General features: G+C 42.8%; 1 protein-coding gene across 1 annotated transcript; it reads right to left on the bottom strand.

Moving 5' to 3' along the window:
• Positions 1 to 34,330: 34,330 nt before the first annotated feature.
• Positions 34,331 to 64,995, bottom strand: FDX1 (ferredoxin 1). Its single transcript, XM_032838323.1, has 4 exons — positions 64,623 to 64,995; positions 59,568 to 59,692; positions 39,307 to 39,436; positions 34,331 to 35,032 (listed from the first exon to the last, which is right to left on the bottom strand). Exons 1-4 carry the CDS (start codon positions 64,787 to 64,789, stop codon positions 34,918 to 34,920), a joined length of 537 nt encoding a protein of 178 aa, XP_032694214.1. The 5' UTR covers positions 64,790 to 64,995; the 3' UTR covers positions 34,331 to 34,917.
• Between the last annotated feature and the right edge of the window lie 7,094 nt (positions 64,996 to 72,089).

Below are 72,089 nucleotides of genomic sequence, written 5' to 3'. Positions count from 1 at the left end.
AAGATGAGGAGCTTTCCATCTGTTTGGAAGAGCTAATATAAGCATAAATAGCAAAATGATATAGTGAGATTTTAAGGGGATAGAAACTAAAAAAAAATATTTTTAGTTAATAAAAAATAGCTCCCAATTATTGACCACATACTATCAGTCAAGCATTTTCTCCTTTAAAAATTGGCACAATCACTGTATGAAGAAGATGCTAAAATTTCTGCTTTACAGATTAAGAAATTGGTGCCCAAGGGTAAAGTCCCCCAATTGTATTAGTTATAAATTCTGAATAACAAATTACCTCAAAACATGGTGGCTTAAAACAACAAGAAAAATCTTTTCCCTCTCACAGTTTTTGTGAGTCAGGAATTTCGGAGCACTTTAGGGGGTACTTCTGGCTCAATGTCTCTTATGAGGTTGTAGTCAAGATGTCAGTCAGGGCTACCGTCTGCTGTAGTGTTGACTGTGACTACAGGATCCACTTCCAAGGTGGCTGACCCACAAGTTGGTGCTGGTTGTTGATGGGCCTCAGTTTTCCCTCCTATATGGACCCTACACAGAGCTGCTTGAATGTCCTCACAACATGGTGACTGGCTCCAACCAGAGTGCTCCAACCAAGAAAACAAGGCAGAAGCTACAACCTCCTTTATTAGGTAGCCTGGAAAGTCACACACTACTACTTGCTCATTATCACCTTGGTCACACAGCATGGGAGGGGATGACACAGGGCATAAATATCACAAGTGAGAATCACTGAGGCCATCTTGGAGACTACTAGCCACTAGTAAGTGCTTCATTCAAGATGCAAGCTTGGGTCTCTGGAACATCTCACTTTCTTGAACACAAAAAGTGTTCTGTGGTCAAATAAGCTTGGGAAACACTGGATGAAACAAAGTCACACACTTTATCTCCTCAGAGCTATGCACAGAGTAAGGTCATGTGACCTTGGGACCAATTTAGGAAGTAACATCCTACCTGTGCTGCTCAGAACTCTGAACAGAAAATTTGTTTTCAGAAGGAAAGAGAAGAAGGTAGTGATCGTTTTAAAGATTTTATTTATTTATTTGACAGAGAGAGATCACAAGTAGGCAGAGTGGCAGGCAGAGAGAGAGGAGGAAGCAGGCTTCCTGCTGAGCAGAGAGCCCGATGTGGCGCTCGATCCCAGGACCCTGGGATCATGACCTGAGCCGAAGGCAGAGGCTTTAACCCATTGAGCCACCCAGGCACCCCAGTAGTGATCATTTTAAAGAGAAGAGCAGGGAGAGACATCCAGAGGTAAGACAAGGAACCATGAAGCTCAGTGCTACTCCTATGATGCCCAATTGTAAAGGTGCTGAGTCCTGCATGGCTTGATTTGGTTTGAACTGTGGCTCCAGAGTATACAGTCAAGTTCAAATAGATAGTAGATAGCTTTGCCCAGCTACCTCAGGGGAGAACCATTTTTATTGTTCACTTTTATTCTCTGATAGCAAAGTAAATTGAGGTCTTTAATAGGACACTTGCATTATACAAATGGTATTCACATACTTTTGTATCTCAATGCAATTCAAGGTGAATATATTGGACTTGAATCACCTTAGAGTAGTGGCTTGTCCCCTAGTTACACAGTAGACTCACCTAGAGAAGCTTCAAACCATAACAGACCCTTAATCTCAGGAAGGTTGCTGGAGGGTTGCTGGAAGGGAGGGGCGGAGAGAAGGATGGGGTGACTGCGAGATGGACATTGGAGAGGGTATGTGCTATGACGAGAAAATAAATTTTTTTAAAAGTGCATTGGAAACACAAAACAACAACAACAACAAAACACCGCAGTCATACCTGGGCTCCACTCCAAGTCAGATAAATCAGAAATCTAGGATGTGAGGCTCGGGGACCAGTGGTTTTTAAAAATCTCCTCTAGGCAACTCTAAGATGTGGCCAGTGTTGGACATTGTTTCTTCTGTTGTTCTTGTTCTAACATTCTCTCTCTTTCTCTACATGACCACCTTAAGCCAAAATATCCAACTGTCAAACTACCTCAAAATCATGTTTTTTTTCTCCCTTCACCGCACCTGGCATGGCGCCTGGTCTTGTTGATCTGAGTTGAAGGCATTTCCCAAGGAGACCACCACCCCGGACATCTTTCTGTCTGGTCTAACAGAACACATTCCTACTGTCAGTTTGAGGCCTTGGGCGGACAAGGGGCATGCCTCACCAGAGATTCTTTCTTAGGGTTTTTAACATTCAGATGCCACTCTGAAGAAGTTTCCCCATGGTATTGATCATTTCCTATCTTAACTTTACTATCTTAAGACCCAAGTTCACACTCAACAAATCTTTCTGGGATTTTGAGACACAAAAACTCTTATCACCTGAAGTCAGTGGAGAATGGTTTGTAAAAAAAAAAGAGAGAGAGAGAGAGAAGAATTTTAAAGATGGCAACACAGTCTTAATTATATAACATGTATTTTTTTAAAAGAAATGATCATCTCGGGACGCCTGGGTGGCTCAGTTGGTTAAGCAGCTGCCTTTGGCTCAGGTCATGATCCCAGCGTCCTAGGATCGAGTCCCACATCGGGCTCCTTGCTCTGCAGGGAGCCTGCTTCTCCCTCTGCCTCTGCCTGCCTCTCTGTCTGCCTGTGCTCGCTCTCTCTCCCTCTCTCTCTGACAAATAAATAAAAATCTAAAAAAAAAAAAAAAAAGAAATGATCATCTCAAAAGATAATTTTATCCCACATATTTTTTATATTAAGTATAAACTAAACCTAGGGGAGGATAATATTGGCTTCCAAGATCGATTTCAGTCATTTAAAAACATTCCAAGTAGTGATTATTGATGGGTAAAGGCACATGAGGACCAAGGTTGGGAAGGAAACGTATCTCTGTGTAAGTTTTTATACTTACTAGTTTGTGAACCATGTGCATGTATCACCTATTCAAAAATGAAGTAAAAATGACGAGAATGTAATCAATTATATCAAGGGAAAGAAATGGCATTATAAGATTAATGAAGTGGTTGCTTTGGTCTATTAGTATTTATTTTGCTTTTCAAGTTTAAAGTAATTAAAAACTAATCTCTTCCACATTGTTGAGTAAGTTCCCTGACTCACAAATTCTGTGCCTTTTTCTCTCTTAAAGTACAGAAGTATTTTTAAAAGCCCCATTTTCTCCCCAGGGCCTCCTCACTGACTTCCCAAGATGCTGAACACAGGACTCTAGGAGGCCTGATGCCCAAGAGATGGGCCAGAGAGCCATGTAACAAGCCAGGAAAAATAGGGAAAAATGCAGTCAGATGGAAGAAACCCTGGCTGGGCAAGGAAACACACCAGACTGGAAAATGACCAAGCTGGCATTTTCCTGACCAATCTGGCTTGCCTATGTGGCAGATCTGACCAATGAGGCAGAACAATCTTCAGGGGAACCATAGAAGCCAAGATAAGTGGAGAACAATTACTTGAAGGCACCCATCGTGAGGGAGGTGTGGGCCAAACCCTCCCAGACAAGCGTCATCAGCTCCCAGCCCCACCCAGTCTCACTCACCTACCTCCTGAAGCGTCTTTACCCAGGAACGAAACCTTTCTTTCTGGGACAGATTTGCAGAGAGGAAAGTATGGCCATGGAAGGGACCTCTCCCCAGCTTGCATAGCTGGTATCAGGCCCTTCGGGAAGCGTGAGGGAGAAAGCAAAGAAGCCGAAGGACTCTGTGACCAGGCTGGTGAGACTCAAGAGGGGTGAAGAGATGGGCTGCGGCTCTGGCTTCCATGGACAACCCTGGGAGCTGAACTCCTGGCCTGAGCACTCCCCAGCATCAGGACACAGAACCAACGTCACCATGCCTGCACTTCTCTCAGAAGATGGCCACACAGGGGGAGCGGTGAGTACCTAACTTGGGAACATGGAATCTTAGCTCCTGATGTGCTCTGCTGGGCAGAGAAGCCGTGGTTCCCTGTCACCTCTCAGCAGGCCTCATTGCCTCCTCCAGAGTCTCTAATGTCCATGCTGTGTGTGCCGCAGTCACGGCTCTGTGCCTGCCACTGCCCACGGGCACAGTCTGGAGCAGCTGGGGGATGGAGTTCTGGAGCCAGGTGGCCTGGCCCAAATCCCCATGCTCTGCCAGCCTGTGATTATGTCACCAGCAGCCAGTTCTGGCTAACTCCAGCTGGAAGGAACTGTATTGTGTCACACAGTGGCTAGGACATCAGGACAAGAGCCAGAGTGGCCCCTGAGACCGATGACATGGGCAGAGTTGTTGCTGCAGAAAATCTAGCCCCACCCTCTTCCATCAAGCATCTCTCCATGGGCTGTGAAGAGGAGGAAATTGAGGCTGAGGGCTACAAAATTCCCAGAATCTATTTCCTTCAGTGACACCAAATAACCACTTACCTTATCTCAGCCTCTGCTCGCTCATATGCAAAACGGGGATGTCCTTAGCATTGACCACAAGAGGTTGTTCCGAGGAATTAACAAAATCACGTAGGGCAGACAGTTTAGTCCGGTGCTTGGCCCACAGCTGGTGCTCAGCCAGTCTTCATCATCATAGTGGTTCCCATTCTTGGTTAGCTCAGACCTTTGTTTGGAGGCGCCCTGCCCCCTTCTCTGACAATGACTGCTGTTTTCCTGCAGGCTCTGGTGGGACCACGTTGTTGCAAGGCCATCTGGACTATTCTGACCACTCAGACAGGGTCTGTGGCCACCAGTCCTGCTGGGTTCCTTTCCAACAGGGCCAGGGACCCTTGTTCTCAGAAAGCTGCTCACTTGGGACAACCTCACAAATTCCTAGAAGACTCTGTTTCAGCAAAAACATTTCATCCCAACAATTGCATTTTCAGTGTATTGATCCCCCCATTGTCAGCAGGCATAGAAAACATCCTTTACATCTGTCGCCCACAGTTGTTCCTTTGCACATGAAACCGTAGATATCCTTCAGCCTCACCCCTCACCCGCCACCTGCGACTTCTGCTGAGTCTAGGCAGAATGCACAAGTCTGATTAGCTGTTTCTCAGAGGTGTCATTTCTTAACTTCATAATTCAGTTAGCAGCTTGAAAATCATTTATCCAGAGTACACATGAGTTGTGCTTTGCCCCCAGCATACACCCAGCGCCTGCCTACCCCCCTGACTTCACAGCACGCCACTGCCCTCCCTGTCACAGAAAGCTCCAGTCTTCAGTGTGTCCTTAGCTAGCTTGATAAACTTCCGTCACTCTTGCCTGCCCCTTCTCCAGATTTCACACAGTAAATTCCATTGTCTCCAAGATTTGTCTACTTCCTTCACAAAAGGAGACCCCCCCACCTCTGTAGACATGTGTGTCCACGTGCATGCACACACACACACACACAGTGTGACGACCCTAACCCCCCTTCACTCGCCGCCTCATGAAATACACAGTGCCATATTGCTTGTTTTTGGAGTACTGACATACATAATGTATTTAAGCCTTTTGTGGATTGGAACAGGGTTTGTGCAGCTGTTTGTTCAGTAAAAAGAGCCTGTCAGAATTCAGGCCACGGCAACAAAGAGGGTGCTGGATTTTTAGGCTTTCTATGGAAGCAAACCCAGCCTAGTAAAAACTTGCATCTCCCCTCCAGGCTTTCTCCCTTTTAGTCCAGCCCTTATTTTGTGGTGAAATTGAGCTGTCTACACCGCAAATCCAAGACTGCAAATCTCCCACCTCCCTCCCACCCCATCCCCACCACTCCAGCTTTCCACATTTTCTCCAAATGAAATTCAGCTTCACTATCAAGACTTACAAAGGCCTTTGTTGCTCCTGCTCTCTTCTCCAGCCCACTCACCTCTTCCGGTTTACCCAGCAACACTCAGCAGAGCCATCCTCTGCTCGGGACCTCTTCCTCAGCCCCTCAAATCCCAGTTCAGGTCCCTCCGATGTGCTCACCCCAGTCGATACACAACTTGATGTCTGGGACTGTGTCCTTCCCAGCTGTCCTCCCTGGGGTTAACCCAGTGCCCGATCCCAACAGGCTCTCAATGTTTATGAATTGAATTGATGTGTGTGAATGAATTATAAAAGGGTAGGGGGGCCACCACTGAACTGCACGATGTCTTCTTAAGCAACAGACTCAGGGTTGGCTCTCTATGAATTGTGGGGCAAGCCTATCTGGGAATTAATTAGTTACTTGCAGGATATGGATATTACGGGAAAGGAAGCCAGTAACGATGGAAATGAATTAGTTATAAGGAGGAAATAACGCTAATTGAAGTCAATTTAATGAAGTTACTTATTCATTCAACAAGCATTTATAGAATATCCAACAGCACACCTAGCACCATGCTGGGTCCCCGCAATAAAAGAAAATAAGAAACAGTCCTTGCCCTCAAGGAACTCCGAGTTTAGGAGGAGACAGATGTTCACAAAAATTAGTAACAATAAAAGCAATAACACTAATAACTATAACCCCCGCCCTTGCTGAGCATATCCCCTACATTCCAAGTCCTGGCCTTGGCATTCTACAGGCCTTGCCTCATTTTCTTCTTTCCAGCACATGACTCAGCTGGGTGGGTGGGGAAGGGGAGGAAAGGGCCCTCTTGTGGATGCAGCTCTGAGAGAGCCAAGACTGGGTGCCAAGCAGGACCAGCCACGGCTCAGCTCCGGTTCCTCCTCCTCGGACAGACCCCTTCAGGCTAGCGTGGCCCTCCCGCAGCTGGACCGGAGCCGAGTCAATCAGTCTTGCAGCCCAGGCAGTCGCACTGGGGCCTCAGCAGAGCCCGTAATTAATCTGGCTGGAAACAGAACTTATTTTTACACCTCTTCGCGCCAGTCCCCCAAGACCCGGCTTGAGCCCAGAGTGAGAAAACGTGAATTGATCACAGCTGTGAAACCATGGTAATTAGTGTGAAGTGCTTAGACCCACATTTCTGGGGCTGAAAACCTAGGCTTCCTGGCCACAAGTGATTAATAACACAAATACCTGTGCCTCGACCTTCCACTCTAGCGTCCAGGCCCCGCGGGCAGCCCCTGCTTACCTCCTGCCCCGTGATGGGTGAGCTCAAGTTCTGTACGGGGCTTTGGACGCATTAAATGGGAGGGCCCTGAGAAGGGCTGCTGCAGCTACAACCAGCAGCCAAACAATTACCATTGTCGATGGGGTGAAGTGCAGCATCCTGGGGCTCACAGCACGGCACCTGAGACCGCAGCCTTGAAGTCAAGTCAAGTGGGTTCAAATCCCAGCACCTGCTAACTGTGTCACCTGGGACAAGCAATTCATCTCTCTGAGCTTCTCTGTTTTCTCATCTATGCAATGCAAATAACATTATAGAACAGTGCTTCTGAACTGCCTGAAATGAAGGACCAGTTTTGGACTTTTCTTTTTTTTTTTCAAACCTAGACTGATACTTTCCTAAAATACAACAAAAATGAAATGCTTAAACAATGACCACATGCTTGGAAATGGCAGCAGTGTCAAATTGGTACAGAAATGTTTAAATACTTGTTGTTGATTCCTGTATTTCCTGTTGGGAGCCATTAACAAACAGATTATGGATCAGCACCGATCCCAGATCCTGTTGTGAGGAGCACAGCGCCTGCAACAGAGGAAGGTCAAGCGGATGGTAACTGCTGTGATCACGAGTCCCCCGCCCATGCCCAAGCTCAGGCCACCACCGCACGTCCACGGCGTCGGTCGGCTCCGGAGAGGCTCCAGGACTCTTTAAAGTGTCACCAAGCAAACACACTGAGAGAGGAAACAAGAGTCTTCTAAGCACTATGATTATTTGTTATCTGTTGACTCTTCACTGGCAGGGCTCTGACTAAAACAGTTTAAATTTATTGGATTTCTGCTTAGAATTATTGATTTAGTTCTACATTTTTAGTGGTCATCTTAAGAGACTCATTTCCTATCCTCAGGTGCCCTGCCTGACAAGGCTGATTCTGCTGTGGATGGGTTTCTTTGGGCATATTATGTTGGCCTGATTCTCTCCAGGGATCATACAAGCTCCCTGGATGTTATGGAAATGAGCTAAACATGGCCCATATATACTGGCCTTCAGGTGGTTTCCCTCTTCCCCGCGGGCTGGGGTCCATTACTCGAAATCCCGACAGCACCAGACTCCAATGTTTACACATCCAGTTGTCTTCAATAGTGCCCAGAGCCAGAAGGGACTCTAGCATCGGTGACACCCTGGAGTTAAGTCTCTACCACTGGTTCAAACTTTCCTCTTCCCCTTGGAAGCATCCTTAAGTGGTTTCATAATGCCTTTCTTCATTCAGCGTTGTATTAAAGCTAAAAACTGGAGGGGCTGAAGCATGCATAGAAAGAGTAAGGACCTCTGAAAAAAATATCCTCCATTAAAACCAAAACACTGGCAAAAATTGTGCAAAATCAACCCATCCAGGACTCTAGAAATTAATTGAGGTTTTGCAACACTCCAAGGGGAATTTATTTCAGGAAAAAAAAGGGGGAGGGTTGTGGTAAGAACAGTGAGGTTTGTGGCATTCTAACTAGCCCTATTCCCACCTTCTGCCTCCCAGCTACTCAATCTTGAAAACTGATGCACTTGTAACAACCACAGTTGTTCAAAGCAACCACCTTGTGGTCCCTTGAGAGGGAAAAGAGGGTTTGGGACGTCCCAGAAGCTCCATTCCCAGAAAATTGTCACTACTTGACTTGTCTGGCAGCTTCCAAAAACACTCCATCCTCAGAGCTCGTCTGTATTTGACCTGACTCAGACTTTTCTCTCTGAAAAAGTCATATCCCTTGCCATTTGTCCCCACCCTACCCCACCCCCCAAAAATCAGGAGCAGTTATTTAATACTGTACTTACCTGAGGAGATGATACCAGTTGGGACTAACCAGACCCTAAGCGAAAATCTCAAAGGGAAAAACTGGTGAGCAAGATGTCTGCAGCAGCCTCTGAAAAGCTCCAACACATTTCTGAGAATCTAGAAGGCCATACACATGTTCAGGGCTATGAGCTTACTCAACAGAGATCTGAGAGGACCCTACTCTCTCACACAGAGCTGGACTTGAGGCTTTGTGAAGCAGGAAGTAAAGGCTAAGGCAGAGTTGTAAATTTCCCACCTAATCATTGAATGTGTGCCCCGTACATGCAAAACCACTTAACAAAGGGGGCATTTAAGGAAATCACTTGCCCAATCATTAGCTGAGCACTAAAGCAACTGAGCAGAGTATTCAGTGACTGCATATGACAAAGTACACAGACTTTGCAAAATTAGTTCAAGAAGAATTTCATGACATTGGATCTGGCAGTGATTTCCTGAGTATGACACCAAAGGCAACAGAAATTGCACTTCATCGAAATTAAAAACTTTTGTGCATCAACGGACACTATCATTAGAGATATCACCAAAAAGGCAACCCACAGAATGTGAGAAAATATTTGAAAATCACATATCTGATAAGGAATTGCTATCCAGAATATATAGAGAACCCTTGCAACTCAAGGTTATATATCTATATATAACAGCAAATATATATATCTATATATATTTGTTATATATATATATCTATATATAACAGCAAATATATATATATAACAGCAAATATATATATCTATATATAACAGCAAAACAACCCTGTTCAAAAATGATGAAAGGACTTGGATAGACATTTCTCCACAGAAGATCTACAAATGGCCAATGATCACATTGAACACATGTGAAAATATGCTCAACAGCAGTAACCATTAAGAGAATGAAAATCAAAGCCACAATGAGATACTTCTTCACACCCATTAGAATGGTTACTATAAAAAAATCAGAAAATATCAAGTATTGGTGAGGGTGTGGAGTGTGTTGCTGGTGGAAATGTAAAATGGTAAAGCAGCTATGGAAAACATGGTGGTTCCTCAAAAAATTAAGCATAGAATTGCCTATTATGCAGCAATTCCATCTATCTATCTATCCCCAACGGAACTGAACGCAGGGATACTAACAGATATTTGTACACCAATGTTCATAAGAGCGTTATTCATAATAGCCAAAATGTGGAATTAATCCAAATGCCTGTCAATGGATAAATGGTAAACAAAATATGGTATATTCACATAATGGAATATTTTTCAGTCTTAAGAAGGAAGTTCTGATACATGTTACAACATGAATGAACCTTGAAGACATGCTAAGTGAACTAATCTAAACAGAAATGGATAGATATTGTATGATTCCACTTATATGAGGTGCCTAGAACAGTTAAATACACTGAGTCAGACTCTATAAGAAAAAAATGGGTAGAGAATTTCAGTATGGGAGGATGAACAAGTTCTAGGATATGAATAGTGGTGATGGCTCCATAATAATGTGAATGTGCTTAATGCCTCTGAACTGCACACTTTAAATGGTCATTTTTAAGTTATGTATATTTTACCACAATAAAAAAATAGGCAGAATAGAACAATATTGTCTAGGGAATATAGTCCCTATTTTACTATTATAAAAAAGAAAGTACCAATACATTCCACAACATGGATGAACTTGAAAGCATACTAAGTTGAAGAAACAAGAAAACAAAAGGCCACATTTTGTATGATTCCATTTATATGCAATTTCCAGAATAGGCAAGTCTATAAGTCGAGAAAATAGACTTGTGGTACCTTGTGCTAGAGCAAGGAGGAGTGAGGAGGGATTGCTAATAGTATAGGGTTCCTGGTATATTGAAAATATTCCAGAATTAGGCTGTGATGATGGTTGCACAACTCTATGAATATACAAAAGGCCACTGAATTTTATACTTTAAAAACATGAATGTGGGGGGCACCTGGGTGGCTCAGTGGGTTAAGCCTCTGCCTTCGGCTCAGGTCATGATCGAGCCCCGCATCGGGCTCTCTGCTCAGCAGGGAGCCTGCTTCCCCCTCTCTCTGCCTGCATCTCTGCCTACTTGTGATCTCTCTCTCTCTCTGTCTGTCAAATAAATAAATAAAATCTTTATTAAAAAAAACATGAATGTTATGATATGTGAAGTCTACCTCAATAAAGCTGTTACATAAAAAAGAGGGGGGTGAGGTTTTCTAATTATTTCTCCCAAGGGCTCCTTGGCTCTTATGCAAATTTGCCCACTCACTCCCTAGACTCTTTCAGGACAGACTTTGTTGACTTAACAGGAAAGTTTGCCTCCCTACCCATGATTGTTTATAACTGAACAATTTAAAGGAAGTTCAAGTGGTTCTTTCCAAGGTGATTTATCTTTACTAATGCAGAAAAGTGGCTAACAACTTTCGAATGGCAATTTTTCTCACTAAAATGTGAACAACAAAATATGCGTTCTCTCTTCCTGAGTATTCCTGATGCATGTGTTTATGCAGTAAATAGAACCTTAATGGAACTGAACCCCCGCAAAACTGCATTGCTCTGAGATACATCCTTAAACTCAATTCCTGGGTCCGTAGGACCTACTTTGTTCTATCTCTGATGTCACTGGGTCTCTGGGAGTTTATTTCCTCCTCAGACACTTGACCCTAAAATAAAGGCCTTTTAAAGACAGTTTGTAGTTTCTGTGCTTTTCCAGAAAGGCTGGTTATCTGGCTCACATGTGCAGTCTTCTGGAGTCTGATACGAAGTCCTATTTGTTCTCTACTCCTTAGCACCCTGGGGGGATTTCTGCTAAAGCTGAACTATAATACCTGGAATGGAGGCACTTAAATAATGCTTCAAATATTTGTTAAGTGACTGCTGTATGCCAGAGGCACTGTGGCTGGTGCTGGGAATACAATACACCCAGTTCCACATTGTTCCTTCATTAGGCCAGCAGTCTGACTGGAGGGTCCAGGGAAGGTTTTTGGCTTTTTGAGGATAAAGACTTCTGTCTTCTTTTTTCTCTTCAGTCCCAGTTCCCAGCACAAGGGATGCGTGTTGCCTCAATTTTCAGCTTGGTCTCCACTGGCAATTCCCCCCCTGTTCTTGCCTTTTTTGACCCTTCTCATGACATAAAAATTAAACTCAACCAATACCTAAGTACCTTAAGAGTCCTGTTGATGACTGATTCATTTAATAAGCTAGTAATCTTAATAAATGTTATTCATTCCTCTTATATAAAATGATCTGGCATAAAGACATCAGTAACATAAAGTCCAAGGCAGGAAGATTGGAATTGCTATTTCGAGACACAGGATATTTTAGTGTCCTCCTAATCACGCCATTGTTGAAAGATAAAATAGTAACCGTCATAACCACTCATGTTTTTTCTCTATAGTGCAGAAGTGCGTTCATGTACATAACATCACCCTATGAGATAGGCAGTGATTTTTCCCATCGGAATGTCAGCTTAATGAGAAAAAGGATGTTTATGTCTTGATCACTGTTGTTTTTTCAGCATCTAGAATAGAAGCACATATTGGTATATATTTGCCTGATGCAGGGATAAAGAATGAATGAATGAGCCTAAATTTATATAGAAAAAAGAATTGAGGTTCAGACAAAGTGACAAGCTCAAAGTCAAATGGCTAATGCAGTTTGAACCCAATTAAAAAAAAAAAAAAAACTTGCAAAGGGGCACAAAAATACAGTTTTCCAGAGAATACAGTCCAAGTCATATGAAAAGCTGTTGATTTTTATTAGTCATCAAAAAATACATATTAAAAACAAAGAGACTTGTTTTATGGCCCAGGTCCACTAGTAAATGTTCCATGTGCACTTGAAAAGATTTGGATTTTTCAGTTGTTGAATATAAAGTTCTATAGATGACAGAACAGGTTGGTTGATGCTTTTGTTCAAATCTTCCATATCATAGCTGGTTTATTCATCTACTTCTATAATGTGCTAAGAGAGAAAGACTGAAAAATCCAACTACAGTTATGGATGGTTCTATTTTCTTCAGTTCCATCTATTTTTATTTTACATATTTTGGAACTTTGTTTTAGGTGCACACACTTTTAGTACTTTTATGTCTTCTTGATGAAGACATTGGCCCTTTTGTCATTATGAAATATCCCTCTTTATCTCTAGTCATATTCCTTACTTTGATGAGTTTTTTTTTTTTTAAGTTGTCACATCAATTTGCATGGTATTCTTTCCATTTTTTTTTTTACTTTTAATCTGTCTTTATGTTTAAAGTATATCTCTTATAAATGCCAAATAGTGGATTCTTGCTTCTTTTAATCCTTATAGTCTCTGACTTTTAATCAGAGTGTTTAATCCATTAATATTTATGTGGGTTGAATAGTGTCCCTATAAAATTCATGTCCACCTAGAACCTCGGAATGTGACCTTATTTGGAAATTGTGATTTTCTGAGAAGTGTATAAACCTGGCGATTCACAGACCTGTACCCCTGGGGCTGATAATACATTATATGTTAATTAAAAATTAAAAATTAAAAAATAAAGAGCAATCCAACACACACACAAAAAAAGAAATTGTGATTTTGCAGATGATAGTTAAAATGAGATTATTCCAAATCAGAACAGTCCCTAGATCCAATGACTGGTGTCCTTCTAAGAAAAGGAGAGGACACACACAGAGACACAGAGAGAGGAAGACCATGTGAAGAGATCAGACTGGCACAGATACAAGCTGAGGAACATTAAGAATTACCAGCAATCACCAGAAACAGGGAGAGAGGCATGGGACAGCTTTTCCCCCAGAGTCTCCAGAAGGAGCCAATGGTGCTCAGCACCTTGATTTTGTACTTCTGGCCACCTAACCTGTGACAGAGTAAATTTTTGTTATTTTAGGCCACCTAATTTGTGGTCATTTGCTATAGTAGTGCTAGGAAACTAACATCAGATTTATTATAATTATTGATACAGTTGAGTTTGGGTCTGCCATCTTGGTTTTTGTTTCTTTATTTCCCATCTGTTCTTTCTTTTTCCTCCTTTCCTGTCTTTTTAATTTTTAATTAATATAATATTTTTTATTCCATTTTATTTCCTCTGTTGATTTTTTACCAGTATTTCTTTGTTGTATATATTTAAGTAGTTGACATAGGGAATAAAATATGGCTTCTCATCACAGTCTATCCAGAATTAATCTACCATTTCATACATAGTGACAAAATCTTATAACAATATTATATTATCAGCAACTCTTCTCATATCTATGTGCACCCAGTTTCTGCACTTTCCTCTCCCCCAAGCCTTCCATTTTCTCTCCCCATTTTCTTTTCCCTTCTTTCCCAGGGCCAGATGATCTAATGGTAAGGCCATATTTTGTGTCATCTTACAGATGTGGGCATATCTGTTGGTGTTGGATTTTTCCATGAGGTAGCTAAGAATTTACCTAAGAGTTAATCTGTTTAGAGAAGAGCGTGAGGTTGTGGCAGCATCACCAGCACTCAGGTCAGGGGAGCCAGGAAGAACTGGATGAAACGGTCAAACCAGGATCATCAGGAACAGAAAGGAAGGTATGAGTGGGCTAGTTGGGGGGAGTGGTGAGGGCTAAGGCTGAAGGCCAGTGAAGCCTGAGGTCACTGGACCCCATGGGCCTCCCTCATAAGAAGCTTGGATATTCTCCTGATCGAGATTTTTAAAATCACTAATGGAAATTAAACACGATTATTATTTGAAAACTTCACTGGTTGAGCTGTGAAGAGCCTGGCTTGTAAAAGAATAAACATGGAAAAAGAGAACCAGTCAAAAGGCTGTTGCCATTATCCAGGAAAAGCTGACAGGAAAGATTGATTTCTCTGAACTTCCCTGAAAGCCTGTCTTCAAGCTCCCTTTCCCTGAATCCAGCATGTAGTTAATAAGGGAGCCGTCTCAGACCAGGAGATGAAAGAGGAAATAGCCTGTTTGCGCCACAGCTGCAAAGTCAGCTGTCAGATGAAATAAATTGCCTTTACCTGAAGAGCAGAAGGAAGTGGTAGGATGGAAACAAAGATGAGCTACTTAGAAGGGCTAATTCCCTCCTCCCTGTGACCCCTCCAATTGACTTGGGCATGGTTAACGTGGCTGAGGCCAAATATTAGGGTTGCCTATTGGTTGCCTTGGCAATAGCTCATTCCAGCTTTTCTAAAGTTAAGGAAATCCTCTTCCAAGTTGCAAAGGCAATCCTTGAAGTATTTGGCTAAGATGCAAACTGTTATCAAGACACTAGAAAAGCTTTTTGTGTGCATTTGAAGGAAAATCCTGTCTCTTTGAAGGTTTGCAGACCTCTTTTATGAATGTCCAAACTGGTAACACCAGACACTTCCCTTTCAGGAACTCTTTGCAAGGGGCCACTCTCACGGACAGAAGCTGGGGGGCTGAGAGAAGCGAGGGGTGACTATGACCATGAGCCCACCCCAAAGATTAGGGGGAGCAGTAATCTGGCAGAAATTGTGCCCCCACTCCCCACTTCCAGACCCTGCTCCCACAGCATATGAACCGCAGACCTGATCTGTCTTCCTGGCCCCCCCCCCCCCCCCCCCCCCCCCGTATCCCAGAGCAGAGAGGCACAGGGGAGATGCTCCTGACATCCGGAGGGGATGGAGCTCATGCCCTGCTGCTGGCCAACTCAGGATGGCCCTTTGTTACGGTTTGTCCACACCACGCCGTCTGCTTCACCTCCCTTTCCCCTTATTGCCAAAAACAGAAATGTATTTGACTAGGATTTCCTTTCTCAAGAATATTTCTCTAGATGCAGCCTGAGTTCAACCACCACCTGACAGGCAGTGGATCTCAAATCTGACTACCCTGAGAAATACTATAAAACACTGATGCTTTGAGCCTTCTGCAAACTAGTTAATTCAGCATCGACAGGGAGAGGGCCCAAGCATCACTATTTTTTACAGATTCTTAGGGGGTCTGAAGTGCAGCCAAGCTTGCGAACCAGTTCCCAAGGAGACTGTGTCTCAGTTGGGATGAGTGAGGGTGAGGGATGGCAGAAATACTGGACCAGGGACACCACCTGGATTACAGAGGAGGACTAGGACAGGCAATGAGCCAAAAATCAGCAGCAAAATCAACCGGAGCCTGATTTTTCCCTACAGAAAACATACATGGCTTTGCTCTGCTCCTGATTTCTTTGTGGCAACATTTTTGTAGAAATCCAAGTCTGAGGAATCACTGGGTTCTATGCTTGGAAGTCCTCACAGGGAGCAGAGTTGGGCCAGTGTCCTCGTGGACCAGCAGGCTCCAGAAGGTGTACACAGGGAGCAGGGAGCAGGGAAGAGGGAAAGGGCATGTCCCCATCTCCCTGCCACATTCTCCAAATTCTGCCAGCCTGGAAAGCAGGGGCACCTAGTGTCACAGTGGTGTCCCATGGAATCTGGATTTTAGAGGTGGAATGACCTCATGGTTGTGTGGCTCAGTCATTCTCAAACCTGGTTACACACTCAATAATGTAAAACACCAGAAAAGAGAAAAAACATCTCCAATTCAGACCCCAGACCAGCTGAAATGAAAATTCTAGTTGCCCAAGCAACTTTGCTCTTAAAAAGTACCCCATGATTCTAATGTGCAGTAAGAGTTGCGGACCACTTCAAGGCCTGTATTCTCATTGTGAAGATGGGAAAACCACAGTCCAGTGGATTAGACAACACAAGGCATTAGATCCATAGATGAGCCATTTTGGAAGAAACCAAATCAGATCCTCATCATGAGCTCTACACCAAAATAAACTCCAGCAATTTCAGTGTAAAAAAAAAAAACAAAAAACTCAATCCTTAAAAAAGAAAACCAGAAAAAAAGTATATGTAAATATTCATCTGTTCAAAAAATTGTAAAGAAGTGCTTGACTACATTACTCAGGAAAGAACATGTGAATTCAACAACTGAAATGTCCTTTCTCTTATAGTATATTAATGGGGTTTTTTTTAAAGATGAATGCCCAGTGGTGTGGTGAGACGGGTGTTCACGCACTGTATTCGTCCTCTTTGTGAACTCTCAGCTCATGTCCTCTCGTACGGGGCTGGGGGCAGTATTCACTGCTAAGCCTTTTTTAGTTATTTTGAAAATAACTATCAAAAACTTTAAAAATATTCTAGAGAGAGAATGTCCTATTAGTCAGGGTTCTCCAGACAGTTGATAGAATGTGTGTGTGTGTGTGTGTGTGTGTTTACACACATAAAGAGATTTACTTTAAGGATTAACCCACACAATTGTGGGGGCTGGCTAGTCCAAAGTCTGTAGCGGGCCAACAGGCTGGAAACCCACAAAAGAGCCAGTGCTGCAGTTGAGGTTCAAAGGTCATCAGTGGTCATCAGTGTGGAGACCCAGGAAAGAGCCAGGGGTTGCAATTCAAGTCAGAAGCCATCTGCTACAAAATTCCATTGCTTGGGAGGTCCAGTCTTTCCTCCCTCCCCCACTCAGGCCTTCAACTGCTTGGATGTGACCCACCCACGTTATGGAGGACAGTCTGCTTTACTCAGAGTCCACCAATTTAAATGTAAATCTTATGTAAAAACACCCCCAAAGAACCATCCAGAAAAATGTTTGATCAAATACCTGGGCACTGGAGCCCAAGCCAAACTGACACATAAAATTAGGCATCAGAAATAAATTTTAGAATTAAACCAACCAGCATTTGAATCTCAATTTTGCCACTTAGTAAGTATGTGATTCTCAAAGCCTTCTTTCATCTGTAAAATGAAAATAATAATACAGATCCTATAGGATTATGTGAATGAAATTATCTGATGAACATAAAGTGCCTGGCGCTTATGCATTTTATTATGTCCAGTCCTAGCTTTCTCTTTGGTATTCTGTGCTAACAAAATAGTCTGAAACATGAAAAAGTTATATCATCAAAGGTGTTCATTGCTGTACTATTCATAATATTGAAAAACAGGAAATAACCTGAATGTCCAGCCATAGAAGAATGGCTAAAGAAACCAGAGGAGGAGAGAATACTAAACAACCATTAAAACTAATGGTTGCAAAATATTCTCAATACTATAGAAAAATACACAAGGAAAACAACAAAAGCAGGATGTAAGAGTCAGATACATTGTATGTTCTCGACTGTATAAAAAGGGGGCAATGAAATATTAAAAGAAAATACTCAAAATATTGTTTTGTGATTTCTTCTTTCTTTCTGTATTTTCCAATTCCATGTGCCTTCATGTTTTAACAAGAGGGCAAAATTAAAATAACTTTGTTTAGAAACGTGCCATTTCAGATTGCCCTCAGTGAAGACTTCTCTTCGGTGTGGTGGCACACTGGGGACCAGGAGCACCCTCTCCCTAACATGGACCTTCTCACTCCAGCTGGGCAGACAAGGTAGGCATATATCAGGCTGGCTGCCAGGGTTCTATGGAGGGTTTATTGCTAGACTCCCCACAAGGGTATGCTCCAAATATTTTTTATCAGTTGGCTCCCTCATAGAGTGAGGCCACATTTCCCAGCCTACAGCCTATATAATGGTAGCTCTATTTTCTTGATTTCTTGAGCAAAGGTGAATGCGTGCCCATGCACATTAGGGCTGTCTCCAGTTTCCTAGCCTTGAAGGTGCGGTGGGCAGACAGAAATTTGACATCCAGAGTCCCTGGTAGAACTCTGTGGACATTAGTTCATGACCCATGTGCCCTGCCCACAGTGCTGAGGGTCTAATTAGTATGATGAAGGGAGGCATCCAGCTAAAATTACCAAATCCTCCAGATGACAGTGAACCCAGCACCCAGGAACTAGATAACTGCTTGCATTGCCTCATCCCATGAGTTGCATGTGATCATAGAAACAAATTACTCACCCCAGAAAATCACAGACTAAATAATAGAAGATCAGGAAAGGAGAAAAGAGAGAAGGTTGTGCTCTCCCTGCAATTAAATATGTATAACTAATGCATGAACTAGGATTAAAATTTTGTCAGTGTGACAAAAGCTGAATTTCTGCTTGGGATGGAAGATCAGGAAATGATTTGAGCTGCTTATTAATAATTTAATCGTGATCTTGACAGTTATCATCATGGATGAGCAATATCCTTTGCCATGGTGGGAGACCTCAAGCCAAAGAGAAATATGGGAGTGGGCACCATGACAAACTGGGTCTCCACATAAGATGGCACTGGGGTGATTTTCAGCAGTAGGTTGGTTGACCACACCAGCATGAGGGTAGGCATGGCAGTGAATGCTGCTGGCTCCAGGCACAAGGGGAAAGCAAGCATTTCCTTGGCATTTCCCATCTTCCCTACAGTGTCCTCTTTCCTCTTTCGAGTATCTCTTCTCTTATCCTCTTCCTTCCCATTCTAACATATCCCTCCACCCTGGGTTGCCTGGCACCACTTCCTGCTCAGGGTGTGGCTAGATAAGAGGCTAACTAATTAAAGTATATAGTGTACACAGCACCCCCCCCAACAGAGGTATTCATTAATAACTGGAGGATTCTTTAAAAAAAAACATTTTTTCTATTATGAAAGATAATACTTAACTTTTTTGTATAATTCCTTACATTCTTTACTCTCTGCATGATTTTCATTTGGATTTTTGAGTATAGTTGAGTATAGGAAAGATAATTTTTAAAGGTACATGTGATATTCCACTGAGTGGATAGACCATAGTTAAACTACTTCTTTGTTGTCATAATTCCTCTTAAGAATTGTCTGAACTTAGAAAAGTGATTTTAAGTCCTAGAAGTAATACTAACAGCTGACATGTATGGAATAGTGACTAGATGCCAAGTATTGTAAGTGTCCTGTATGTATTAACTCATTTGATCCTCACAGCAAATCTTACAAGAAGAGTACTGCTGACTTCACTGCTGTTTTGCAGGTAAGGACACTTGGAAGTAGACATGGTGAGTAACCTGCTGGAGTTCCCAGCTAGGAAGCGGGAGAGCAGAATTTGTAAATCTACATGCTCTGACTCCAGAACTTGAGGTCTGGACTTCCATGAGATGGATGGGCAAGGCCAAGGGCTCAGGTCTGAGCTGGAGTCATAGGTTCAGAGTTCAGGGATGAAGGCAGAGTGTTCAGCATGAGACAGGGAGAGAAATTCATGGTTGAAGCAAAAGAAAGTGGATGGGGAGAAAGAACGGAGGGGAGGGGGAAAGGGTCAAAGAATGATGTGGGAAAGGCCAAGAGAACTTCCCAGTTGTGGGGAAGCATAAAGTAGGACTTTGGAGAACAGGAATATCTACAGTGGGTTTTTAGCAACAGCTTTAATGAGATAAAATTGATGTAAACTGTACACATTTAAATTGTACCATTTGAAAAGTTGAAACTATCACCACAATCAAGATGGTGAATGGATCCATCACTCTGAAACTTTCATCATGCCCTTCCATAATCCCCACCAACCTAGGCAACCATGGATCTTCTATCTACCGCTATAGATTAGTTTGCATTTTCTAGAATTTCATGTAAATGAAATCACACAGTATGCACTCTTTTTTCTGTCTGGTATCTTTCAGTATAATTATTTTGAGATTCATCCATGTTTCAAGGCATATCAATATTTTATTCCTTTTTATTTCTTAGACATATTGCATTATATTGATACATCAAATTTTTTATCACTCACCTGTTGATGAACATTCAAGTTGTTTCCAGTTTGGGATTATTACACATAAAGCTACTCTGAATATCCCTGTTCAGGTCTTTGTATGGGAATATGCTTTCATTCCACTAGTGGAATGGCAGGGTCCTATTTTAGGTTTAACTTTTTAAGAAATTGTTTTCCAAAGTGGTTGTACCAGAAACTCTGAGAATTCCAATCCTTCCACATCCTTGCCAACACGTGTGTCGTCAGTCTTTTAAATTTTTAACATTTGAAATGTAGTAATATTTCATTTATTTTGATTGACATTTTTCTAATAAATTTAGTTGAGTATCTCTTTATGCATTTATTAACCATCCATGTATCTTTCTTGCTTAAGTGTCCATTAATATATTTCCCTATTTTTCTTATTGAATTGTTTTATTGAGTTTTGGGTTATTTATAAATTTGGATATAAGTCCTTTATCAGATATGTGATTTGCAAATGCTTTCTTCCAGCCTGTGGCTTGACTTTTCATTCTATTCACTGTTATCTTTTGAAGCAGAAGTTCTTAATTTTGATGTAGCACAATTTATTATTTTCTTCTATGGATCCTTCTTTTGGTGTCATGGCTGAAAAAATCTTTGCCTAACTCAGGGTTGCGAAAGTATTCTCCTTTCTTCTGTAAGTTTTACAATTCTAGGTTTCACACCTACATTTAAATTTATGATCCATTTTGAATTCATTTGCACACAGAGCAAGTATGGATCCAGCATCATTGGTTGAAAAATCATCCTTCTCCCACCAAATGCCTTTGTCTTTTTGTCAAAATCAATTGACCATATATGTGTGAGTCGGTCTCTGAACTCTATTTCATTGATCCATATGGCTATCTTTATACCAGCATCACAATGTCTTGATTACTTTAGATTTATAATACATCTGGAACTAAGGAATTGTAAGTTCTCAGACTTTTTTCTTCTTCAAATTGTTTTGGCTATTCTAGATCCTTGCATTTCCATATGATGTTAGAATCAGCTTTTGTGAATTTCTACAAAACAAACGAAAAAAACCAAAGCCTCCTAGAATTTTGACTAGCAGTGTGTTAAACCCATACATCAATTTAGGGAGAATTGGTATTTTAACAATATGGTGTATATCTCTCCACAAAACAGATTTTTAAGTGTTACTGGTATGCCTTCACTTCAGTACCCAGTTTTTCAGTAGTCTTAAAGTTATAAATATATGCTCATAAATGTTTTGTGATGTGTGTATATGTGTGTGTGTGTGTGTGTGTGTGTGTTTGGAAACTGTTGAGAAGGCTAAGTTTCATGTTTTGATCAACATGGTAAGGGCCAAAGCAACATGCATAGAGCCAAAAACATAGGACTATGGGAAGGTGTTCCTAAGAACCCGTAGAAATTTTTCAGTGGAGCTCCACAGGCAGCAAAACAGAAGTTATTATGTTGTGTTAGTATGTCATCATGTTACGGAAAGATATTACCTAGATCTCAAGGGCCAGAAATGCTTCTAGTGACATTGGGGTCATAGACTGAAAACCTCTTCCACGAGAAAGAAAGTCCCCTCACCATGTCACCTCAGATCTGGAATGACAAATGATAAAAATCTAGCCATCACACTTCAGAAAATCTGTTTTCTGATTTCTCCACATGAAATGAGGCTTTATAGCATTGGGTCGCAACTCAGTTTCCTATCAAGTAATGATACCTGTGCACTTAGGTTTGAAAGCTTGCTAACTATGAAGTAATGGAAGACTTTGTTTTTTTCCCTCCTCCCATTTTTCTTTCCATTTATTTATTTATTTATTTTAGAGAGATGAAGAACATGAGCTGAGGAAGGGGCAGAGAGAGAGGGAGAGAGAACCCTAAGCAGGTTCTCTAATGTGGGGCCTGATCCCATGACCCTGAGATCATGACCTGAGCCAAAAATCAAGTCAGATGCATAACTGACTGAGCCACCCAGAGACCCCTCCTTCTTTTTAAATTCAGATCCCTTTCTGATACATCGACTGATATAAAAATCTTGCATTCCCCTAACCATCATCCTTCCAAGATAATGGTATACCCTTGGAGGGTACACTCCTCTCACTTATTCACACAGAGTTGCACCAGATAGGAAGTTCACCGGTCTCTACTACTAGCTTGCTTCTCAAGCTGTAGAGAAGACTATTTGACTTCTGACAGTTGCTAAACTTTTTCCCTGTCTGTACTTTTTTATGTGGCCAGCCTCATTCTCAGCCAGGGTAAATATAGGACAAGAATTCTATTTTATTTTTGGTAATTCCTTTGTCTTGTGAGGAAATTTCTATAGCTACTACCTTCCTTGTGTCCATTAGGAACTGAGCCACAGAATGAGAAAATTTATCCTCCAGTGAGGAATTTGAACCCAACCTCAAGAGAGGAGCAAAAATGAGCATATAGACACATCAACCACCAAAAAGAGAACTATCCTAGCCTATCTTCATTTTAGTCCCTTTCTTCTAGGAATGGTTTTGGGTACTTGCAAAGGAAAGCTTTCTTCTTGCCCTGAGTCTTGTGCAGAATAGCCTTCCTTTAGGACAGGTGCTGTGGCATTCCTTGACAGTCCCCCTGCCAGGATCCAGAGCTTAACCTGAAGCCCACAGTGGAGCTGGATACTTGGAGTGCAGACCCTGGTGCTTTCTGAACCAAAACACATGAGGGAAGGTACTTCATGGTTAATTCAGGGCTGTTGTCCTGACTTCAACTTATTCAAGCAGCGGGTGGAGTAGGGGGGCAGGGGGATGGCTTGGGGAGAGCTGAAGCTGTGATCACTACAAGCTGGTATATGTGGAAACTGGGTGTATTCTTATAGAATGGCCGTCGGGCTCAAACAAGCCAATGGGTACAAAGCGCTCAGCATATAGTAAGTGCTCAATAAACAGCTGCCATTATCCCCACTTCGCACTTGAGGATGTGATGCTTAGAGAGCTCAGTAACCTGCCTGAGGTCACATAGCTAGGAAGCAGTAGAGCTGGGTCTCCAAATCACACCTCTGTCCTCCCAAAGCCTGTGTTCTTAGCCTCTCTCTTCTCCTTCTATATGTCTCTTTTCCCTCTGCCCTTTTACATGTTTCTGTGGTTTACTCCTACTTGGCCCCTTTATTCCCTTGCAAAGTTGCATCGGCTTAATGCCCCCTCCTCTAAGAGCCCTGAGTGGACCCACATCTGGTTATAAAGACAAGTTTCTCAATAATTTAGTCACCTGACATTCGAGTGATAGACACAGAATGAGGTGCTAGGGTTGCGGGGGTCAAAGACCCCGCCGTCCAGGAGATTCCAGTCGCAGACAGAGATGCTAATCGACAAAGAGGGAGCACCCGCCACATGCCCAGCTCTCTGGCAGATTCTCGACCGGAAACCAAGAATGTGGGCCATGCAAGGTCACTCACATTCAAAGGAGGAGTCCAAGATAGCGGTGAGCTGGAGAAAGCAGGATGTGGGGTAGTTGTAGGCGAGCCAGGAACCGCGAGACATTTCGGTAGGTGCTGTTCCTGTGGTAGAGCCCAGGGCAGGTGCTTCAGAAAGCAACGCAGGGACACCTGAACTGAGTCTTCAGGCACAGGAAGCCTGGTGACGATGATGTGCAGTCTGTAGGGTCACGTGCAGCAGGCACACTCGAGGCCCGGGGTCATGCAGTGGGGTGGTACATGGGGCGGGGGTATGTCTGGAGCCTAACATGTGAGCACGAAATGGCACAGTCCAGAGCAAGGTCACAGAGAGCTTCGTCTGCACTTCTGAGGTGCCCAGGCTCTGCCCCGCTGGCCTGTGTGTTTCCCAGGGTGACGGCTAGAAGCTGCTTTCCAAGTCCAACACCAGGCCTACTGCCTTGGTCTCCGGAGGACAAGCTTCGAATGAGCCACTTTCACAAACCCTCAGGTGGTTCTCAGGATAAGGCAAATGTGAAGAAAAAGAGCCCGGACGTGATGTTGGACAACGGAAAAAAGGGACGATCTTCTGTGTCTCCTTCTCGCTCACGTTTTATTTTTTCCTTTTCCTCAGGCTACAAGGGCTTGTGCTTACGATGCGCACCAGCTCTGCACTGCCCAGCGCAGGGGTGAGCTGAGCGGATAGAAGGGGAAGCGAGAATGAGCCTGGAGGGGGGGAGGGGTGAACAGAAGTTTGTACGGGTCAGAAACTTGTGTTTGCAGCCATCTGGCAACCTGCAGTCGAACATGGCTCGTCGCAGACGAATACGGTCTCCTCCCGGTGTTCCCAGGAGTACTGGCAAAAGCTTCCTCAGGGAGGCTGGTGAGGGTTTGACAACACAGATTCTATACTGGCTGCGTGTACGTGGGCTAAGGATGAGGGTTCAGAATGCCAAGTCAGTGTTGCTAAAGCTCCCAGTGATGGAAAAATGCTCCCTCTGTTAAGTATTTTGGCCTCGGACAGTTCAGAAAGGATTAGAGGGGAATTTCACTGCAATTCGTGGTTAATACAAAAAAAGGGTGGTGGGGGGAGGAGTGGAGAGGGAAAAGAGAAAGAGAGACAATGCCAAAAAATGAAAACTCATTTTAGCTCTTCTATTAAAGCCAGATGTATTTTAGGCCCTGTTTCCAGGCAACTGCATAATGGTAATATTCTTGAATCCTTTTTTAAAAGATTCACAACTGTCAGAGTCAGTGAAGGTCAGAAGGTAATTATGAAATAAGAAGCTGACATTCTTGAGGCAGGATCACTCCAGCACCGAGCTGTGACGTTTTGTATTTTAAATTCATCTTCAGGAACTGCAAGACCTTCCCCGACGCACTCCCTGTACCATGCCCCTCTGGCAAGACCCCTGACCCAATCAAACTTGAATGTGACAGTGGCATTTAACCTCCGAAATCACCCATCGGGCTTTGAGAACCCTCCCCCACATGGGCACAACCTTCCATGGGCCATTTAGAGGGTATAACAAACGTCCAGACAAAGCAGAAGGAACAAGGTACTTTCCAGCTGGAAATTGCCTTAGAGAGCAGTCTGACAGGCTCAGTATAAAGATGAGACTGAACCAGAGACAGGAGGGAGGAAAGGAGAGAGAAGGGTGTGCTGCTCGGTGAAGCTCTCCTATCTAGTGGTGCCTTTTCTTTAGGTTCATTTATGCATTTGAGACTGGGCAGGGGGCACATATGTGCGGGGAGGGACAGAGGGAAAGAGTCTCAAGCAGACTCCACGCTGAGCGTGGAACCCATGTGGGGGCTTAATCTCACGACCCTGAGATCATGACCTGAGCAGAAATCAAGGGTGGGATGCTAAGCCAACTGAGCCACCCAAGCAGCCCTAGTGTTCCCTTTACTCTTAATTATGTGTGTGACCTTGGGACAAAGAAGGAAATGAACATTTATTGAGTTTTATTATGTATACTATCATTTGAATTTCATAATAATTGTATAGGGTTTTTAGGCATCCCTACCTTAGAGAGGATGAAGCCAGGGCTTACAGAAGTTAAATCTTTCTGGCCCCTGCAACTTACTGCTTATTTGACCTTGGAGAAGGTCATGTAAGTCCACACCCACAAACTGATGAGAATACCACACCTTGCAGGGTAATGTACAAGATAAATGAGGTAGCTTATGTGAACGCCTAGCACAGTGCTGGGCGTTTGGTAGGCAAGTCAGAATTGTTTATCTCAAAACCCTCCAGCAGCTTCCATTCCACGGAGGAAAACCAAGTCCTTACCATGGCCTACAAGGCCTACACCACCTGGAAACTCCCGTTCTCCACTCATTAACCTTTCTGACCTAGGCCTCCCCAGTCTCTGCCCACTCCCTAGGCCTTGTCTTCCCTGTCACGTTTCACCTCAGAAACCACCCTATTTAAAACCGGGTCCTTGGGGCACCTGGGTGGCTCAATGGGTTAATCTCTGCCTTTGGCTCAAGTCATGTTCTCAGGGTCCTAGGGTTGAGCCCCAAGTTGGGCTCTCTGCTCAGTGGGGACCCTGCTTCTTCTTCTGTCTCTCTCTCTGCTTGTGCTCTCTCTCACCCTCTGTGAAATAAATAAATAAAATCTTAAAAAAAAAAAAAAATCAGGCCCTAACCCCTCACTCTGCCCCACTCAGCACCTTTATCTATCTTCTCTGTGTTATGCTCTCCAAAGCACTTACCATTGAAAAAAACCCTATACGTTCATGTCTTTTCCATTTCTCCCACTGGAAAGTAAACTGTAAGGACAGTGATTTAATTGTTTTGTTTTGTCTTTGCTGAATCCCCAGTACCTAGTAGATGCTCAATGAAAATCTGTTAAATAAATAGGTGGATATTACCTTCTTCCCTTCCTTCCTCTTCCAAGGTCACACACTTTATTAGATCAGAAATCTCTGCCCTTCCAAAGTAGGCGGGGGGGGGGGGGGCCTGTAAGGAACCATGAAACACATTTAAAGGACTCCAAGACAAAAAAAAACAAGTCCAAACCAGGGACAAGTAATGTTACTGGGGCCCCTTTAACCACACCCTTACTCCTTCCTGAGTTTGGAATGTATGTTCACCGCACTTGTGTGTGTTCACATGGCTTGTACCCTAAGCACAAAGACACCTGCTTTCCTGAATTTCAGTACCGGTATCTGACTGACTAGTATGTGTGAGGCACCGTGCTCTGGGCAGGACGATCCATGGGACATGCTTATAGCTCAGTGGCAGAGACAAAAGCCACCAGCCAATCTCAGTATGCTCTAATATGGTAAATGCTAAGAGGGAACCATTTCCTGGGGGCCCCCATTGGGAGTTCAGAGAGCACATCCCAGACAGGTCTAAAAGAGCATGAAGAATTAGCCAAGCCAAGCACAGGCAGGAGCGTGCTCCAGGGATCAGGTTAAGCAAATGCCGAGTTACAAAACTGCATGAGGTTATCCAGGGAACCACAAGGATTTTGTGTTACTAGACCAGGATCTCGGGATCTCTTCTTGCTATAGGAAGGGGCTTGAACTTCCCTCATGGAATGTGAAAGATCCAATTTGTTGTCAGATTGATCATCCTAGTGGAGGATGGTTCTAATCCAGGCTTGTTAAAGGTTTCTTACAACTATTAAAGCAAGATTTGGTGAGATCTTGGATGACACTCCGGGCTCTTTCCACTTGGGGACAGGAGAGGATGTAGACCCTTTGGGAAGCCTTGCAGCCTGGAGGCCATCTTAAAATCAGGCAGACACCCCAGAGAAGCTGGGCCATCTACTCCAGTCCATGGTCAGTGTACAGGCTCACCCCAGGTCTGGCCAGGCTCCAAAGCCCAGGTACATGAGTTGTGAAGTAACTTGAACATCAAATTCACTGGAGGAGACCCATGTGGACATGTCCAAGCCTTCTAAGTATAAAGTGTTAATCATCTAGGACTTAGCCAGCCCACTTCTCGGGTTCTCTAGACCAGAGTTTGTGAGATGAATCCATTCTTCTGCTCATGGCTGTTTCATTCTTCCCATACAACATGAAAAATAAACCAAACTTAAAATCCTCGCAAACATGTAACGATCAGGAGATTTCACCTAAGAACTTGGGTCCCAGCTTCTCTTGGGGGAAAAAAATCTGAAAACACCAGCCTGTCTTCCTATTTGGCAACAACTGGCTGCAGAGAAACAGCAGCTGCTGCCCACCCCCCACCCCGGGGCTGTGCTCCCCCCCTGGACCGGACATGCCTTCATATGCCAGTCCCTACATGGGACTTGCCAGGTGACCAGAAGCATTCCTCATCCAAAATCATAGCCCTGCATCTCCAGTCTGGTTTATCAGATGACCAAATTAGCAAATTATTTCAAGACTAACAAGTTTCAATAAACTCTCTCCTGTTAATTATTCAGTGATAGTATTTGGCTGGATGTGGAAGGCATCTTGGAGAAGAGGGACATAAAAGTACTACAAAAAGGAGCAGACAGAGGAAAGGGCAGTGTCAGGTGAGGAATTAGGGGAGGCCGAGCACCCCTGAGAATCAGAATTCTGCTTACTATTACCCAGCTCCTTCAAGACCACAAGGCTTGAAGGAGCTGCGTAAATGTAAAATGTGAGAGGGGGCGGGGCAGAGCAGGGAGGGGAGCTAGAACGGAATTAACATCTTGGCAGGCTGTGTGAGTTGGGTAGGGAGAGACTCCCTCTCCATTTCAAGCCTCAGGGACAAGTGTTTAAAAGAAAAACATTAATAGCCACGCACTTCTAAATTTTATTACTAATTAGAACTTAACATGCTTGGAAGTTTTGAATGAGGTGTTACGTGCAAAGTATGTTACCTTGGGCAGGGGTGAGCTTTATCTAGTTCCAAACTACAAAAAAGTGAAGAGTAATGGAATGTTTCACCCAGATGGTTTGGCTCTTTGATATCTACAAACATTTTGAGAACACTTAAAATATTTTTCAACTTTTCTGTGCAGTTGCATTAGGTGATGACTGTTGGCTTACTTATTTCCTGTTTAGCTTTTCCTTTGCTCTCTCTCCAAACAACTTTTGGTTTGGAAGACTCGTGGGTTCAGAGTTGGACTTGCGGCATAAAAAACGTTGTGTAATAATGGAGACACACATGAGCGCCAACAGGTGGTTTCATAATCTAATGCCTTGTGGTAAGTTCTGTTATCCTGCTGCTTGGCATGTATTCTGGGCTTGAAAATGGGTATTTTGAGGTGTGCCCATGAACCACATCAAGATGAGGCTCTGACCCCCCAAGGACGGGGTTTCACAGGGGCTCCGGCAGAGCTCCAGGGCCGTGCATGATTCCCACACAAGTGCAACCAGCTGGTTGGCTGAGAGCTGGTCCAACAGTCAAATGAACATTTTCGTTGCTGGTAGAGTAAGAGAAAACCAGAAAAGTCCGCTTTCTAGGGCCACGCTCTCTTTGCCCTGCACAATGAAAAAGAAACCTCGGTACTCTAAAGGTCTGGTCATTGAGCACTACACCGTGCAGGACACACAAGCAGAAGCTGGGAGAGGTGGCCGTCAGGTCAAAGCATGCCCACCCCCCGCTGGGTACACGAGCACTTGATTTTCGGTTTCGTGATACTTGGTAGCAGTCTCACAAGAAATAATCACCTCGCCCTTCTGAAGAGTTCAACTGTCTGGCAAAAGTAACGAAGACTTAAAAACACTTGAAAGTTTGTCTCCTCATCATCCTGATAAGAACTATAACCTAAGACTTTAACCTTGGAAGCGGTCGATGGTATAGAACCTATCTATCTGCTTTGCTTTATTTAGTTTAGCGTCTCATTTAACATAATTATGCTTATTAATCCAAAACTCTAACCCCGGGATTTTCTCCTCTCAGGAGCCCCTGCTATTTTATCCCAGAAACCTTTTGGGGAAACAGTGGTGGGCAAGCCAGGAAACCTTTTTGTAGGAGAGTCATTAAAAAAATTCAACTAATATTGACTGACCACCTACTATGTGCCAGATATGCCTCAAGGCATTTGGAATATGACATGAATAAAAGAGACTGGATTTTAATAAGAGGGAGGAGCTGCCACTTTTGATTTTGTAATTCAAATCTGATCTTAGATCACTTGGTTGTACAGGACACAGCTCAAAACCAAGCAGCCAGAGGATGCTACTTCCCCATAGCAGAATTATGTTAAATGGAACCTTTATGGGATTATTAAAACTTTCTTCAAAGTGTTCTCTCTCATGCTGAAGAAATGGTTTCTCTCTCAAGCAAAATACAGCCAATGACCATACTTGGAAAAAGTCAGATTGGGCTACCAAGAAATATATAAAAAAAATTTTTTTCTGAGCTTGATTAATAAAATATATTAAATCTCAATTTAGTAGGAGACGGGTAAGCTGATCCTGGTAGAGTGCTATTCTCCCATTCAGAACAGGTTTCCATGAGGTAGTGTGTTTTGGAGTATTACAAGGAGTTGTGTGGTTTGAAAGAACTGATGTTGCTCTAAAAAGTAAACAATTTATATTTCCATTTTCAGCGACAGGTACTTTCCTTCTTTTACTTTTGTGAGAACTGCTCCTTATTTTTTCTTTCAATAAAAAGGCATTGAGTTATTTCCAGCCCACATTCATAGCTGTATTGTTATCTGCTTCCTTTTTGTAGTTATTACGGGCTAGAAATTTTCAACTTGTCGCTACTTCTCAAGGACCTAGCAATGGACTGTTTCTCTAATGTAAACGATTATAATAAAGCAACTTTCATTTGAGTGCATTCATCGGAGGGGTAGTTAGGCTTAAGATTACTCCCTGTATACATCTACTTTTAAAAAATAACTTCTAAATGGGTAAGTCAAAGAATAGAGCCCCAGTCTGCCATTCCTAGATAGTAAGAATTCCACCTTTGCTTCATTACCCACAGTCACGATTTTGTCAAGAAGTGATAATCAACAATCACAGTTTTACAGTTCTTTACACTAACACTTTATGTGACACTCCACACAGCGCTTTATAGTTAAAAATGTTTACACGCATCATCTTTTAATTTAAGTAACTACACAACATTGTCCAGTGGATCTCATTACACGGACGAGAGAGTAGTTCGGCTGAGGTACTGGGCGTAATTAGCTCTACTACCAGCTGCGTAACCAGAGGCTTGACTGCCTCAAGATGGCACACACGTGAGGGGACACAGACAGGCCTCAAGAGGTCTTGGTATTGTATAATTTTGTAATAAAGTTGTATCATACCCTATGAATTATAAAGGATTCTCATACAAATACACGGTGAGCATACATCAAAGATTTATTTAACTCATTAATGAGGGGACCAGCAGAATGACAAAGCTGGTTCAAAGAAGGACATGAGAAGCATACACACACGCACACACGCAGTGGGAAACAGTGCTGGAGGAGACTGCCCAGGCAGCCGGAGGACAGGATGAGACCCTACAAGGCAAGACACCGTAACTCTCAGTTACTTTTCTACCAAAAAACAAAACAAAACAAAACAAAAAAACCTTTGCAACTTAACAATCTTCTCTAAGGTACTTAACATCTAACTTCAGATGGGGCACCAGGGGGCTCAGTCGGTTAAGCATCTGACTCTTGATTTTGGCTCAGGTCATGATCTCAGAGCCCTTGGATCGCTCCCTCCTCCTCTCCCTCTCTGTTTGCCCCTCCCCCTGCTTGTGTGCACGTTGGCACTCTCTTTCTCTCTCAAACAAATAAACCTTTAAAAAAAAAAGTCTAACTTTAGAGGGACTGGGTCCTAGTCGCTACTAAGTACTAAGTCAAAGTTATCTTCCCTGGAGCCAGGGTCAGCAAACTTCTTCTGTATAAGGCCAGACAACAAATATTTTAGGTGTTATAAGTCATCTGTCTCTGTCATAACTGCTCAACTCAGCTACTATCAGATGAAAGCCCACGGCAGTAAGTAGGAGATGAGCTGGGCTGCACGCCAGTAAGGCTTAGTGACCTAAAGCAGGTGGTGGGCTGGATTTGACCTACAGGACATAGTCTGCTAATGCCCCTTTCTTAGAGCATCAGGTGATCCTTGGTGCCCAGTTAGACATCCTCCAAGTACCACTTTAAAGTGACCTGCAGTAGTAATCTTTTTGCTTTATTTTCAAGTTTTAGATAGGTTTTTTTAAACAGTCCCCAGGTCTTCAAACAATAAACCCCATGCTTTTCCCTCATGGCAAAGGAGAGCTACCTTGCTATCTCTCTGAGGCACACTCAGTCTTTGGAGTTCAGTCAAGAAACCAAGTAAGACTCTATTAAAGATAGGACATTAAAATAAAAATATTAAGAAGAATGTGTTTCTCAATTTTTCTCAGTCTTTGGTTTGCTTGGTTTGGGAAAACAGTCTGTGAACTAACTATCCCTTTTCACTGCCTTAAGGAATCCTCATTAGGACCAACGGAAAGCCTAACGCTGATGGGAAATCACTGAGGCTTTGCGAAATACATGATGGCAGACACTCCCCAGATGGAGAAGCGCCCATCTGGAGGCTTCGTCATGATGGTGTCATGTGACTCAAGGGGACGGAGACCATGTACCACCTACAGGATCTCAGCACTTGTATTTCAAGGACTACCTACCTGCAAGATCCAAGACCAGCAGAGACACCTGACTTCAGCCCACTCAAGAGCTTTTTCATTCAAGGTATGTTTAAAAAAGATGATGAGTTGAATAATCCTTCTTAATACAGTGGAAATTATCTGCTCTCTCGGGAAAACCAGTGTGTCCTGATTTCTGCTAAATTGGAGTGAAGAGCTCATATGGTCTCATCCGTAACAGGAGATTGCCACAGAGCAACACACTCCTTAGAAGACCAGGTTTTGTTTAACTCAAGTATTTATGATACACCTACTGTGGGACAAATACCACGATAGACACCGCAGTTACGAAGATGAACACAACCCAGTCCTTACTCTGAAAAAGCTTTGTCTTATCAGGGGGCAAATGTAGTAGTGCTGCATGTAATAAGGCTACCTAATGCCAAATGCAGGAAATGCTCTAACGGGCAGTCTGAGGCAGAGGCCTCGGGCAGATGAGGGAGGGTAAAGACTACTGGGTGAACCAAGCTGAGAGGTCATGGTTTCAGCGACGGCTCATAGACAGAGGGAAGCAGAAAGGCGTGAAGGCTCTGCTTAATTTTTTAACATCAAACCATGTCTAAAAATTAAATGACAAATCCTACATCGAGGTGGTAAGATGGGCAGATGAGAGTCAAAGGGAAAGAGGAATGAGGACAATGATTAGATGATTTCTTACTAAGTTTCTGCAGAAGTAACGCGTCTCACTACAGAGACCTTTCCCATCCACTTCCCTTCTCAATGGCCTCTGGTAGATTTAAATGGTCTTTTAACCCCCTGTTTCTCTTCTGTAATAACCACTCTGTGTCTGCAAGTGATCATGTCTTCCTCCTGCCAGCTGGTTTTCTAATTTTTAAGTTTCTAGAAACTTATAAACAAAAGAAAATATGATAAAAACAACTTGATATCATGTGATGTGCTGACACATTAAAGGAATCCTGTTGTTGCTTAACCAAGATCATATTTCCATTCTTAAATATTTCTCTAATAGGAAACAAAGTTTGTGTATAATGTTTGAATACCTTTGAACAGTTTACACTTAGAATAAAGTTTCATGTACTATTTTTAGAATGTGCATAAAACACATTATTTCTAGTTTTTATAGAGTGGTAAGTTAGCCTATAAATAAGAAATCCACCTAACAAATTCTGATCCAAAATGTGGTTTGCCACAAAACTTCAGGGAGTTTAGGAGCAGGAAAAGCAATTAAAAGAATTGTAAAACAAGAAGAAAAAGATGAGAAAACATATAATGAATCTAAGTTCCCCCGAAGAAAACAATTTTTTAAGCAAAATGTAATTATTCTGATAAATGCTAAATGACTAAGATAGAAACTACACAGATCACCATAATATTTAAATAGTCATCAAGAAAATAAGAAAGTTGTCCTTTAAGACAAAAACTAGACAATATTTTCAGTGAATGTTAGGCAAAAGGTTTTCAAAATTCTTCGAATCGTTCACTTGGAAAACTAATTCAGTAGCTCTGAATTACATATGTAATTACAGGTTGGTTTTATTTGTGAAAACCAAATACAATATTAAGTGTTAGCATGTAACCAACAATTATACATACTATTATGCCAAAGGAAGCTGCCTTTCTTGATGGCAAAATGCAGAGAAATGTTAACTAAAATTACACGGCATTGAAAGGGAACCCACCATTATTCTCTCTGATTTTAACCAACTGTCAGGAAGAAAACTATTGGGAGTTAGAGAAGAAAACCAATGAACCATCATAATAAAGAATACACAAGAATCTTTCAAAATGCAATGTAAGAGCAAAATCCAGCCCTTCTTGAAACGTTCAGAACACTTAGAAGGCCAGTCTTCTCGGGCAGTAACGTGCCAGAAGCTAACCAACCTCAAGGTAATGGTTACTGTGGTGTCTTTAAACCACGTCTGCAAGTTCTCTGACACCCTCTCTTCAAACGAGGGGCCAGACTCAGTGCCTCACTGCTCATGAGAAGAGAGGCAGAAGTGGTGCTGTGTGACTTCCAGAACTAGTCACGGACAGGATGCAGCTTCTGCCTGGCCCGTGAACAGCCCCGCAGGGTGCTGGCTCTCGGAAACCAGCCCCCAGCTGTGAGGAAGTCCAGACACTTTCACTGGATCACAATTCTGAAATCTTTATTGAGAGGCAGCGATAGTCTTTGAAATTAAGCGGTTTACTGAACGATTAGTTTTGTTCATTTAATTATTGCTGTTGATAAGATACTTCTAATTTCTCTAGTTTCAGTCTGAACACGAAACTTGTACTAAGAAGATACGAGTTCTAGTACGTATTTTCTCATTTGTCCTGTGGCTCTAGACAAGCCATTTTTGATCTCTGCCTTCACCCACATCTAAAAGGGAAAAATAATACCTTTTTTTAACCTAACTTACATGTAATTAGGAATAAGATTTAGGTGAAAATATCTTGCTAAAGTTGTTAGACAAACATAAGGTGAAATATGTAAGGTTTTATAATACTAAGTATTTTCTAATATTTGATTTGCTTTTTGTAAGTGAACCAAAATAACAGTTGCAAACTTTTAGAACTACAAAATGCAACAGTTATGTAAGGTCAATTAAAGTGGTAAAGCTAATCATAATAACAAACCCCTTCACCCATGTTCTCATGTAATTACATTAAGAAATAATAATTATAAAAAATAGGTAAAATTTTGTGAAAATATTCCAATTTTTTCTGGCTTAGGAGTTCTTGCCCGCATCCACGGCTTGTCTGGCATCAGCCACAGCATCAGGTACTCGAACTGTCATATTGTCCATAGCCTTTGTCAAACAGATTTGGCAGCCCAATCGAGATCTGCGTAAGAGGGAGAAGTTATGGTTTAGGATCAAGTGTGTTACTATTCATAAGGCAATGCAGCTGACAGGACATTTTCCTACCCAAAGCAGTGAGGGATTTACTTACCTTTTAAATCTCCACTACATCGAAAGACACACCCAACCCTTTCAAAACTAGAGGCTACACAGAAATGCAAGTGTGAGACGGAACACAAAGCACAGTGTGCGGAAGCATGTTCGTCTTCAGTCTCTAGCATCTCCTACAACTACTGTGTTTCGGTGAAAGGGCTGACAAGCAATGAAATCATCGGAAGGCACGACAACGGGGAAGAGAACAGAGGTTTGAGCAACGCCAAGAGAATGATTCATCAATTCCCCCCACCACCACTGTCCTCGAAACCATACGGACGATAAAAGAAAAGTACCATTTTTAAAACCTTTAAAACAAGAAATCTGAAATAAATACATAGACTTAAGTCATCAATTATCAGATGCATTTTTTGGCCACATTTTTAATATCTCTGAAATGGAGATGCGTCTTAAAATCAACAGCATCTTACAATCACAGCTGCACTGGGAGGCGGCAGTCCCATCAGAGCTGTGGGCTCAGTGACACCGTTTGATGGGCATCTTTTCAACTGAGTTGTGGAAAAGGTGTTCATACTACATGTGTGAACTTAACCAGCACTCAAAATAAGTCCAAAGAGACTATGAAAGTTAAGAAACATACATAGGAGGACATAAATTTGGCATTAGTAAGGCAAATATTTGTCACTGGAAGACTATAATTCCATTTTCCTTTTTTTTTTCTTCAGAATTACTACCAATTTTATTTGTATTTTACTTTTTTAAACAGTGACGTACAAATATATATCTAAGTAAGTATAAATAGCTCTTTTAATATGCACAAACTGTCAAGTGATAACTTTATACCAGTATTTTAATCAGCAATGTTTTTCTCTGTGAGGCACATAAAAACAATATATTAGTGATACAGTCAAACTGTCTACACTGTGATGGACTTCGGCATGCAGGTCTTGGTCTCATTCATGTATCCATCCAGCATTTCCTGAGCATCTAAAGGCACAGCGCTGAATGTCAGTGGGTGTGCAAGGAAGAGCACCTCACGTCCCTCACTGAACACGCTGACGTGCCGGGGGCCAGGGGCTGTAAGGAGGCAGCATCGGGTTAGAGCCGACCAGGCAGGGGTCCAGAATCCAGCACGGCACATGGCCCGTTTCCTAACCCTGCCAGACATTAGTCTCCTAACCTAATCCTAAAGATGAAGAATAAGCAGGGTCCTCACAGAACTGCTGTGGGACTCAACTACCAGCGACAGAATGAAAGAGTGAACTTTCAATCAAACAGAAGAGATGAGACACATTTACAGATAATTAACATGTGAGATCGTGACCGATGCCACAGAGAGAAAAAGCCAGAAGGTCTGAGAAGAAAGAAGAAAGCACTTACTTCTGGCCAGAAGAGATGGCACTTAGAATGGGCTTTAAAGGATGGGGAGGATGTAATACTTAATAAAAGATAAAGTCATTTGAGGCAAAGGTACAGGGATTCAAGGCATATTTGAGGCCATATGGGTTTGCAGCCTGGCTGGGCTGCTATGCAGGGAGGGTGATGGGCTAAAACAGCCACCAGGCCACAGATAGCTTTAAATACCAAGAGTTTAGGCTTTAAATAGTGAGCAATGAGGGACCACTGGGAAGTTTCTGAGCAAGGGATTAAGTTTAACCAGAGGAAATACTGACTTCTGATAGAAATAATCCTCTTCTGCCAATAATTCATATTTGCTGATTACAAATAGCCTTGACCGTACTCAATTATGGCTTGAGCTCTGTCTGCAGGGCAGAAAATGTGTCAAGCCAATTTAGACCAATTCGTCCGACTGTGGCGAGTCCTAGAGAGAGACTGCTGGTTATTCCCAGTGTTCACATACAGACGAGATAATGCCAGTCTCCAAGGCACTTTTAATTTAGTAAGCAAGACAGAGATGGAAATAGCTGTCAGTGAAAAGGGGCAGCTTACGGTAAGCGCAGTAAAAGGACAGGAAGTGTGGTATGGGGACCCAGGGATGGTGGCTCCATGAAGACAAGGCAGTGGTGCCTGCAACTGTTTTCTCCCCTCTCTCCTCTACCTTCTTGCTCTAGGTCTATCCAGTGGACAAAATGTCTATACCTCCAGACCAGGAGACCAACCGCAAAGTGGCCTTGATTTCACCCTAAATTCCACAAAATTCTGACACTGCACAAACCTTGACGGTATGTTCTCCAGTCCCCTTTGCCATATATACGTGACAGTGGAAATACACTAGAGGGTGTGTTTACTTTACTCCTAAGGGTTGGTTTTCAGTTCAAAGAAGTATAAGATCAACAACTTTGGGGCCCAATATAACCGATGCAAATCAAGGCTCTGTCATTCTCTAGATGTGCGTGCAGCCTTAAGCAAATCTTGTAATTACACCTTATTTTCCTGCCTATGAAATGGTGATGATACTGCCTAACCCTGGAGGTCAGAAAAATCATTGTCAGGTACCTAGGCATAATAGTAAGTATCCAGCACATAAATTGATATTTTTACGATTACAATGCTAAAAACTATTTAATGACTGCTTTCTCCAACAAACACTGTTCTAAGAGCATCACACAACAACCCAGCGTGGCAGGTACGATTATCATCCTCATCTTCCAACTACAGACACTGAGGCCTCTGTGTCCATTACCCCTGGAAATCGGTGGCACCAAGCAATGACTATCACCAAATACGGACCCACAGGTAATTCCTGAATTTCTCTATTGACCATTAATTCCACAACTAGTTGGGTGATGCCATATGGTGAATCAGGCCCTGGAGATACAGGAAAAATGCGACCGGTAACCATTACAATAAGTGCTCTATGAGCCCATGTATCACCAATCCAGCAGTAATCACAGTGAAGAAGACTCTATAATAAACATTAAAACAATGGTGTTTTATCTTAAGAAATAAAGACATTTACACAGCACTTAACTTTAAAATACATACAGGAACCGAAAGAATTTCCTTGTTTGTTTTGGAACTATGTGGTACCCCAGAAATCGTTTACATGTGGTCACTGGCTGTGAGCAAAATTATTTTCATTCCAGATGTGCCCCAGTGTCTTATAACTGCTATCTGTGACAAGCATTGTTCTCTTTCCCCACAACAGTCACTGTGTGCCTTCTGTGCGCTACTCCCCAGCAAAAACAGGGGTCGACAGAGAAGATGGCACCTAAAGATGTGAAGGGGGATGGGGACGGGGCAGCTACCGTACACTTTGCTCTGAAGAGACCCTGTCTTCCCAGCTTCTCCTGCTGGGGATCAGTCTCACTGCCACCAGCAGGAAAATGAACCACCAAAGGGAATAAATGGATTCGTCACCTCTAAATAAATACCAATGACCTAAACATTTTTGTAAGGATTAAATAATATGGTTGACATTAAGGATTTAACAAAATTATGGTTATATAATATATACAATTTATGGCTATTATTATTACTATTATTTTTAATTTCTTAAACAGTGATTTTTCATGAGGATCACCAAATTATAGTTAAAACCAAAGGCAACCTTAATTCAGTAATCCCTTATGATCTTGCCCCCCTGAAACAATAACGTAACTAGCTACCTCCTCTAACTCCAACTGAAAGACTAGGTAATTTTTAAAAATCAAGTATCACTCAATATCACTTATTACTATAAATCTGACTACTTTAAAGAGGAATTCTACCTATTGTTAATATCAAGAACAAGCTCTAATTAAATCTAAGTGTATTAAGATACACTTAGAAACAGAACTATTCTTTTTAATATAGTTACCATTATATATTGTTTCTTTAAAACTTCTGTTCTTTCAAGTAGGTTAAACTTCCCATGATAATTTCATCCAATTATCAAATCTGTCCTTCAAGAACACCATAAAAATCATTAAATTGAATCCCAACTCATTAAATTGTGATAAATATTAATCCCTGGCATAAAAATAGATGAAAGAAGATTTATTAGGATCTAGAACTTATACCTCCTATACCTTGAATGGATTTTTTTTTTTTTACTTTAGCAGAACAGAAAGTTTCATAAAGGCGAAAATTATAAGAGTGAGAACAAAAAGAAATATTTGATATTCAGAGTTTGTGACCATTATCTATCTGTGTCAGGAGATTACCATTATATGTGTGGGTCTGGTCTCAGATAGATACACACTACTAAAAACTTTAACTTCCCAGATTATTAGTATGGCTGAAGTAGTCCTAAACTCTTACCTATCTGTTAGTCCATAGGCCAGATCGAGCATGTCATTTTCCTCATCCGTGACTGCTTCTAGCTTCTCAAATATGTGCTCTTCAAAGATGAGGTGACAGGTGGAGCAAGCCAGGGTTCCCTCACATGCACCTAAGAAAGCAACAGACATTGAACACACTCCCCTACATTACACACAATTCAGATCTAGCTTGAACTGATTACATCTAAATTTTAGAATCAGCATTAGCATACAGAAATATAGGGCCTTATTTCTGAATAATAATGAGATTTAGAGACAACCCTCCCCCTTTCCCATCCCCTCCGTCCCAAGTGCACACACATACAATTTGAAATCTTTCACATACGCTTTCAAAAAGGCTCTGAGCTAAGTGCTGTGAAGGGAAACACAAAAATCCACAATCCTAATATCAAAGAGCTTACAAATTAATAAACTCAGGCATACACACATACAACGTGTGCATTTTTAAATTTACATAGTAATTTATATAATAGCTATCGAAGTTATTTACCTTTATTCTGGAGAGCTTAACACAAATTTATGAAGCCTTATGCTATATGAGAGGAATGAGAAAGCAAGTAAACCCACGTCTAAATCAAATTAAATATTCCTCCCTCTCGATCGCTCTTTAAAACCAAGAAAGAATCAAATAAGTCATTTTAAGAATTATGTTGGTTTTAAAATAATAAGACTATTTCTCCCATCCTGTTTTTTTTTAAGTTAGGAATTTGACAGTTAGTTTCTGAGTGCCTCTTACATGCCAGGCACTGTGAAAAGGGAACTGAAAAGTCACACAATCCCAGGAAACCACGACTGGCTCTGCTCCGCAGCATCCCTGTCCCACGGGTTCCCTAGCATCTGCGGGAAAGCCTCCCAGCAAAGCTATGCCGCGTAAGCCCGTCTGTCACGCGGTAACTTCTGCCGCTGACCCAGGTCAAGCACACACAGTCCCAGCCTTCTTTTCTCTCCTCAGCTATGTTGAGGCATAACTGACCAAACTGTAAGCTACGGAAGTGTGCATCGCGTGATCAGCTCCAAGTACACAACGTGGAAGGATCCCGCCCCCCGACCTAATTCATTAATACACCCATCTCCTGATATATTTATCACTTTTTTTTTTTTTTTGGTGAGAACAGTTCAGTTCTATGATCTTAGCAAATGTCAGTTCTATGACACATTATACACCAGTTACAGTCACCACGTTACATGTGAAACCCTCACACCTTATTCACATACAGCTGCAAGTCTGTGTCCCTTCACCAACCTCTCCCTACTTCCCCAACTCCTGGCACCCACTTTTCTACTCTCTGTGAGAATTTCATGAACAGTTTATTTAGTCAATCTTTCTGCTAAACAATAGCTTTCCATATATTCGAGACTGCTCTTCCCTCTCCAAGCTTAGCACCCTTAGCTACTTGAAGTTTGTCGCACACGCTAACAGCTCTAAATCCCGTCCCCGGTCTGGCCGAGCTTATCTTCCAAGAACGGGGAGTCCAAAGGAGGATCTGATGAAACGGAACCATGCAGAAGCAAGTTCTGGTTAAAATCCACTTGAAAATGTTATTCTTGCTTGTTTTTTAAATAATTTTAAAGCCTTTACACAACCGTAAAGATTATAGGGTCTTGGGAGTAACTTCGGTTTGATTTAGATTCTCTTTGGTCAATAAACAATCCATAAAACATATAACTATTATCCGTAATGAGTAACCTGCTTTATTTTCCCTGAATGACTTAATAATTTTAACAAGAGTTGTTCCCTCATAATTTAAACATTTGTCATTCACACTTTATTATCAAAAAAAAAATCAAGGAGGAAATGAGAGACTTTCTTAAATGTTCATTTCTACTAAATCTGATTTAAAGCAGTAACAGGACTGAGTAGAAGGAGACCACACAATGAAGCCCGGGAGTCCCAGGCGGGCTCTGGAGCCAGGCTCTCAGGCTTCCATCCCCGCATTACCTCAGTTCCCTCAGGAGTGACCTTACCAGCCTCACATGGCAGTTGCAAGAATTACATGTGAGTGTTTACTTAATATATGTCCTTGCAACCATGACATACAGGTAATAAGCCCAATACAAGTGTATTGTTACTGTTATTATTATTAATCTTGTATTAATATTGTTATGTATTAATACCATTATGGAAGTTAAAAGGAATCTTAAATAATTCAAATTTCTCTTTAAATACAATAGAAATTAAACCCAAGAAGTTAAATGAATAGACTAAAGATCATATTTCTAGTTAGAGATGAGTCACGGCTTCAAGTAAGTTTCCCAATGTTGAAGATAACTAGTTCCTGTGACTCCATAAGCTAAGTCACCTTACTTAAATACTAAGTATACATAATCTAATAAACATACACACAGGGGTGCCTGGGTGGCTTAGTCAGCTGGGCATCCAACTCTTGGTTTCAGCTCAGGTCAGGATCTCAGGGTTGTGGGATCAAGCCCCACACTGGGCTCCACGCTCTGCATGGAGTCTGCTTGAGTTTCTCTTTCCCTCTGCCCCTCCTCTCCACATGCGCGTGCGCGCTCTCTCTCTCTCCCTCAATATAAACACACACACACACACACACACACACACACACACACATACACATTGGTTATTTGAGCAAGTAGTTGACTTTTCTATTTTTGTGTAAATTTGGAACATTTCATACAAAATGTAAATGGATATATTTTACTTAAATGGGGGCAGGATAGGTATAGATAGATCTTTATCTATATCTGTATCTCAAGTTCAAAAGCACAATCTGTAAAAGAAAAAAACATATATGTTGAAGTTCATTAAAATTAAAAACTTGTATTCTGCTGATGACATGGTCAAGAGAGTGAAAAGACAAGCTACAGAGTGGGATACATGTCCAATAAAGGACTAGGATCCCTAATATGTAAGGAACTCTCAAAACTCATGCTAGAAGAAAAAGCCAACAACCCAATTAAAAAATAGGTAATAGATATGAACAGATAACTTCACCAAAGAGAATATAGAGATGACAAATAAGCACATAAAAATATATTCAAGGGCAGTTGGACTTGAACGTGTACATATGCACAACTCTGGGCCATTCAGAGCTTTCTTCTAGTAGTACAAGAGAAAAATGAGGCCATTCTCCCAGATGACTTTGGAAAAAATGATGGCGATCCCTCCCCTGAAAAAATCCCCAGATATTCAACATCTTTAATTTTTGGAGAAAATGCTGGTGAAAACCACAACACAATACCACGATATGCGTACTAGAAACAAACTGTGCTACGGCCACACAACGGGATGCTTGTCAGCAGTAAGCAGGAATGAATTATGGGCACGAGACCACTTGGATGAATCTCGGGCATTATACTGAGTGAGAGAAGCCAGTCTCAGAGGTTACGTACTGTAAGTTTATATTTAGACAACATTCTGAAAAGACTAAACTACAGGATGGAGACCGCACCAGTGGTTACCAAGGGTTAGGGATGGGTGAGGGTGTGACCCCAAAGGAGCAGCCCAAAGGAATTTTTAGGGTGATGAAACTGTTCTGTATTGTGATTGTGGTGGTGGTTACACAAACTTATACTGTGTTAAAATTCATACAGGTATATCCCAAAAAGGCAAAAGTCAGGTGCTTACTAGTTGGGGGACTACCTTTAACTACAAGACCAAGAACCTACTAAATTGGAAGAAAGAGCCATCATGAAATATATTTTTTACAAGCTGAGAAAAGAACAAAAGAAAGGAGTAACTTTTCTGAAATAGCCTCTCGTTGTTCTCACAGTTCTAGGCTCTTTTTAAAAAGATGTATATTTTCCTCCGAAGTACTTTTTTCAGAGACACATCTTCACTAGTTTCTGTAAGTCTTCCTGTTTTTTTTAAATAGGACAGATTTAAAAAAAAAAAAAAAAAACTCAGATTGTCTTATTATCTTGGGGGTCTTATAGGATTGTTTCTTCTAATTGTGATTCATGAGGTCTTATGAATTGTAGATGCAGATTTTTTTTTTCAAAAGTGACACTTAGGGCGCCTGGGTGGCTCAGTTGGTTAAGCGACTGCCTTCAGCTCAGGTCATGATCCTGGAGTCCTGGGATCGAGTCCCGCATCAGGCTACCAGCTCCACAGGGAGTCTGCTTCTCCCTCTGACCTTCTCCTCGCTCATGCTCTCTCTCACTGTCTCTCTCTCTCTCTCTCTCTCAAATAAATAAATAAAATACTCTTAAAAAAAAAGTGACACTTAGAGCACAATATGACCGTTCTGTTCAGTACAATGTTAGCCATCTTAAACAGGCTGAGTTGGTTTCATTCTGCGTCTAAGAGTGTCTGTTATATTTGATTTCTTCCCAGTCCAGGGAATAAGAAAAGCACACCTGCTGACAGACAAAGTTTGGAAGGGACTGTAAAATATGGGGTGATCACGAATGTAGTGCATTGACGTAAAGAGTAAATACGGGACTAGAATGTGTAATAGGAACTTAGCTTGCAGGAACCAAAAGTTTAATCTTCTGCATATACTCAACGTTTGTCAAATGCTTGTTAGAATCCTCTTCAGCTCTGAGTTTGGCAACTTAAGCAAGATGTGGAAACAATTGGCAAGTTTCCCGAGAGGGCAATGAAAATAATACTAGAGAATGAAAATAAAATCTTTAAGAGAAGGTTAAAAGAATTCAAGTTTCCTAGGGAAAAGAGTTGAAAGTGTATGAAGAGCTGGAACATGGCTCGTGACTCTTCGTTTCATTTGACCAGGTGGTGCAAAAAGGAATTCCCAATTTTTCCAGAGGGATTTACCAGGTATATGAACTTTTCTCTCCTTACCAAGATGACTGAGACCATATTGTACGCACCCTCCTCTTTCCTGGGCTTTTCTCACATTGCACCTTTCTGGTGCTCTCTCTACCATTTGAAACATTCTTATTTTGACTCCCTTTCTAGGATGGGATCTCTCCTTGGCTCTCTCTACTTTCTTCCATCTTCTTACCCTCCCCCTGGTGAAATCCCATGGTTTCTGCTTCTGTCGTACTCATCTCAAATCCATCCTTTACACAGCCACCAGTGAGATCGGTCCAAAATAAGACATGCTGAATCACCTTCCTGCTCAAAATCCTTTAGCAGCTTCCCGTAACCCACTGCAGAGGTTCGCAACCACCATCTCTCCAGGGGCTGGACGTGGGAGAGGACAGGTAGACAGACAGGTGTCCAGAGCCCCTTCGCCACTCTCATCTCTGTGGCAGCCTATCATGAAAGACGGTTGGTTACCTGAGCATGTGAGTTACCCACCGGTGTGTTTTCTTCCTGCCACTCCCCCTGCTTATGCTCTCTCTCTCTGTCAAATAAATAAAATCTTTAAAAAAAAGAAAGAAAAGAACATCCTCTCTTCATTAATTGCTTTCATACCTTGGCCATAGCTACAAAGTGGAAACAATCCAAACATCCCTCAAGGGATAAAAGTGTAAACAAAAAGTAGAACATCCATAAAATGGAATATGAGTATTATTTGGCCCTAAAAAGGAATGAAGTACTGATACATGCTACCACAGAGATGAACCTTAAAAATAGGATACTAATCAGAAAAAGTCAGTTACAAAAGACAACTTCTGATTCCATTTACATGGAGTATCCAGGAGAGGGAAATCTATAGATAGAAAAAGATGTGATTGTTTAAGGGACAGGAAATGGGGGGTTGGGGAGTCATAGCTAAAGGGTATAGAATTTCCATTTGGAATAATGAAAATGTTTTAAAATTAACGTGGTGAGGGACTGAGCGCAACAAAATGGACAACAAAGATGGGCCTCGGTCACACCCCACCCTCCACAACAACAACTTGGCACCATCCACAAAGTGCCTCTGTGGGAGCTGTGGGATCTGGGTGGGGCTGACACTCCAGTGCAACCCGAGGATGAGGAGCCGTTTTGAGAAGATGCTGCCAAACAGGCCCACTTCCCGCGCCTCATCCAGCGTGCTGAGTTTGAGCTGAACGCTAGAGGGCAGCAAGTGGCAAGGACATCAGCAGTCAGGGCTCGGAATATATCAGAGGGATGTGACTCTTACTAACCATGACATGTGCTCTAGCAGGAGGCCCACTGAGCACTGGGGATGCCTCACCCCCAGATCTACCCAGCCCATGCACAGATACCTCAAGCAGTCCACACGTCTCACCCACCATCTTCCTTCTGACCCTGTGGCCAACTCCCCAAGCACACTCCCAAGGGCATCAAGAGTGAGCTTGTGTAGACGACCAGGAAGCATGTGCATGAAGCCAGCCTGCATCTGCGGGCCTGGGACAGGCCGCCCTTGGAAAAGGGAAGTTGTGAGCACACAAGCTGGCTCTGCAGAATCCAGAGAAGGCACAGAAGTTTAAGACTGTGCCACAGGAGGAAGCAAGCATGCAGGTAAATCCACCGAAGGCCCCCCAAAGCCTCAGAATCCCTAGCAGGGCTGACAAAAATTTCCCTCCCAAAGTCGGTCCATGAAGACTAGAGGAGGTGACTGCCACTGCAGATGTGAAGACACCACCATGAGACTTTGAGGAACATGAAAAATCAAGGAAACATGATGCCACCAAGAGAACACAATAATCTTCAAGTAACTGACCCCAAAGACAAGAACATCTGCTATTTACCTGATAAAGAATTCCTAATAACTGTTTCAAGGAAATTAAATGAGCTACAAAGAAACATAGAAAGACCATCAATGAAATTGGGAAAATGATACATGAACATGGTTAAGTATAACAAAGAGCCAGAAATCATAAAAGAGAACCAAACAGGAATTCTGGAGCTGAAGAGCACCGTGAAAGAAATGGAAAACGTGACAGAGACCGTCCACGACACAATGGCCCAGGCAGAAGAAAGACCGCAGATTAGAAGATAGGACCTTTGAAATTATCCAGTCAGAGGGAAAAAAGAAAAAAAGAATGGAAATGAGTAAGAAAGCCTATGTGATCTGCTGGTGTTTTAACCATCAAAACAAACAATCCACAAATTCCTGGAGTCCCCAATGGAGAAGAGAGGGAAAAGATGGCAAAAAGCTTATTTTAAGAAGTAATGGCTGAGAAACTTCCAAAATTTGGTGGAGTTGGACATGCAACTTCATGAAGCTCATAGGTCCCCAAACAAACTCAACTTGAACAGATCTTTTTCAAGAAACAATATAATAAAACTGCCAAAAATCAAAGACAAAGAAGGAATCTTAATAGCAGCAAGAGAAAAGGTTGTAATTTACAAGAAAATCCCCATAAGGCTATCAGTGGATTTCTCAGCAGAAACAGTAGAGGTGGGGTGCCTGTGGCTCAGTCAGTTGAGTATCTGCCTTTAGCTCAAGTCATGATTCCAGGGTCCTGGGATGGAGCCCCATGTTGGGATCTCTGCTCAGTGGGGAGCCTACTTCTCCTGCTCCCTCTCCCTCTCCTGCCATTCTGCCTGCTTGTGTGCACTCCCTTTCTCTGTGTCAAATAAATGGATAAAATCTTAAAAAAAAAAAAAGAAAGAAAGAAAGAAACCATAGAGGCCAGGAGACACCAAGATGACATATACAACATGCTGACAGGAAAAACTCCAACCAAAATACTCTGACAAAGTTGTCCTTCAGAAATGAAAGAAAGACAAAGACTTTCCCAAAAAAGTGCTCTCTCCAAAATAAATTTTTAAAAATAATGATAATAAAATACACTTAGGTGAACAAACATTTCAAATAAAACTTTTTACATTACTATGTCCACCTTTCAAATAATCAAAAATATGATATATAAAAAATATATATAAATATACATAAAATATGATTATCATAGATGATAATCAGACTTAGGGACACATTATAGCCACACTGTTATTAGCCCCTGGCGCCAGCACTTTATCGGTCATTCTTGCCTGGTTATATAACAATTTTCATGAACTTCAAGGTATGCACACTTCAGTGCTGCTTTTATTTTGGTGGCACTCTGGCTACTGATTAAGAGTTCTCCTAAATTAATAGTAACACGTATCATGACAGATTTTTGGCTTCTGCCATAGCTTTTTGTCACATCTAAATTCTATTCCAAAATAATTTTCAGATGCATTTTTCAGCACTAGCACTTAATGAATGCTTGGCTGAAACCGTTATAGGCTTTAAAAAATATTAAATTATAACCAGAATTTAAAACATCACTACTACAGTCAACAAAACCACACCAACATTCTGATTTCTATAAACAGCAGTCTACATGATAGTGACTGAGGATGGCATCACTTTAGCTACAATAACAAATGTAAAATTTACAGTTGACATAGCCTAGCTCCTGGAAACTATGGCATTCTTGACAAACTTTCGGTTTTCACAGTAATTCTGATTTTACTAGAGTAAGACCCTTAACACCGTTAATCTACAAAATTTCAAGTTCACATAATTTCAAAATTACCTTAAGAATAAGTAAGTATGGCTATTGGCTAATCTCAAGATTGGTAATAAATAAAATTTCTCCAGACGGAATTTGGGTTTTGTTTGGTTTTAAGCGGGGGGTGTGGGGGGTATGGAGAGAATCTTAAGCAGGCTCCAGGCCCAGCGTGAAGCCCAACACAGGGCTCAATCCCACAATCCTGAGAACATGACCTGAGCTGAAACGAAGAGTCAGATACTTAACTGACTGGGTCACCCAGGTGCCCCTGGCTTGGTTTTTTATTTCTTTTAACAAAATTCTTGCCATAATATTAACTCCCAGAAAAAAGAAATCTACAGACTATTGTTCCTTTTTTTTCATGTAATTTGTGTGTTTGCCAATAGGAAAGAGATCATTTTGCATACATGTGCGCACATGTGTATCTTACATTAAGACTATTTGGTGGAGAGATGATGCTAACAAGAAAGATTGCTGCTCAACCTAATCCCTTTCCCCCCAAATTTCCTGAGGATAACTGTACTATTATATATTAAAAATATGATATTATATATTATATTAAAAACATATATATAATATATAGTATTATATTAAAATAAAAATATGTAAGTATAAAATCTAATTTTCCAGAGTAAAGTTTGATCTGGCATAGCCAGTAATGCAGTATAACAACAACAGGGAATCAAAAAACATGACAGGAATTCATATAGATTTATGTGAACATGATCAGGATCTCCCAATTTGAATAATTTCCCTCAAAAGAGACATGAAGGAAATAGATGATATAGCAGGAAAAAAAACAAAACAAAACCAAGGTCTGAGGTAATAAACTAGGTCCGTTTGATCAGAGAGGTATAGCTGCCCCCTAGTGACGAAATATAATACACTCTGAAAACCAATCCTCCAAGAAATATAGATCAATATAAAAGTTGGAATTAACAACAAAAAGAAAGTTGGAAATTACACATGCTTTTAAGTGTGTTACTTCCAAAATTTACCATTTTTTTCCTTTTTACTCATATATGCTCATTACTTCATACAGTGAGGAATAAAACAGGAATGATTTTATCCTCCATCACAGGCTCTGAGGAGGAAGCAAATGAAGGAACAGATACTTAACAGGTTGTGATACATGCAATGAAAGACAGAGGATGCTGCGGCAGAGAATAAAGGGCTCAGGGCAGAGAGAGGAGTCCGACTTTGGCCTGGGTGGTTGGGCAGAGCGTCACTGAGGAAGTGACATAAAACCTGAGCCGAGGCAGGTGAAAATCCCGTGTACAGGAGAGAGGAGAGAGGGGGTGTCCCAGGCAAGAGAAACATGTGAAGTGTGTATGACGTTTCAAAGCAAAATTTCTGGGTGAGGTCAGCTCTTGAGAAAAGGCCAGTGTGGCTGCAGTGAGAGAAAGAATGGTGAGAAATTCGGGAAAGGAAGGAGGGCAGTGGGGCTTCCTAGGCTGGGGTGAGGAATGTGATTTGTATCCTATGTGACACGGGAAGTTACTCATGCTTTGCAGCCAGGGGACATGCCTGATCACCCCAAGTGCAGGCTCAAGAGCGGGAGCAGGTCTGCACAGTTCCCAGCGGGCAGCGCCCAGCCAGCCCCAAGCAGTGACCGCGGGGAGGCGGACAGGCGTATGTTGGAGGCACAGCGGACAGCGGCTGCTGACGGCACCGGAGGTAGGGGGCAGAGGAGAAGGAAGAGCCAAAGACACTCTCCAGTTTCCAGCTGAAACAGCTGAGTGATGCTCACGGATGGCAGGTGAGACCTGAGGAAGAACTAGTCTCGGTGGGGAAGAAAAAAATCAAATGCTATTTCGGTATGTTGACTTTAAAAGGCCTGTGCAATTTCCAGTAAGAGATGTAAAGTAGAAAGTTGGATCTGTAAGTTTCAGGCTCAGTGGAGAGGGGAGCTAACAAGGTAAATGCAAGAATTTATGGACATCAACATGGGATTTGGGGTCACAGAAGGGATGAGATCACCCAGGGAGAAACTGTAAAAAGGACTCTGTACTTGGTCAGCCTCCCCTGAGTTGGACTACAAGGGCAACACTGAAAAAATCTCCTTATTCTACATTAGGAATCAACCAAACACCTGCCCCAGACTTCCTGACCTCATTTCCTTCATCTTTATTCTAGAAAGTGGCTTAGGCTTAACTCTATCTTTCGTGAACCTGGTTTAGCTTACCATAAGTTTATATTTACATGCCCAAATTTCTGGACATGTTCAGGTCATGGATCTTTAAAGTTTCTCTCCAGAGACCACATAAGTGAATGCAGAATTCTTGTCAAACTACTAAAGACTGTGACATTAAATTCTCTATATTCCTAGAGTAGCAAGGGGGAAAGATTCTTCAGTGGTTACCTCAGCGGGGTGGGAAACTTTTTTTTTTTTTTAAGATTTTATGTATTTGAGAGAGAGAGAGCACAAGTGGAAGAATGGGTAGAGGGAGAAGCAGGCTCCCCGTTGAGCAGGGAGCACGATTCGGGGCTCGATCCCTCATGATCTGAGCTGAAGGAAGATGCTTAACAAACCAAGCCACCCAGGCACCCAGGGAAACCTTTTTCAATGTATTCTTGAAGTGCTTTGTAAGGAACAATGAACCTGTATTAATAACCATGCTAACAACAGTAGCTAATGTTTACTTTAAGCACTTGCTTTGATTAGCTCATTTGATCTTTCCAGAAGTCTCATGAGGTAGATACTAACATTATTCCCACTCTACCCTCAGTAAAACAAGAGGTTAGGTACCTAACCCTGGGTCACAAAGCAGGTTACTCAGCAGAGCTGAGAATCAAACCTACGCACAAAGATTCTATTCTTACCCATCCAACTAATGGCCTTCAAAAACAATTTTTTTTTTTATTGTGACTCAGTGTGAACTTCATTCTACACCATGACCCAGCACACATATACTTTGTAAAACAGCTCAACAAATAGTTCATGAGATAATATACCCTTGCAGAAGATCGTGTTTTTATATACTCTGTTCTTTCTGATTTCCTTAAAATGCTTGTTGGGAGCTATTAAATTGGTTTCACAATCCACTAATACTTACAACCTGCAGTTTGAAAATCAGCATACTGCAATACATGGTCATTAATGATGATATATCTTCAAATTTTTATTTTTTTTTAAGATTTTATTTATTTATTTGACAGAGAGAGAGAGATCACAAGTAGACAGAGAGGAAGGCAGAGAGAGAGAGAGAAGCAGACTCCTGGTGAGCAGAGAGCCCGATGTGGGGCTCGATCCCAGGACCCTGGGATCACGACCTGAGCCGAAGGCAGAGGCTTTAACCCACTGAGTCACCCAGGTGCCCTTTTTTTTTTTTTTAAAGATCTTCAAATTTTTAAAAGATACCTTGAGGTATTAAGATCACAATACTTATGCTTGCTTTGATTTAGAAGGAATTAATGGAAAGCAACTCAAAATTATCTACTGCAAATAATGCATTTAAATGCTTTGAGAAAAGATGTGGCTTCAAGTAACAGAGGTTGAAACTCATTTAAGTAAATGTTTGGTTTCATTTTTATGATTTTTTTTGTCAAATGGCACATTTAGAGAGCTTTTGCTAACCAAGAAAACAAACAATACCTCATCAGAAAACAGGCAAATAATTTGAGCCATTTATAAAACAAACTCTACTAGGCAATTCTATCCCTAGAATTTATTGTGAGGAGATTATAAAACATATACATGAAAGTATTTCTGAGGATGTTCACCTTAAGTTTATTTTGAATAGCTGAAAATTGGAAGCCACCTAAATGTCCAAAGAACAAGACGGATAAGTCATGGCATATCCATATAGTAGAAAAATATGCATTGTATTTAATTTTTTAAGATTTACTTATTTTTTTTGAGAGTGTGCACAGATGCAGGAGGGGCAGGGAGAGGGAGGGAGAGAATCCCAAGCAGACTCTACACCAAGTACAGAGCCCGACGCAGGGCTCAATCCCACGACCCCGAGATCATGACCTGAGCCAAAACCACAAGTCGGACACCCAACAGACGGTACCACCCAGGCGCCCCCAAACTTTCGAACGATGTTTACAAAAGAATACTTAATGTCAGATATTCTCTCATAGAATATGCAATGGGGGGAAAACCCAACGCGTTTAGAATCAATCATCTTTTTTTATGCAAGGGAGGCACAGAACTCAAAACTCTAGCCGAGACTAACTTTCTCAGAGAAACGAAGGCCAGGAGCAGCAGGGCAGCAGGGCCGGTCACTCGGCCGACCAGCAACACCGGCTGCAGATGCCTCATGGCACACCCAGCGGTACGCCTGCCGCTCTCACGCCTCCTGATTTCCAAGAGATTTTTCTGAGCTTAAAAATATTCTTGCTTTTTAAAATCCTATTTTCCAAGCACTTTGGCTTATACAGTCTCTACTCCTCGACTAATGGCACAGAAGATCAGGGCAATTGTTGACCATCTTAGGCATTAGGTTACGTTCAGCTTCCATCCCAGTTTCCAGTCTGGGGGTGGATTCCAGCACCACGCCGTCACCTGCTGAGTTAGTGAGCAATGCCGCGGGATATTCTGATTTCCATTTTTTTCAACAGCCTAACAGTCCCAAGTCTCTGAGCTGCTGTCAAAGAATAGGAAACGCTTCTGTTTACCTGCTCACGTGGCAGCCCCTCGTGGCATTAGCACAGAGATAGGTTATAATTCACCACGACTGTCAGCTTTACAATTAAGTGAATCTTTTTTTTTTTTAAGATTTTATTTATTTATTTGACAGAGATCACAAGCAGGCAGAGAGGCAGGCAGAGAGAGAGGAGGAAGCAGGCTCCCTGCTGAGCAGAGAGCCCAATGCGGGGCTCAATCCCAGGACTCTAAGATCATGACCTGAGCCGAAGGCAGAGGCTTTAACCCACTGAGCCACCGCGGTGCCCCAAATTAAGTGAATCTTAAAAATGTGGAGACAGTCACACAATTTCAAACACTGTGTTGAGTACGAAACTGCAATAGTTTCATATTGCTCTTATTTTATCTAATTCGTGTCTGCATAAAATGTAACCACAGTACAGGTTTTAAAAAGCATAGAAATGTCATTAGTGGTTGCAGAGATTAGAATAATGGATGGATTTTTTATTTTAAATGCTTATTAAATTGTCCAACATTTTCTACAGTGAAAATGCATTGATTCTTTAATCAGAAAAAAAATGTTATTTTCTGTGTTTATACAGTCTTTCTTACCCGAATTTTTTAATTGTAGTAAAATATACATAACATAAAATCTACCATCCTTAGCCATATTTAAATATACAGGTCAGTGGCACTAAGTACTTCATTATGTTGTACGACCATCGCCACCAGCCCAGATTCTCTCCTCCCATTAGTCTCCAGCAACTTCTGTTCTCTCCTGCCTCTCTGAATTTATCCCCTCTGGGTAGCTCACGTACAGGGAGTCCCCAAGCACTTGTCCTTTTGTGTCTGGCTTACACGCTTAGCACAATGTTCTCACGGCTCATCCTGTTGCAGCTGATATCAGAACTTCAGCACTTTTTATGCCTAAAAAACAGTCCAGTCCACATATATACCACATTTTGTTTATCCACTCATCTGCTGGTAGACGTGTGAGTTGTTTCCATCTTTCGACCACTGTGAACACTGGTGTACAAGGATCTGAGTCTCTGCTTGCAGTTCTTCTGGGGAAGCCCTAGAATGGCACTGCTGGATCACACTGTTTCCCTGAGGACCGGCCAAACTGCCATCCACAGCGGCTGCACCGTCCCGCGTTCCCAGCAGCCCCACATCAGACCCCCACTTTCTCCTCCTCCCTGCCAACACCTGTTCTTCTCCCTTTCTTCTGACAGAAGTCATCCTGATGGCCCTGAAGTGCTATCCTCATCACATACACAGATTTTTATATAATAAAATAGACTAGTGCAAATATTTTTTAACACTTTCTTAATGTCAGAATGTTCTGAAGACATAATATTGACTTAAGCATTATGAAAGTCCTATGAGGGGAATACTATTATTGCCCTCATTTGATTTTTAATGAAAGTGAGGCACAGGGAACACCAGTGACTTACTCAAGTCACAGGTAGTAAAGTAAAATCACTGCATTTACTTAGAGCAGTTAAAATAGAAGTGGAATAAAGATGAGAACCTCACCATCAGATCAAGAAGAGACAGCACACTGTCTGTCTGAACATCTTCTAGTATCTTTCTCAGTGCATTCTGAAAAATTGAAAGCAACTAAAAACATTGTGTTTTCCACTGATAAGCATCTACCTATGTGATTATATACTGTAAGTGTTACTTCTAACAGACACATACTGTACTTTAGAAATGCCATCACAGACTTTCACAGTTCCTGTTGTTAGATATTTAGGTTGTCTCCTCTCAGTTTTTTCTTACAGACATTTTTAAGACAGGTAACCCATTCACACTGTTCAAAACTCAGAAAGCATAGAAAGTTGTAGAATGAGGGGCGCCTAGGTGGCTCAGTCAGTTAAGCACCTGCCTTCAGCTCAGGTCATGATCTCAGGGTCCTGGGATGGAGCCCCACGTTGGGCTCCCTGCTCAGTGGGGAGCCTGCTTCTCCCTCTGCCCCTCCCCCTGGCTTGTGAGCACACGCTCTCGCTCTCTCTCTCACTCACTCCCTCTCTTTCTCAAGTAAATAAATAAAATCCTAAAAAAAAAAGTTGTAGAATGAAAATCTTCCTCCTACCAACAGATAAGCACTGATATTTGGTTTTAAGACTCCTTCCAGAGACTTCTTTTCTTAGAAAGAATATATAATATCCTATATAATATTCCATTGTATAACTTACACACCAGCCCTCTATTGATGGGCATTTGGTTGTTTCAAATCTTTTGCTGTTACAAATATCTCTGCAGTAATAGCCCAGTATATAGGCCTAGTGCATACGATCAAATCTGTGAAGAAATTTATAAAAATCAATTTACAGATCGCAAGCTCCACATTAGCTTTCTCAGAGCTCTCAAAAGCTCAGCTTTCTGAAGGGCATGAACAACGTCCATCATTTCATTTATGTGTCCCCACTCAGAGCGGCAATGGCCTCCACACATTCTGATGTGAAGATGCCAGAGAACCTCCATGTCGTTTCCCTCAGCATTCTGAACTTCTGTAACAGCTGGTGTAACGTCTTTGTCCAGTAAGTCTATCGCCTCGGCCTCCCTCGGGGGAGTTTCAAGCGTGGGCCACACTCTCCCCTTTCTTTTGGTGCTTGAATTTTTTTAACTGAAAGTGGACACTGGAGATAACACAATGTAGCAACTGTGGAAATGAAGGTCTCCACCCTGTGCCCCAGGTTTGATGTTGCTCCTGGTGACTTTCCTGCTCTAATTCTCTCAAGTCCGTCTTCCTGGTTGTGTGTGGCCACTGAGGTCTCTGCTCAATTAGCTTAGTGGTCAGCCAGATGCCCGAGCAGGGTGTCCTTCGGTGCTTGGACCCAGTGAGTTTTCTACCCTTTGCTGACAAGCGTGGTGTGTGTGTGTGTGTGTGTGTGTGTGTGTGTGTGTGGTGTGCTCCCCTCAACGTTCGAGCAGCCTACATGTCTGTCTCAGCCCTCACCGTGCGGGACCTGATGGGGAGCCAGGGTGAGAGCTAGGATGCTGTCACGTCCTTCTTGGGCACGAGCAGGGTCCTGCACGTGTGCATGGCCCTTCGAGATCCCCAGGGCATTTCAAAGCCCGCTACGGACATCTCATTCCACATCTTCCTTTTAAATGTTTGGCCGGGCTCGTGCTTGCCCAGCTGGTGAGTGAAACAGCTGCAGGTGCCTGTTTCAGACTGAAGGCGCAGGGACAGAGCTCCCTGCACAGAGCAGTCTCGGACGCAGGCCAAAGAATGACTCCCTGGGATGGAGCTTTCCCGGGAAGCTGTAGGACTCATGACCCCGTTCCGGAGAGGGGACTTTCCGAGGAATTCAAACCCCATCCGCCCCTCCGGCAGCTGCGAGGCTGCTGGGCTTCACAGCTCCTGTAGTTCCGAAGCTGCGGGGTCTTAAAGCTACTGCAGGAGCGGGGAGGGGATGAGGGAAGGCCAAGTTAAAATGCCACAAATGCTACTATTCTTACCAAGGTCAGCGCTGGGCTCAGCACTTCACTTCCGATAGCCCGTTTAATCCTCAACAACCCTGTGAGGCCGGAACCTCTATAATCCTATCTCACAGAAGAGGAAATTGGGGCATACGGATTTTTGAGTGGCTTGTTCCAGGTCTCATGGCCAGTAAGAGGCGTCTTAGTGCTGGTTTATGAACCATAATCTGATTCCACAGTCTATTCTCAATCACTGTGTGCTGTACCACTTTTCATTTGTGAGAGAAAAATTCAGAGAAACTAAGTTGAGTTAAAAGCATAGCTGAATGCGGGGGTGCCTGGGGTTGCTCAGTCATTTAAGCATCTGACTCCTGATATTAGCTCAGGTCATGATCTCAGGGTCGCAAGTTCAAGCCCTGTGTTGGCTTCCACATGCTGAGTGTGGAGCCTATGTGAAGCCTACTTTAAAAAAAAAAATTTTTTTTTAAAGATGTAGCTAAATGAACTCATGAGGAAGATGAATTATAAATTCTATAGAATATATATTTTACATAAATTACCAATGAGTTCTTTCCCTAAATTAGTCACTCTTTTTTTTTAGCTTTTTTTTTTTAATTTCTTTTCAGCATAACAGTATTCATTGTTTTTGCACCACACCCAGTGCTCCATGCAATACGTGCCCTCCCCAATACCCACGACCTGGTTCCCCCAACCTCCCACTCCCCGCCCCTTCAAAACCCTCAGGTTGTTTTTCAGAGTCCATAGTCTCTCATGGTTCACCTCCCCTTCCAATTTCCCTCAACTCCCTTCTCCTCTCCATCTCCCCATGTCCTCCGTGTTATCCCTTATGCTCCACAAATAAGTGAAACCATATGATAATTGACTCTCTCTGCTTGACTTATTTCACTCAGCATCATCTCTTCCAGTCCCGTCCATGTTGCTACAAAAGTTGGGTATTCATCCTTTCTGATGGAGGCACAATACTCCATAGTGTATATGGACCACATCTTCCTTATCCATTCGTCCGTTGAAGGGCATCTTGGTTCTTTCCACAGTTTGGCAACTGTGGCCATTGCTTCTATGAACACTGGGGTACGGATGGCCCTTCTTTTCACTATATCTGTATACCCAGTAGTGCAATTGCAGGGTCATAGGGAAGTTCTATTTTTAATTTCTTGAGGAATCCCCACACTGTTCTCCAAAGTGGCTGCACCAACTTGCATTCCCACCAACAGTGTAAGTGGGTTCCCCTTTCTCCACATCCTCTCCACCACACGTTATTTTCTGTCTTGCTAATTTTGGCCATTCTAACTGGTGTAAGGTGGTATCTCAATGTGGTTTTAATTTGAATCTCCCTGATGGCTACTGATGATGGACATTTTTTCATGTGTCTGATAGCCATTTGTATGTCTTCATTGGAGAAGTGTCTGTTCATATCTTCTGCCCATTTTTTGATATGATTGTCTGTTTTGTGTGTGTTGAGTTTGAGGAGTTCTTTATAGATCCTGGATATCAACCTTTTGTCTGTACTGTCATTTGCAAATATCTTCTCCCATTCCGTGGGTTGCCTCTTTGTTTTGTTGACTGTTTCCTTTGCTGTGCAGAAGCTTTTGATCTTGATGAAGTCCCAAAAGTTCGTCTTCACTTTTGTTTCCTTTGCCTTTGGAGACATATCTTGAAAGAAGTTGCTGTGGCTGATATCGAAGAGGTTACTGCCTATGTTCTCCTCTAGGATTCTGATGGATTCCTGTCTCACGTTGAGGTCTTTTATCCATTTCGAGTTTATCTTTGTGTACGGTGTAAGAGAATGGTCGAGTTTCCAATTTTCCCAGCACCATTTTTTGAAGAGACTGTCTTTTTTCCACTGTATATTTTTTCCTGCTTTGTCGAAGATTATTTGACCATAAAGTTGAGGGTCCATATCTGGGCTCTCTACTCTGTTCCACTGGTCTATGTGTCTGTTTTTATGCCAGTACCATGCGTCTTGGTGATCACAGCTTTGTAGTAAAGCTTGAAATCAGGTAACGTGATGCCCCCAGTTTTATTTTTGTTTTTCAACATTTCCTTAGCAATTCGGGGTCTCTTCTGATTCCATACAAATTTTAGGATTATTTGCTCCAGCTCTTTGAAAAATACTGGTAGAATTTTGATCGGAACGGCGTTAAAAGTATAGATTGCTCTAGGCAGTATAGACATTTTAACAATGTTTATTCTTCCGATCTAAGAGCACGGAATGGTCTTCCATCTTTTTGTGTCTTCTTCAATTTCTTTCATGAGTGTTCTGTAGTTTCTCGAGTACAGATCCTTTACCTCTTTGGTTAGGTTTATTCCCAGGTATCTTATGGTTCTTCATGCTATAGTAAATGGAATCGATTCTCTAACTTCCCTTTCTGTTAAATTAGTCATTCTTAACCACAGTGTAGATCTGAACCCTGTGCAACTTTTTACAAGTCTACCTGCACAACTTTGTCTCTCCCTGTACTACTTAGGATGGAAGGCAGACGTCTGCATTTTTTTAAAGTTCTGTAGAGGTTCTGAAACTCAGTCACAGCCAAGAACCACAGCATTCAAATAAAAAACTCCTTAAAATTAGAACTGTATCAATTCTTTCTGGGACAGGTGTTTACACAGGAAGGACATCTCTTAGGGAAAATGATAGAAAGGCAAAAGGGAAGGGAAAAGCAGAGGTTTGGGGGTTAGAGACTTGAGTCCTAGACCTCCTAACTGCTCCATGTATGATCCCAGAAAAATTAATTTCCCCAAACCTCATTTTCTTCATCTATAACATAGAAGTTTTTAAAAAACAAGTCTACTTCTTGGACTTGTTACAAGAACAGATAACGTATGCTGGAATGTTGTTTGCACTCAAATGGCCGTTGTTATGATTAAACTGAACTGATGTTAGATGTAAGAATTCAGCAAATGCGATGACCTGTCAACTCTGGACAAAATCTACTCTGTGAGGCACCTGAGCAAGAGCTCATAATCTCATACGGGAGAGGGGAATCCTCTAAAGAGGAAAACCATGATGAGCATTAACATAGGCATATTTATTACATGAAGGGAAAACGGAGGAGACATAATTCTGATCTGGAAGGGCTCTTAAAAGTGCAGAGTGAACAATGCCTTGAACGAATCATAGTCAGATATACTCCTTGGGCCTTTCCTGTGGACCAGTGGTTCACAAACTTTAACATACATCAAAATCACACGGAGGACTGTGAAAACACATTGCTGGGCTCTACTGCAGCATTTCTGATTCAGAAGGTCTGGCATGGAGCCTGAGGATCTGCATTTCCCAAGTGACATGATGCTAATGGTAAAAGGAACCCCCTTTGAGAACCACCACTCCAGAGAGAGAGAGAGAGAGAGAGAGAGAACAAGCTTGAGCAAAACTGCCAAGTGAAAGACTGCATGTCTCTGAGCCATAGGAAGGCAGTTTCTGGAACATCTGGAACAGTAATGTAAACTGTTAACAGTAGGGGAAGCTTAGTGAAGATTATATAGGAAAATTCTTTTCTCTAAGTTGAAGGTATTTCCAAATATAAAGTTAAAACCAAAAGACTAAGTCAAAACTACTCCTCTGTGATATGACATTCATGATCTCTAACCTGGTGTCTTTCAACTTCAGTTGCTACCCCCAGCTTAGTGGCACACATCTCACCATCAGTAAGGGAATGAGGCAACAGACTTCGGGGCACATGGTTAATTCAACGTACAAAGAAGAGAAATGCAGTATCACTCATATTCTTTATAAATGAGAATTTAACACTAACACGTCCTGAATTTTAGTATTTAACTTAGCATGCTAAAGGTTAAAATTCTGCAAAAAAGCACCCAAAAGTTGAAACCCATTTAATGGTTTCACTTATAAATTTTAAGGAATGTCCCATACTCACCAAAACCATCAATATCTAGATTATTTTCGATCACAACATCCAGGAGAGAGTCACCAACTTTTCCTTTGGCTGTTAATGTCTCGCCATCACGGTTTACAAAGTGAACTGTTATTTTATCTTCTGAGCTGGAAAGGAAGCAGTCCTTTATTATTTTTAGTCATTTCAAGGGATACTTTAAAATATTGTTTTCAGGGGCGCCTGAGTGGCTCAGTGGGTTAAGCCTCTGCCTTCGGCTCGGGTCATGATCCCAGGGTCCTGGGATTGAGCCCCGCATCGGGCTCTCTGCTCAGCAGGGAGCCTGCTTCCCCACTCTCTCTCTGCCTGCCTCTCTGCCTACTTGTGATCTCTGTCAAATAAATAAATAAAATCTTTAAAATATTGTTTTCAGGGGCACCTGTGTGGCTCAGTCGGTTAAGCGGTTGCCTGCGGCTCAGGTCATGACCCCGGGTCCTGGGATCAAGCCCCGCATAGGGCTCCCTGCTCCTCAAGGAGCCTACTTCTCCCTCTCCCTCTGCCTGCTGCTCCCCTTGCTTGTGCTCTGTCAAATAAATAAATTCAATCTTTTTTTAAAAAACACTGTTTTCAGAGCCTGTAAGGCCAAAGAAAATAGGGTGTGCATCTATGGAGGTGCACCTACGCACATAAATATGTTTTCTATAGTATTTTCTTTCCTTTCCACAGTTTGAGAAAAAGACATCACAAAGCTGAGGTGTGTCTATCTCTCCACCTACCAGAGAGGAAGCTCTACCCACCATCTTAAAGGAAAGAACAACCACATTTCTATTAAGGCCACATGTTGTGTCACCCCAAGGGTCACGGTCATAGGTCACAGTCACATGACAACATTTAGCAATCCTCACCAGTCATTAAATCTATGTTGCTCTCCCACAGCTCTCTTAAAAGCAATGTCTCTATGTAACATCCCTAAAAGATGAGAGCATGGTCGTGGAGCACTGGAGAAAGGCCCATCGTTCTGGGGTCAGTACGACACCCGTCACGCAGGTGTCTGGTAGGCCCTGTGGCTGTGAGGCAGCAGACGGACTGTTTTCTGAGCATTTAAACATCTCACTTTGCTCCTCATCATGTACTCAAAAATCAAAGGGACTAGTGTAGATCTGTGTTTGTTTGAATCCATGGGAGGATAAATAAAATGCCTCCTTACATATTTCATTACAGGATATTATAGTACCCAGCAGAGTTAGCCGACTGACTTAAAGCGCTTTCGCTTCTCACAAACATCACTACCCAATCTGGGAGAAGAAATTCTGTTAGCAACTAGAAGCTTGTCATCCACCGTCGGTCATTTTTTAATTTTTGCCTCACAAATGAAAAGATGTACTTCAGCTGAAAAGAATTAGTTGCAATTTTCACTACCGCCAATAGATGGTAATAATCCATCAAAGAAAACTTTCGTGTAAGAAAAAACCTAGAATTACAGGATCCCAAATTATCAAGTCCAATTATCTTATTTAACACATGAGGCAACTGAATTCCTTTCAGATAATGCCCTCCCTGATAATTCAATGCTGAAAAAAGAGAATTGTATGAATTAAAAATGATCACCTGTGTATGTGTGTGTGTCCCCGAGAGAGAGAGAGAGAGAGAGAGAGAGAACGTCCCTCCAAAAGGGCCAGTGCTCTCCAATTCTCTTCACAGCCAGAAAGTCCTTTTGAAGTAAGTACTCCTGAACATTAGTCCTGATTTTGAACTAGGTAACCGCCGCCTCTCCAAGGCAGAGTGGCTGCGAACTAGGATACTCTGGAGGCGGGGCGGACTCCGCTTCCGGGGTTATTCCAAGAACACAGACAAAGAAAGAATGTAGAACTGACCTCACAGATACTCAGGACATGGAAAGAGAAGGTTCTGTTGACCATCTGTACAAGGAAGACTGAGAAAGACGGAAGAAACAATGTTAAGATCTGCAATTCAGGCAAGGAGGGCTCTAGTTTAAGCCAGAGTTCAGAGAGATGAAGCAGCCTTGGCGAAGATGGAAATGAGTTCAAGTCTACACCTGTTTTAATTGAGCTAAAAGAAAAGAACCAGAGAAGAATGTCCAGAAGCCAGATGGAAATACGGGTCTGAGCCCAGCACCACAGTCTAGGGATCTGACAAGGACAAATGCCCGGGAGCTAAAGGCTGCAGGAAGGACAACAGCAACAATCCCATCCTGAACGTGCACCCCTGTAAGACAGAGGTTTTACCACTGCTGTTCTTCTGGAGCATTCTACTGCTAAGCTTACAGCACGGAAATGTGACATCAGACTCCTATAAAATCAGGGTAACATGTAGATTCCAGTTTTAACAACGGAGGCAAAATACCTAACACAGAGGAGCGCTCAACAAACACAGATCCACAACTTTAAGGCCTCAGTCCTTTTGTTGCTGAAAAGCCTGAAGGCCTATGTACTAAAGGCGTAGAGTCCACAGAAAAAAACCGCAGAGTGAGAGCAATGAAAGGTCTGCTGAAGGCCCGGAGAGGAAGCAGAAACAGGAGAGGAAGGGTAATCTGCAGCCGACAGAGCCTGGAACCCAAGAATCAGACGCAGGCTGCAGCTGCGGCTCTGACACGCGCGTGAGATGACCGCGGGAAGCCGCCCACTTCCTTGCTGGGGGACAGGGAGATGCAGGCAACGGTGACTTCAGCAAGCAGCTGAGACCATTCAAGGAAAGTCTGTGGAAACTCTGTTCCTTAAAGCATCATACACATGTACGTTACCCAAATACCTTTCTCCATCTGCTATTAGTCATTGGTATTGGTGGGTTTTATATTTTCCCCCCAATTCTAAGAACTCGCCAAAAGCCCTGAGCTGTTCCTCAGGGTAAGAATTCACGCACTGAGAAATACGGTCCTTCTAAACCTTCTACCATCGTCAATTAGTCAGTCAGCACCACAAGCATCTCTTTTCTTCGTTTGTTACCTTTTCCCACTGCCATTTATTCTGCTCGGCCACAGATGTTTTAAGGAAGCTGTGAGGGGTGGCCATGGTAAGTTTGTGACAGACTTCTCCTAGGGAGGGAAGTGATGGCTGCTGCCCTCCTTTTTACATGGGCGGGGGTGCCTGGGGCATTTGGTCCAGGGAAAGGGCCCCTTTTAGGGCTCCCTACCTCCGTAGCCATCCTAACTCTTCCAAATGACTCCTTGGACTAAAGAATTATCAATTCTTCTTTGCTAAACACCTAGTTTGCCAGCTACTTAACATGAATTTGTATCCCCCACTCCACCTGCCTCCCAGGATTTTCTTGAGAGTGAAGTACAACAAGTTTTGTGATAGCCCTTTGGAACCGAATCACAACAAAATATGAAGTATTGTGTCAGGGTATTTTGAAGCAAAAGGACTTTTTCAACTCTCAGTTATTGATAACTTAGCTACATGCACAACTTCCCAAGACGGAACTACAGCCTCTAGGCTGCTCTGTCCAGTGGAACGTATCTGCACCAGCAGAGATGTTCTGTACCTGCGGCGTCCAATACAGTAGCTGCTGGCCCCACGCGGCTGCTGAGTACTTGACATGCGGCCAGTGCAACTGGAATGCTGAATCTTTTCACTGAATTTAACATAAGTTATCTTAAACAGCCACATGTGGTTAGTCATATCCAAACTAGAAAACACAAGGCTCAGATAGTAAGACTTGGAAAATCTAGCTGTAGCTCCAAAGTCTGCGATACGAGGCACAAGGCCATCCACTGAAACAGGGCCAAGGTGGGGAAAGGAGGATTATGAGGGAATAGAACGGATGTGCTTCCTTTTAAAAGACAATTTGTCTAAGCAAGTTCAAACTTAGTAAGTTTAGGGGGGGATAATTCCCATTTACAAAAGCACTCGTGTTCCCTTTAAATACTGGTTTTGTAAATATGTTCAATATATGTCCCAATTTATACACGATTTTTCAAGAATGCATCCACAGCAGAAAGCAAGACACTCGCATGTAGAGAGGTCAAGGAAATAGGAACAAAGTAATCTGGTTTGCCTTCTCCAATATCTCCCCCACAGTCCATGAAACAAAGATTTATTGAGCACACTCTATGTAACAGGATTAAAGGAGGCAAGATGATTAAGTTCTAGTCTCTCTGTTCTTGGGGAGCTTATCAAGAAGAAACCAGATAAGGCAGTGGACAACACTCTGCCTCCAGTTCTTGCATCCTGCTGGGGGACAGCAAGGACCTGCATCACAGACGGCCCCACCACACTGCCGCACTCTGAAATGATGAGTACATTTTAACTCTGTGACATCGCAGGGGGCTGTGTCTTTGAAAAACAAATGTGCCCAAGAATATAAAACTTCACCATATTTGGGGGAAATTTTTTCACTTCAACATTTAATACAAAACACAACACTGTGGGCCTCAGTAGCTACAGTTCAAATTGAGCCCTCCCCAATTTGCGAGGCACAATACTACCTGTACTACCTGACTTAGTCTTCAAATAACTGTACGACGCCTACACTAGTGCTATGCTCCATTTATAAATGGGGAAACTGAGGCCTACAGTGATGAAGGAAGTTAGGCATTAAGACCAGTTTAAAACCCTGCCTTGCCAACCCAAGGCAGAGCCTTTTAGCCCCGTACCAGCTCGGAGTGCGGTCAGGGAAGTACCGGGAACAAGTGGGTGTATTCCAAACAGACATTCCTCTGCCAGAGAACTGGAAACAGAAGGTCCCAACAGGGCGGGGGAAAGGCCCAGGACGAAAACTGCTGGCCAGGACATCCGTGAGGAACATCTTATGAAGGTCACTGCAGGCTCCGGTCAAATCAAAGGTCAGCGCCCAGCCAAACCCCGGGAGCGGGCGGCGGCAAAGCGCACGGCTTTCTGGAGGACCCCGGGAGGCGCGGGGAACGGGAGAGCCTGGGTCCCGCGGTCCCGATTCCCGCAGGCGTCGGCGGGACACAAGGGAGACAGGCCCGCAGAAGCGCTACGGACCGGGCGGGCCGAACGGCGAGCGATCGCGGACACTCCCGGGACGCAGGCGCCTGAGCAGAAGAAGCGGAACGAGGCAGCCCACGCCGCCCGCCGCGGCGCCCGGGACCCCCGCCCGCATGCGCACGCCGCGCCTCACCTGCTCCACGCCGGCGCCGACACGCTCAGCGTCCGGGGCAGCTCCCCCGCGCCGCCGCCCCGGCCCGGGGCCGCGCGGGGTCCGGCGACGAGCAGCCAGCGACGGGCCGCGCTGCCCAGGGCCGCGGAGGCGGCGCGCAGGAGCCGGGCGCCCCCCGCGGCGGCCATAGCCGGTGGTCACGTAACGACCGGAAGCGACGGCAGCGTTCGGCTCGGCGAGTGCGAACAGGCCGCCGCGCCGGCGCCGGACGCCCGGGGGTCCGCGGGGAGGAGCGCCGCGGCTGGGGTCCCGGCGAGGGCCTGCTCGGTGCGGCGGCCGCGGGCTGCGCGCGCCTTCCGGGTGACCTATAAACCCGGCTGCACCCCGAGGGCTGCGCCTCCCCCTGCCGGTTCCCACGCCTCCCGGGCGGGTGTGGCCTCTCGGGGGCGGGGCTGAGCGCGGGGGCGGCGCCCCTCCCGACCAGGTTGGCCTGCACCTTGCGGCTCCGACCGCGGTGGGCGCGCCGGAAGCCGGAGCTGTGAGAGGCCGGCGACGTCGCCCCGGAAGATACCGTAAAAAGACCGGCAGGTAAGGAAACCACCACTTCTGTTTCGCCCTTCTCTCGCCTTCTCCCCGTTCAAAACAGAACAAAACCCAGTGTGGGCGATTATCATCCTGGAGTTCAGATTAGGGAAAAAAGGGAATTCTGGCATTGTCAAACAAGGACAGTAGGAAATTTCACAATGCCAACAGACATTGCCAACACAGAGGAACAGTTATGATTATAAAGGGATACTGGAGAAAGCCGGTAATAATTCAGGGTCAATAAATGCTCGTTCAGCCCATGAAATCCATGAGTTTGGAAACCTTTTGATGAACTGTGGTTTTTTTTAAGGGCTTCTACAAAATGCAAGAAAGATGAACTTAAAAATACCCGTTGTCATGATTGATACGTTGTGGTGGAAAGAACGTGGGCTTTGAGGTCAGAAATAGCGATGTTCAAATCCAAGGTCTGCCACTCCTGAGCTCTGAGACCTTGGGGGAATTATTGTCAAGGATAAGCGTTTCCAAAACCCTTAAACACTGATAAGATGTTCCAGTCTCCAGGGCCATTCTGAGGGTTACAGAAAAAAAAAAAAACGTACAGGGAATGGCATAATGCGTCACAAATCTTAATGTGATAGCTTCCTGGGCCCCCCTCCCTAAAGCCATTTTAAAGATGCCAAAGGTCAAAGTCAAGTGGATAATTGCAGATGTGCTAAACACAATAAAAATACTTTAAAAATTAATTAAATGAATTAAATAGTTATTATTTAAATATTTAAAAATTTTAAAATACTTTTTAAAATATTCAGGGGGCACCTGGGTGGCTCAGTGGGTTAAGCCGCTGCCTTCAGCTCGGGTCATGATCTCAGGGTCCTGGGATCGAGCCCCGCATCGGGCTCTCTGCTCAGCAGGGAGCCTGCTTCCTCCTCTCTCTCTGCCTGCCTCTCTGCCTACTTGTGATCTCTCTCTGTCAAATAAATAAATAAAATCTTAAAAAAAAAAAATTCAGAACAAGGAAGTCTAGACCTGAGTAAAGTTTCTCGAGACATTGTGTGCTGGGCCTTGAACCTGATGGCAGAGAGAAGGCAGTCATTTGGCTCCCAAATTGCCTAAATCTTCCCATAAAGAGAGAAATTTTCAGGCTGGAAAGGGACCACAAACCCAGACAAGTTAGTCTGAAAGAGAAGGTTGTAAAAGAACAGTTAAGTTTTTTTGTATATAAGATCAAATCTTTAGATTGAGATGAGTTCATCTGTAGGAAGAAAATGGGAGGGGCCGGGATTACAGACTTTCTTCTGTCAACAAATCCAGTTCAGCTGGGTTATGGCACGTGCAGCTTTGTGCTTCGTGTGGTAGTGTGTATACGTTGTTCCACTTAGTAACCCCCATGCTACCAGCCACAGGGCCTGGAGCATATCAAGTGGGCAGTAAATATTTGTGAATAAGTGAATGTTGTCATGTAACTTCTGTTAGTAATCATGACAATTCGTGAAGCAGTTACATGAAAATTAAAGATGGAAAAAATGTTCTCCAGATTTTCAAAGATGGGTAAGGCTTGATCCCAGAATTGCAAATATCTATTCAGCAGGATTATAGAGGGGATTTATAAACATGTGGTCTCTGAACACAGATTTAAAAAGCAATATGGAATTACTGAGGAAGAGCTTTTGCTTATGTATTTGTCCATCTTATAAAACTCCTGGGGCTCCTGGGTGGCTCAGTCGGTTGGGCATCTGCCTTCGGCTCATGATCCTGGGGTCCTGGGATTGAGCCTTGCATCGGCTCCCTGCTCGGCAGGGAGTCTACTTCTCTCTCTCCCATCCACCACCGGTGCTTGCTTGCTCTCTCTTTCTCTCCCTCTTTCTCTCAAATAAATATAAATTAAAAGAAAACTCCCATCCCCCGGGCACCTGGCTGGCTCAGTCCTTAGAGCAGATGACTCCTAACTTCAGGTCATGAGTTCAAGCATCACCCTGGGCATGGAGTCTATTTAAAAAACAAAACAAGACAAAAGATCCTTGCACGCTGCCATCTTTCACTCCTGTCAGAATCTTGAAGCTCTTTTCAAATTCTGTTTTTCCCATGAAGTTTATCCCAACAGATAATGTTGCCTAAGCCCTCTGTCTGTTCTTGTAAAACTGAGAGTACATGTTATTTCAAATAGAATAACGTTCGTGAGGGGGCTTCGCAAACTGAAACGTGTCATAAAAATTCAGAGTCGTTGTTTGCTGAGTACCTGTTCTGCACTTCATGGTACCGTGTGCCCCATCACACATACTTTATGGAGCCCCTCTAAGCAGAAGCTCCCCCAAAGTCAGGATGCTGTCTTAGTCACCTTCATATTCCCAGCACCCGGCCCGTTGCCGGGCACAAAGCAGCCATTTCATAATGTCCCCGTTAAGAGCTATATTAGGAACTTTCACAGTGTGTATCTCATTTCCTGATCACAGCAACCCTGTAGAGTAGACGTGTCTTTAATCAATAAGTGCCTTTGATCGAAAGCTATTTATTGACATAAGCAGTGCATTGATCACCAAGCTAGTACTAGAGACACAGCAGTGAATAAAATCATCCCTGCCCTCTTATTTTACAGACGAAACTGAGGTGCCCAGTGGTGGCTTTCTTGGAATCATACTGCTAGTGAGTTGTAGATCCAAAGTTTAAATCTAGGTCTTCCTGCTTCCTCTTCCCAAGTCCAGGGCATAAACACAAAAGATGATATTTTTATTTTTAGTATATGTTATTAAATATTTACATATATAATGTTATTATATGTGTGTGTGTGTATGTTCTTTGTTTGAGACAGAGAGAGAGGGACAGCGAGAGTGAGGGGCAGAGAAAGACAGAGAATCTCAAGCAGGCTCTGTACCTAGTGCAGAGCCCAACACGGGGCTCGATCTCATAACCCTGAGATCATGACCTGAGCCGAAATCCGGAGTCAGACAGTTAACTGACTGAGCCACCCAGGTACCCCAGTTACCATATGTCATTAATATGTATTTACATGTCACATGTAAATGTGGCTGTATTCAATAGTAGATGCTTAAGATTCTACATGGTCCACATCATTTAAGGATAAGGTCAGCAGTTCTCTGAATTTTTTAAAAGGAGTGCAAAATGCGACTTGAGTATATTTCACCCCAAGAAATTACCCTACCCCCAGGTATTTATTGCTAAGGCTGATGATATTGGTGTGTTTCCTAAATTTAAAGATATAATTGGTATTTAAATTAATTGACCTTCCTGTCTGTAGTCTTGTCTTGCTCTGAAACATCCTGCGTACTGCTAGGAGGCTGATGCCGTTAAAATACTGATGATAGGATTGTGATACCTGGGTGGCTCAGTTGGTTAAGTATCTGCCTTTGGCTCATGTTGTGATCCCAGAGTCCTGGGATGGAGTCCCGCATCACATCTTGGGATGGAGCCCCACATCACACCCTGCTTCTCCCTCTCCCTCTACCACTCCTCCTGCTTGTGCACTCGCACTCTCACTCTGACAAATAAAATTGTTAAAAAAATACTGATATGATTGTGTTACTTTCTTAATGAAAATCCTTGAATGACATTTCATCCCCGTTTATTAACAGACTAAAACAAACTGCTCAGCTGGACACACAGCTCCCCTCAACCTCTGCCTTCTACTGCCTGTCGGTCCCGCATTGTGCCCTCTTCCCTGCAGGTTCTGTTGGCTGCCTGAACCCGGCTGACTTAGAGCTGGCCTCCAGGACTCCAATCCTTGCAGGAACCATTCTCCGACATAGGCACCTTTGGGAGCCTTTCACACTAGAAATCCCTCTGTCACAGCTTCAACTTTAACTGTTATATGCAAATAAGGCTTGGATCAAGTGACTCCGTCAGTTTCCGGTCCTGTTTCTTTGTTAAGATTACTTTTTATATACTTTTTAACTTTTTAATATGTCCTTCAAATGTTAATAGTTGGTTGTCTTTTTTTTTTTTTTTTTTGGTCTTTTAGCTGCTCATGATGAATAATTCACTTGGGGTTGCAAAATGCAGGTGTTCTAATCCTGTCGTTCCTTCTCCATTGATCACCCATGCTACTCCTATAGACAGACTGGCCTTCATACTCCTACAGACAGATCTGAAGTAGAACCTGTATGGGAAACGCAGGATAAATACTTCAATGTTTCCCTTTATTCATCTGCTATACTTAAAGTTTATTCATGTTCTCTCTGTATTCAAAAGCTCGTTTTAAAAAGTTATAATCTTTTGGGGCACCTGGATGGCTCAGTTCGTTAAGCATCTGACTCTTGATTTCAGCTCAAAATCACGATCTCAGGGTTGTGAGATTGAGCCCCTCGCCAGGCTCCACACTGGGCATGGAACCTGCTTAAGATTCTTTCTCTGCCTTCCCCACTTTATTTTTTTTTTAAGATTTTATGGATTTATTTGACAGACAGAGATCACAAGTAGGCAGAGAGGCAGGCAGAGAGAGGGGAGGAAGCAGGCTCCTCACTGAGCAGAGAGCCCGATGCAGGGCTCGATCCCAGGACCGTGAGATCACGACCTGAGCCAAAGGCAGAGTCTTAACCCACGGAGCCACCCAGGCGCCCCTGCCCTCCCCACTTTTAAAAAAGTTATAATTTTCTAATAAATAGTATATTTCACCTAAATTTTCAAAATCTGTTGGCATAAACCTTTTCCCTAGTGTTATCTTTTAAAAAATTTTCTGCTATATCTATAACTACATTTCATAATTTTTATATTATTTTCTGAGTCTTTCGTATTTCTTATATTATTTTCTGAGTCGTTTCTCTTTGAATAATCATAGTAAGAGTTTGTTTATTGGTCTTCTCAGATAACAGCTTTGGCCTGATTTTTCTGTGCTATACCTTTGTTTTCTAATCTTATCCTTTTTTTTTTTTTAAATTTTATTTCTTATAAACACATATTTTTTTCCCCAGGGGTACAGGTCTGTGAATCGCCAGGTTTACACACTTCACAGCACTCACCATAGCACATACCCTCCCCAATGTCCATAACCCCACCCCCCCAACCCCCCTCCCCCCAGCAACCCTCAGTTTGTTTTGTGAGATTAAGAGTCACTTATGGTTTATCTCCCTCCCAATCCCATCTTGCTTCATTTACTCTTCTCCTACCCCCTTTAACCCCCCATGTTGCATCTCCTCTCCCTCATATCAGGGAGATCATATGATAGTTGCCTTTCTCCGATTGACTTATTTCGCTAAGCATGATACCCTCTAGTTCCATCCACGTCGTCGCAAATGGCAAGATTTCATTTCTTTTGATGGCTGCATAGTATTCTATTGTGTATATATACCACATCTTCTTTATCCATTCGTCTGTTGATGGACATCTAGGTTCTTTCCATAGTTTGGCTATCAAGATCAAAAGCTTTTGCACAGCAAAGGAAACAGTTCACAAAACCAAAAGACAACTGACAGAATGGGAGAAGATATTTGCAAACGACATATCAGATAAAGGGCTAGTGTCCAGAATCTATAAAGAACTTAGCAAACTCAACACCCAAAGAACAAATAATCCAATCAAGAAATGGGCAGAAGACATGAACAGACATTTCTGCAAAGAAGACATTCAGATGGCCAACAGACACATGAAAAAGTGCTCCATATCACTCGGCATCAGGGAAATACAAATTAAAACCACAATGAGATACCACCTCACACCAGTCAGAATGGCTAAAATTAACAAGTCCGGAAATGACAGATGCTGGCGAGGATGCGGAGAAAGGGGAACCCTCCTACACTGTTGGTGGGAATGCAAGCTGGTGCAACCACTCTGGAAAACAGCATGGAGGTTCCTCAAAATGTTGAAAATAGAACTACCCTATGACCCAGCAATTGCACTGCTGGGTATTTACCCTAAAGATACAAACGTAGTGATCCGAAGGGGCACGTGCACCCGAATGTTTATAGCAGCAATTATCCTTTATTTTTAAGTGGTCTCTACACCCAGTGTGAAACTCAAATCCGAGATCAAGAATCACGTACTTAACCTACTGAGACTTCCAGGTGCCCTTATTCATTTATCTTTATGATTTGTTTCTTTCTACATTCTTGGGATTTACCTGTTTTTTTCTTTTTCTAACTTCTTCATCTAGATACTTAGTTTATTAATTTTCAGTTTGGTTTTTATAAGAAGTATTTAATTTCTCGAAGTGTTTAAGTTTCCTCTAAGTAGTGTGTTTGGTTGTGTCAAAGAGTTTGAAACGTGATATTTTCTGTATTACTTGGTTTAAATATTATCAGATTTCCATGCTGTTTTTCCTCTGATGGTGAGCCATGTGGAAGTGTCATAAATGTGTAAATATACAAAGGTCAGAGGTCAGTAACACCGCAGAAGCAAAGATCAGTGAACCTGAAAGCACAGCAATAGAAAGTTTCCAGAATGACATTCAAAGAGAAAAAAGACTAGGAAACCATAAGACCATGGCATCATTGGGCTGTCGGACGATATCACATGGTCTAACACACTTCTGTTTGGATTCCCAGAGGAAAGAGAATGAGACTGAAGCTAAGATGTTTAAGACCTTTTTACACCAACAAAAATTAATAGAGCTCCTGCTGTCAGACTCCCTGAAAGAACTGCTACAAGGAGAGTGTTTAGTAGGCAGCTTCTGACACGGCTCTGCGACCCCACCTGCAGGGTGTGATCCCCCCACCCTGAGCATGGGCCGGACCTAGTGATTGCTTCTGACAAATAGAACACAGCAGAAATGATGCGGTGTCCTTTGTGCCTTATGTTTCCAGAGACTGTGAATTGTGTCTTGCTGGTTCTCTTCCTCTATTGCCCTCTTTGTTTACATGCTTTGGTGAAGAAGCTGCCGTGTTGGGGACACTCACATGGCAAAGAACTAACGACAGCCTCTAGCCAACAGCCAGCAGGGAACTGAGGGCCTCTGAGGCTCTGAAGCAGGGGGCCCAGCCCAGCCGCCCCAGATCC

This window comes from Lontra canadensis, unplaced genomic scaffold (genome assembly GCF_010015895.1).
Source record: "Lontra canadensis isolate GAN:19392208 unplaced genomic scaffold, GSC_riverotter_1.0 scaffold104, whole genome shotgun sequence".
NCBI lineage: Eukaryota > Metazoa > Chordata > Mammalia > Carnivora > Mustelidae > Lontra > Lontra canadensis.
This window is presented reverse-complemented; position numbering and strand designations above follow the sequence as displayed.

Excerpts from the sequence above, each read along its gene's own strand:
- FDX1 (XM_032838323.1), bottom strand. The coding sequence starts at position 64,789 with ATGGCCGCCGCGGGGGGCGCCCGGCTCCTGCGCGCCGCCTCCGCGGCC. Across the intron at positions 39,437-59,567 it reads TCTAGATATTGATGGTTTTG|GTGCATGTGAGGGAACCCTG; the intron begins GTGAGTATGGGA and ends TTGCTTTCTTAG. Across the intron at positions 35,033-39,306 it reads GCCTATGGACTAACAGATAG|ATCTCGATTGGGCTGCCAAA; the intron begins GTAAGAGTTTAG and ends CCTCTTACGCAG.